Source organism: Phaseolus vulgaris, chromosome 8 (assembly GCF_000499845.2).
Source record: "Phaseolus vulgaris cultivar G19833 chromosome 8, P. vulgaris v2.0, whole genome shotgun sequence".
In the NCBI taxonomy this organism is placed as follows: Eukaryota; Viridiplantae; Streptophyta; class Magnoliopsida; order Fabales; family Fabaceae; genus Phaseolus; species Phaseolus vulgaris.
The window spans coordinates 1,345,242-1,402,298 of NC_023752.2; the positions used below are offsets into that span (position 1 = coordinate 1,345,242).

Below are 57,057 nucleotides of genomic sequence, written 5' to 3' on the forward strand. Positions count from 1 at the left end.
GGTTTTGTTTTATGAAAATGTGAAATATGGGCCAAAATAAATAACTATTTTCTAAGACTATTTCTTCCTACACTCATTTACTACTAAGTGCACTCTCTTGCTAATAAAAAGAATCACTGTACACTTTAGTTCTTCATTCTACTCTTTTAGAAGAAAAAATAAAAGATGCAGAGTTCTAGAAAATTTATTTTGAAAGCTATCATAAATTTTGTTTTGAAAAACTTGCTTTAGAGATTTGTGTTTCAAAAAGTATGATATATGTTATGAAAAAGTTGTTCTATAAATTGTGGTTGAGAAATTTGTTATAGAATGTATTTCATGTGTTTTGGATAACATGAAAATTCTGTTCAGAGATGCTTGTTCTGGACATTTAAGAATATTTGTTTCGAAAGATTTTCAGAAAGAAAGTCACTTTTATAAAAGGTGAAATTATTATTTTAAAAATTAGGGATGTAGGAAGAAAAAAAAAGGCTCTTATCATGGGCTTAAACTACGGCCCAGTTAAAAGAGAATTCAATTAGGGCTTACAATGTTTGGGCCACATAGTAAAGTGGCTAGTAATTTGACTATCCATATATGGCAATTGCTTCCTGCACCATATCACTGCACCCATCTTAGCGGAAAAGACGAAACTGTCCTCAAAAAAAATTTCTGAAATATGTGTTCCGGATAAATTTTTTCGGAACGAAATTTTATATTACGGATTTTTTTATTCGGAATTAATTTTTTATTTTTGTTTCCAAATTTTTATTTCCGAAACACAATTATTTCTTTTCCAGATTTTTTTTTTCGGAATGTATTATTTTTCAATTCCGGATTTTTTTTTCCAAAATAGAATTTTAATTTTGGTATCCAGATTTTTATTTCCGAAACTCAATAATTACTTCCAGATTTATTTTTCCGGAATATATTATTTTTAATTCCGGATTTTTATTTCCGGAATTAAGGACATTTTTGGAAATTAAAAAAATATGTTAGGTGCAGGTTAAAAATGATTGGGTGCAGGGAGCATTTGCCTCCATATATTATCATCATTTTATTATTTATGTGATAAAACATTCAACATTTGTGTGATTTATGTGTTTTTATTTATGTAAAGGAAAATGTATAATTTAAAAAAAAAAATTGCCTTGACTTTAAATGACTTGGTTAGTTTCTATTTTATTTATAAAAAATTGAACAAAGTAAAATAATCATATGATAATATATATATATATATATATATATATATATATATTTGATTAGTAGTTAGAAAAAACAGTAATATTGGGAAAAATGTTTATAATTTTATAACTTGAATCATGCATACATTAAAATTTATACTCTTTGTTGATACATACAATAAATTTGTATTGGAAACTCATCCAAGTCACTTGCACTAATTTTAATAAAAGTAGATAAAATTATAATTATTTTTAAGAATATACTAAATAATACTCGTATATTTTTGTTTAAAAAAAGTAAAATTCATTTATATTATATTTAAAGATGTTTTTAATTTCAAAAAAATTTACTATTTGGTCGTTAATGTATATTTTTTATTCTTAACATGTTTATACATTTTTTGTATTTGGTCTTTGAAAAAGATTGATTTATATTTCGTTCTTATTATTATATTAATTTTCTAAAGTAATTTTTAAAATGTCTGTAGATATTTCTTTTAGTTTCTCAATTTTTTTATCATCACAAATTATATGTTTTTAATCATGAAGTAGTGTCAATGCATTAGAACCAACCAAAAGTTTTAAAAGATGTTAAAATCTAAATGCAAAATTTCTAAATTTTCGGAAAGTAAAAATATTTTTAAACATTAGTGAGTGACATTTTAATATTTTGTTAAAATATTACATAGATTAGAATTTTTAAAAAAATTAAAAATTATAAACAAAATGATTTTTTATAAATAAAATAAAATATTAAAATTAGCGTTATTGTATTAAAAACACAAAAAATATAAATATTTCTATTAAAAGTGTAATAGAAGTAAATATTTAGTTAAGTATATAGGAGAGTATAAGTAATATTTTATTATTTAAAATAAAATAGAAGTAAATAAAGAAAATGCTATTTTGTAAAAAAATAAAAAGATGACGTGGTGGAATACGAAATATTATTCTGGATTGTTCTGCTTCGAGAGTTATGTAGAACAGTGACCGTTTATGGTTATTCTCCTGAAACTTCCAGAACTTTCATCTTTTCCACTGTGTTGTCCTTTCTTATTATAAAATCTCTGTGTCTGTTACCTTATTCTTCACGATCAAACACAAAAACCTTAAAATTCTAGAAATTGATACGACCCAAATGATGAAGATGAAGAATACCCCTTTCAACAGAACCCTTTGGGGCATGGCTGAGCCTGGTTATCACAAAGCACCCTCTAAGGTGGTTTCCATCCCAGTTCACTTCGTGGGTTCAGAGCGCACAAGAACCGATTCTGCCATGAAGATTCAAAGGGTGTTGAGAGGGTTTCTGGTGAGGAAGACTCTGAGGAAGATCGTGGCCATGAGGGTGGAGTTGGCACGGATTGAGAGCGAGATTCGAGTTGAAGTGGTGAAGAGGGAACAGAAAGAGAGGGTGAGGGTGATTGAGACCATCATGAACTTGCTTCTGAAGTTGGATTCGATTCGGGTATTGCACTACTCTGGCCTCAGGGAGTGCAGAAAGTCTGTCATCAGAAAAGCTATTGCCCTTCAGGAAATGCTTGATCAAATGGCTGTGCCTGTGCCTGATTCTGATGAGGGTGTGAAAATGGAAGAGAAGGAGGAGGAATGTGTTGTGGAAGAAGGGAATTGTTTGGTGGAGGAAGAGGGAGGTAGTGGAATGGAAAATTTGAGGAATGAGGAGGTAGAGAAGGAGAGTGAGTGCTTGGAAGAAGAAAGTGTTGGGTTGGAAACAAGTTTGGTTGAGGAAGAGGAGGAAGAAGTTGAATTTGAGGAGGAGCAAGAGGAAGGTGAGGAAGTTGAAGCTTTGAGGACAACAAGTTTGATTGAGGAAGAGGAGGAGGAGGAGCAAAAGCAAGAGGAAGGTGAAAAAATAGAAGCTTTGAGGAATGAGGAGGTGCAAGAGAAGGAGAGTGTGGGAAAGAGTTTGGTTGTGGAGGAAGGAGATGGGAAGAAGAGGGAGTTGTTGATGGAGAAGATGGTGGAAGACAACCACAAGATGATAGAGATGATGGCACAACTGTTTCAGAGGAATGAGATGCAGACTACACTTCTCACCTCTCTCGCACAAAGGGTGGAGCAGCTTGAGAGAGCCTTGGCTTGTGAGAAGTTGAGGAGGAAGAAAAACAGAAAGACTGACAGAAAAAATAAACAAACTCATCTGAGAAATAATTGCTTCATCTGAGTTGTGTCACCACTCAAAAAGATCTTTCCATGCTTGTAATTGGTTTTTTTATCCCTTGTAACTGGTTTTGTTGTTAAAGTTAATGTTCATTGTAATCCATTTTTTCCTTGATTCTAGCAATAAAGTGTCATATGAGTTTTGGAAACACCCTTGCCTTCTTATTAGCTATGAACATTTTCTCTATTTCATAGGAATCCAAATTTATGATTTTCCAATTTCCATTCCTTCCACACTCTAACTGCTTCCCACAAATCTTACGCGGCTCAAGAATGTAACTAAGTCAAATGCTAATTCAGCAGCAATGTAAACTACAACACAAAATTGTATTCTGCAATAATACAAGACCTCTTCCACTGGATGATGTAATTTATGCAGATGAAAAGTTATGTGATTTATAGAGATGAAATGATGTCATTGTATTCTGTACCAAATCACAATCATGATTTAATACATTGAAGAAAGATGATGTAGTTTACTCAGTCATAAACTGTATTCACTTCAACTCTAGAATGATGAGTGTTTCTTGACCCGTGATAGAATGAAAAGTTCTGCTGTTAAAAGGGTAAAGATATATTCTCTATTTATATTTTTTATACTATAATTTTCATATTATTATTTTAATATTTTTTTTATATTATTTAATTATAAATCTATCTTTTATTATATATATATTTATATATTAATTTTTCACATTAAAAATTATAACCTCTATCAGATTGTTAAACATCGTAACATCTTCTATATATTCATAGCATACCTTTTTAGATATCATGTGTTTTGAATTATATGGAAAAGATAATTTAACACGCTCACTTTTTTATATAAATAGATACTTTGAAAGTCTTAATTAATGTTTAATTTTATCTCATTTACAAATAAATATTTTAAACTTTAATTTTATTCTAATTAAGCTTTAAAACGAAGATGGGACATGGGAAGTACATTTTTATTTCAAAACTGTTGATAATTATGAATGATGACGTGGCAGAAGAGGCGAGAACGTAGAAGAAGATTCCACAGTTCTCTAGAGAGAGAACATAAGTGACGCCACGTAAGCCAGCCGTTAATTCCCTCCTGAAACTTCTCGAACTTTCGTTCTCTTGTACCTTCTTCCGTATAAATACCTTCCTCTGTTACCTTGTTTCTCACAAACAAAAGCAAAATCCTTAAAATTATCGAAATTGACACGACCCGAATGATGCAGATGAAGAAGAACCCTCCTTCGTGCAGAACCCATTGGAGCACGGCTAAGCCTGGCTATTACAGAGTACCCTCTAAGGTGGTTTCCATCCCGGTTCATTTCGTGGGTTCAGAGCGCAGCAGAACCGATTCTGCCGTGAAGATTCAGAGGATGTTGAGAGGGTTCCTTGTGAGGAACGCGATGAGGAAGATCGGTGCCATGAGGGTGGAGTTGGAGCGGATTGAGAGGGAGATTCGAGTGGAAGTGTTGAGGAGGGAACAGAGAGAAAGAGTGAGGGTTATCGAGACCATCATGAACTTGCTTCTCAGGCTGGACTCTGTTCGGGTATTGCACTACTCTGGCCTCAGGGAGTGCAGAAAGTCTGTGATAAAAAAAGCTGTTGCCCTTCAAGAAATGCTTGATGAAATGGCCGTAGGGGAAGAGGAGGTGGGAGAAGATGATTGTGTTGGGAAAGAAGAGGAAGGTAATGGAATGGAAAATTTGCAGAATGAGAAGTGTGGGTCCATGGAAGAAGAAAGCATTGGGTTGGAAAGAAGCTTGGTTGAGAGAAAGGAAGAGGAGGAAGAGGAAGATGAAGCTTTGAAGAATGAGGAGAAAGGAGATGGGAAGAAGAGGGAGTTGTTGTTGGAGAAGATTGTGGAAGACAACCAGAAGATGATGGAGATGATGGCGCAGCTTTTTCAGAGGAATGAGTTACAGAGTACACTTCTCAGCTCTCTCTCGCAGAGGGTGGAGCAGCTTGAGAGAGCTTTTGTTGTTGAGAGGTTGAGGAAGAAGAAAAAGAACAAGGTTGATGCCAGAAATAAACAAGCTTGTGCTAAGAATGGCTTCAACTGAGACTTGTGCCACCTCTCAAAAGGATCTTCCATTTTTGTAATTATGACTTCTTTTTTTTCTCTTGTAACCAATTTTGTAAGGTTTCCACATATTTATATATTACAAAATATTTTAGTTGTCTTATTTTTTTAAAAGTGTTTCAAAAATGTATCCAAGTAAATTTTAATTCTTTCTAAGCACTGAACATGAGGATTAATTACTGTATAACTGTCATTACTTCATCAGTTATTTTAACTTTCAATCTTGTAATTTTAGCTTTTAATGTTGACTATACACTTGCTTTAAGTATCTAAAACATAATTTTATCACTTACAATAACCTAAGACATGAAATAATTATCACTACATTTTCTCGTATTCTTCTGTCACATTAGAGAATCTTTAGACATACACAGACAATGTCCAGATCTAGGTGTTCCTATATGAGACATTGATTGGACAGAAGATTTAGTACACTCATGATTTTTAATGAAGAGTTATAAATATACATAAATACACCTGAAGAGTGTTGAATATTATAATATATGTCTATTAAATGGTGTATCTGCAATACGTATGAGATATTGACACTTGTATTTGTAGGACACGTATCGTGAAGACAATTTTAACATGGTTATAACATAATTTTAAAAAGAAAAAATACATTAAATGTTTAAGTGTTTGTTACCTAGATTATAAAAAAATTCAATTTTATAGTTTGTACAACAACATTAATATTCAAATTCAACATACTATCACCCTCTTTGGATTATATATGTCATGGCTTTCTGATAAAATGCAGTTGAACCGTGCAAGAGCAACAATCAAATTATCGCCAACAAATGATTTAGTTCTCACAGAAAAACCAAATCAACCCTATTTCAGGAGTAAAAAGGGCAACATTAACAGTGTTTAGAATAGAGGATTCACTTTTAGTGCAGATGGATTTGAGATAATTAGAATAAAAAGTTTAGATTTGGTTGCATCAATTAGAACTCATTTAGTGCTGAGTTAGTGATTTTCCCTTTAAGAATGGTGAGAAAAAAAAGTGAGAAAACCAGTGTGACATCAAACAAAGTGTTACATTGTGTATTCTGACATCTTATTCACTCTTTGTTTCTTTAAAGAGTAATTCCTTTTCTTAAAAACTGTAATTTCAAAAGAAAGAAAGACATTTAAACTTTATAACAGGTTACATAAGTTACTTTGACTAGTTTATAATGTTCGGTAAGACAATTAAAAATACATATCTGCAATGCTTTCACAGTTATAATTTATATTCAACATCTGAATTACAATATAACAGCTAAAAACTTTTTTGTAGAACTCAGAGCATTCTCACTCTCAATTCTTGAGTGGAGTCCATTGGTTTTGGAAGAGCTGTGAAGCTGTCCTTCCCATGATCCACTCTAAATCTGATAAAGGCAAAGAAATCTCATTGGCAATATGATGCACTGCTTCTTTGGCTCCTTTGTAACCACATTCAGCAACAACAAATGGAAAATCACTGTAACAGCATGATTGGAAAAGGAAAAAAAAAGTTACTTTGGTTGTTCATGGATAAGATTCTCTTACCCCTTTCCCTATTCTACTGTTTCCTTACAAGCTGAACACATGTATGACTGAAAGTTACCTGCCCCACATTACACGGTTAGCACCAAAGTGAGAGACAACTTGGGATAAGAGAGCAGACAAATCCAGATAAGGAAACTGTTCTCTTGACACTCTGAAAAGGGCACTAAATTTCACATGTACCTGTCATAAATTCAAATTTTAGCGTACTCATGCTGGAGGTTTCACTGATTAAGGAAAAAGAAAAAAAAAACAAAGACTATCAACTATTTTGACAAGGGCCTTCAACAAGTTAAATGAATTTTGATAATATCAATATACCAGATTCCATCTTTTACCATTTTACTCATTTAATTGATAAAAGGATACTCTGATGGCAGAAAAAGAAGAAGCATTTACAAGGAGTTAAAAATTTGTGCTTCTCTCTAATGAAAAATCTATGCATGTTTTGCTTCTTGAGGTCACTTACTTGAGGGAATCTAGACAAATTTAAAAGTTGAGAAAAGACAAGGCCTTCCTCATCATTTCTGCAACACAATATTCATCATATAAGGGAACTTGTCTGGGTCTTTCAGACTATTATTGAGAAAAGACAAGACTAATATGGCTCACACTGGTGGTTTGCAAAAGGCCAAATGATCAAGCAATACAACTGTTGATGGAAATTCTGTGCACAGTTGCTCAATTTCAGAAATATGCAGACCAAGGCCCTGAAATTATTCATCTCAATCATTCTTAATTTCGTCAACTTCATATAAGTGTCTAAACAACTGTATACAAGGGAAATGAAAAATCACCTTCATACACATGAAGCCCACGGACACATTGAGTTCTCCAGCCCTTTGGAAAATTGCCTTTCCAACTTTATTTGTCATCTGCAATGTGATCATTCAATTATATAACCCAGAAAAAAAGAGAAAATTTGGATCCAATAAACAACAACATTAACAAAGCCTTTTTCCATTGGAAGAGATAGGCTACATGGATGAAATGACAGCATTGCACTTTAATTCTTAATTTTGATCCAATACAAAGTAGAAAGATACTCTTAGTGTAACATATGATGCCACCACCTTTTTAAAAAGCAGATCTAATATTTTACTAAAAATAAAAGACCCTATTTACTACAGGTTTACACGTTACAATGAGACTACACTTTCTCTTATGAGTCAAATTTGAATACTAAAAGGAATAACATAGAAAGAAACTGCCCCTGTAAAGAAATTTGCTAAAACCCAATATTATTCACATCTTCTGTTTCTTGCTGCACATATTTATAGCAACTTTTTTAGGATATCCTGTTTTTACATTCACAGAGTTGTCCATAATTTCTGTGATTTTCTTCAAAAGGTCAGCTAAAAACAAATATAAGGATCTTTCCTTGCTTGATAGTTGATCTCCTTCTTCCATCTTCCCATATTCACAAGAAAGTTCCTACGAAAGTTGAAATAACAAATTGCAATCTTCCAGCCAAAGCAATTAAGTCAGTCCTATAAACTTTCTCCTAGTATATAATGTTGCTGGTGGATACAATCATCATTGAATATTCAATGCCCGTTTTGGGATGAAAGATCTCCTTGATTTTTATCTCTATAATTACCTCCCTTAGTCGTTTAAAATATATATTAACCCAACATGCTCTTTACATTACACCAATCCTCTTAAGTGTTTGAAAAAAATTACAGCATGTACCTCTATTAGGATGTTACCATAAGTGTTAAAAAAACAAGGATGTCTTGAAGAGTAAGGGCGAAAAAAGAATGACTCAATTATGTCTCCAGCCTAAATCACAAACATGCAGATATGTCAGAGAAATCAGTTGCCTACCTTTTCTCCGATTGGCCACAAATACGCATTGAATCGAACAGCACGATAACCATCCTATCACAGATAAAAAGAAAAATTCAATTGCTTACTTGTAAAATAAGCCATCTTGATGAAAAGAAATAATCCATTAAACCTTCAAAACAAGTTCTTCAAATTGCTTAAGCCCACTTCCATCATCAGCTGGATTAGCAAGGCAACAACCAACAAATTTGGTCGGGTATTTCTTCAAAACGCTGTCCAATGAACAAAATGACAAGAGTAGCACAATATAATAATAACACTATAAAAAATTAATACATAATCCATTATATGGAAGATGTGATGACTACAGTGAACTCAACAATTAAGTGTATGTGAAAGTTTTTCCTCTGGTATACACCATCCAACTCACTATGCAACTAATATTATCACAGCAACTGGTTTATCAAATAATGCATAACAACAACAATAGTCTTGTCTTCTAGGCAAGGTTGGCTACATAAGCCATACAAATGACAATGCCATTGGACTTAATTATAAACCAAATTTCCAGGGTTATGATTCAGTGTAAGACCCCTTTCAATAATTTCCTCCAATCAGATAAAGCATGGCTTAACACATATCACAACATGTCTCACAGGTGGTAGTTATTCACCTGCATCTGAAAAATCTGATATTACAAGTTTCACCACAAAGGTAGAAAATATGTTTTACTAACAAGGAAGGCATCTTAATATGTGGACATGCACGTGCAAACACGCATGCACAAATAAACTAGGAGGGCTCTTTTGCTCAAGCAATTAAGCCAAAATAATAGAAAATGATAGTTAGTACCAAGCCATTATTTGGAGATCTAAGAGAAGAAAACTTTCCAAATATCGAGCATTGTATGTATTTGCTGTTAAAACTGCATTCAAGAAAATTACTACGAATAACACTGTTCCTGCATGCCACACAAAATGCATTTTTTTCCCATTTCATTTCAACCAGGAGTACTGTTTGCATAAAAAAATTAGGGTGATCACAGCCAAGAAAGCTCATGTTGATTGATGGATCATTCAGTTAAGGCATCAACAGAGAAACTCATCATGTCTTGTTAAGTTCTCCACTTTAAGAAATGAAAACTTCGGACACAAGTAGCAAGCATAAACTATTTCTTTGCATTTGGAAAACACCAACCTGCTCTATACCCCATAAATGAATGAATATATATACATTTGACAGATCAAGCTTTTAATTATTAGAATAAGGAATTTCACATGATCCTGGTGGTGATCTTTCCATTTGTTTCACTATTACAAAAGGGTGGTTCCCTGTTTTTATACAAAGGTCCTTCTAGAACAGAATGTCTAATCTTATCAAGCATTGCCACTATTGTGTTATCAGAATTTCTCCCTTTCTTCTCCCTATTCTCCTTTCCTTGGCAATTCCAGCATTGGAAAACACGTCAAATGCTGAGATCACACTTCCACTAGATATTCCATCCACACTCTCATTTCCCTATTGTTTAATACCAAAACTCTAAATAAGTCGGTTCTTACATCAAACAGGTAAAAATAATGTTGAACAAACCTTGTGACGTAACTATGATCAAATTTATGATTAATTGGTTGTACAATGAGTGCACCATCTACTCCTGCCTCCTCCATACACTGAAAAAGTGAGCATCACCATCAATAATATACACAAAAACTCAAATCCAATCACAATCTTTTTCCATAAAATTAACCTCAAGCCATTGGGATTTCTGACAAACAGCAGATAGGGAGACAATATCACATTCTCAATGAATGAGTCAAAATTTGCAGGAAATACAAGAATAAGGTATCTACAAACTACTGTGAAGTTCATTGACCCAGAGGTAAAAAGGGTAGAGAGATAATAAACTAAACTCATACCTGGAGCAAAAAATCGGCATTTCCTGGTAAAGTGGGTTCTTGTCCAGGAAAAAAAGGGAATCTACCAGCCTTCCTTTTCAAAGAAAGAAAAAGGATAATCACAATTTGGTGAGTGATGATGATGATGATAACAGAAGTCAGCAATAACATTAACATTACTTTATAACATAAAAAAAAAAAAAAAAAAGGTGAAGAATTTTGTAGTGTGGTGTGTTAATGTCACCTCTTGAGGTGAAGCCCACACGTGGAGATGGGAATCAATGACTTTGAACTTTGAAGGGGTTTCAGTGAAGGCCATATTCGTAACTGTAGCACAACAACTACTTCTGATTCTGAACCTTAACTTTAACCTAGGATTACCCGAATGCCTCGGACCAACACCTGAAACCACACTGCTCAATCTCAGTGCCATTTCATGCGAATTCCCAAGGATATCATAGATTATCACTAATAAAGGTTTTTTTTTTTTTTTATTGTTTCACAATAATTATGAGTAAGTAAAATATCTTTTTACTTATATTCTCAACCATTTGTATCTTTTCTTTTATTTATTGAAAAAATAACATAATATTAATGTTTAATTTTAAATATAACAAGGAATATGTTGATTCATGATTGATGTAAACTCTCTTTTTCATACAAAATCTGCAACTTCTAAGATTTTGTAATAATAAAAAATGAATCTTTGTAAAGTGGAATGATGTGTATATTTGCTGGTTTTAGAAATCTATAGCACTCTTTTAAATATTCATATTATTAGTTAAAATCATTCAAAATAACAAAATTGAGTACCTTTTAAGTATTGTTTTTGCCCATAATTTTAAAAAAAAAATAGAAAAGATAAAAATTTATTTTAGAAGCATGTCAAAAAGACAACTTTTTATCATAATCCTTCATTGTATTTTAATGCATCATGCAAATGTCAGCATTAAGGTTATTGAATTAAAAAAAAGAAGAATAAAGACAAATAACATTTTTTTTAAATAATGTGATCTCTATTTAGAAAAATGTGAGGTGAAGAGAAATGGGTAGAAGTAAGAAGATGATGGTTCTTTCTTAAAAAGTATATAAACTAGATAAAGTAACAATTTTTGTTTGACTGAAATGTCAAAAGGGTTGTAGAATTTAGATAAAAGAAAGAGAAACATTACAAATGTCACACCCTGAAAAAAAAAACTTTCCTACTGTTAACTGCACCTACAAATTTACATTGACATTTGTACTTTTTTTCCCATTTGCATGATTTCTGTCAAAATCAAACAGGCTTTTTATAACGCGTATAGCAGCTAAATAACAACCATGTCCATGTTCATAAATGAAGAGTGCTTTTGTTTTGTGCAATGAAATTTTGTGCTTAGAAATGCTTCATGCACATACCTGTTATCTGGTTCTGGATTATACGTCAGAACTACAATGTTAAATGAGTGATTGTGGTTGAACCTGCACACTTTTCCACACGCGTTTTGCCAAAAAATAAATTGTAGTCTTCCCTTAAACCAGCTTGTGATGGCTAAAAGAAACGTCTCAATCTTGCAGACACTATTTTGAAACTATGCACAACCTCTTTTAGAAGCTACACGACACGTGCTCTTACCAGCACATTACTGTGCCACATAACACCCTTTTGATCTCTGCATTAATATGTATAAACTGGTGTCATTAACATGTGATGTGCTCACAAATTTATAGCTGGTTTTTTGTCTGTAATTTAGTAAATGCATGTTTCAAAATACGTTTTGGATTGAAGGTGTGAATGCTTCAAAATATGATGAGTTGATGATGCATGAATAAACACGATATGCATATTAAATGAAATTATTACCAGTTAAAGTAAAACTAACGTTTTAATGTGACTGACTCATAAAGTGAAAACAACGTAAAGTTAATGGTCATAGCTAATTCCAAAAAAGATGACAGCATATACACGTTTCAAACCTTTTTGTTTTATATTCTGAAAATTGTTGTCATGGTAAAGCTTCCAATATTAACAGTAGGTTTGTGTTTGTGTGTATTGACAAGGCTTCTGAGATCATAAGAATGTGACAAAGACATATAGCATTATACAATTCAACCAAGAAACATGCCTGGACCAAAACTCCACAATCTGAAATCTTAATTTCATTCTCAGAAATTAATATAACAGACATGTTGATGTACAATTTACTTAGAAACATGTCTAGATTGAACTCTAGAATCTGACATCTAATTACAACTTGCACCAAAATTAGAAAGATCTACCAAAAAAGCATTGCAATGGGACTAAAAGCAGAGTCTATCTAGGCTAAACTAAGCTACTGTTTACAATTTAGAGCATTACATATGACTCCTAATTCTGGAAACACAGCAGGTTCAAGAATAAGACTTCATTAGACCCAAGTTGCAAAGAAACTTCTCAGAGCTTGATCGAAAAAGACCAGACAAAGAGAATTTTCCTCTCTCATGGGGTGGAGGTTTTGAGCATACATCATCTTTGACATGCAGAATGGCCAAGCCAATCTCTTTTCGAACTGCTTCAATTGTTTCACTCTTAACTGGATTTCCGGTCACATCAGTCACATAGAAAACATTCATAGCTTGAGTGCCCCTGGTTGTAACTTCAGCACGATTCACTAAAAGGCCATTTTCTCTGAAGATACGAGTTACATCAGACAGAAGGCCAACCCTGTCCTCCCCACATAGTTCTAGCTTTATGCCCTGCAATATCAAATACAAAATGATTGTATCAATAATAAATATTTGGTAAGAACATGTGAATTAGCATCAGATTCACGTGTGGTGGTACCTCAGAAGTTCTTCTCCTAATAGCGGCCTCCAAACAATGAATCACTCTTTGCCTTTCTGCTTCAGAACTGATAGGACATCCATCCACATGCCTTATAAAATATTCCTGTAAAAGAAGGAAAAACATATCAGTGAAAGTTTAATGGTACAGTTAGTACCTCAAGTGATGAATTCCAACAGCAACCTCAAACAAGATGGTGGAAAGTAGTACACCAAATAGGCTTTTGCACTCAAGTACATGACATGATGACATATGATGTCACTAAAGTATGAAAATTATGATTCAAATCTAAGTTGGTGAGATGTAAAAGTACTAACATGATGTCATTTCCAAGAACATCAAAACAAACCTGATATGCCTCTGGTCCTTCAGCAATGACAGTTCCATGGTACACAACATACTGCATGTCGGTGAGAGTGCATACGGTATCAAACAGTAACTTAGGTCTATCCGGACACCTCAAGTTCACAACAGTGTATCCCTTATCTATGCAATCATCAACAGTTACAAGGAGTTTGTTCCTGTCACTTGTTGACCCAGAATCTCCATCGTCTATGTCATAATCACGGTCGGCGTACATCAACTGATGCAGCCTCCTATCCTTGTGAGTAGAACCAACAGAAACAGCAGTATTGGCACTCTTCTTGTCTATGTCTCCTTTCAGCACATACAGTAGAAGCTGCTTAATCTTAGCAAGGCGATCTGGATTGTCGATGGACAATCCTGTCGCCTCATCTGTGATGTAAACAACAGATGCCATTCTTGAATTGTGTGTCCAGACTTCTGCTGCAACCACATTGCATTTGAGGTCTGCAAGAACAGCAAAAACTTCTGAAAGCAACCCTGGCCTGTCTCTTCCGGTTAATTCAATGGTTGTGTGTTCTGCTTCAGCTTGAACCCCAACAGATCTTCTCAACGATCGAAAACTAGAGGCTCTTGGACCCAGTGACTGCAACAAGAAAAAAGAATTATCACCATGATGAATTGAGTTATTCAGATGGATCCTTAGAGTAGTGACATGCAAGAGGAAAATTGCTGATTCAAGTTTCAAAATGAAAGCAAACTAGTCCTTCGTCTTTTGCTTGATTCTTTTACAACCCAGTTGTTGATTTGATTTGTTGAAAAGAAAGACCATAAACAGAATCATGCATTGTTTTTTTATTAGAGATATATGCAGACCAAGCAATCACTCATTTCAATTCCACCAACTACTCCTGCTCTCTTTGTTTTCCATCTCCTATTCCATTCAAAGATAATGACAAATAGTTGAATAGCAGATATTTAAGGCCATCAATTCACAAGCCTCCAGCTGAAAGTTTAAAATTTGAGCAGCACAAAGGACTTACGAAACTACAAATAACTCATATAATTGAATGTAGCTGTTAGGGGGATAAAAGAAGAATATAGAATAAACTGAATCCTAATTTCAATGTCAATTTACACAGGAAATTAAAAAATTACAAAAAAGTGAGAATAAAAATGGTCTCAGATTAGTTCTACAGATCTACTACCTGTTGAATACGGTCAGCTACATCATCTTGCTCAAACTTTTTCCCATTTTGATCCGTGACATGAAAAACTGGCCAGTGACAAAAAACCACATAAAACAATATCCCAAGAACTGAAAACACAATTCACAGAGACATGGCAGATAGAAAATTGAGAACACCGTACCATCCATGAACCATTCTCCATCAGAGGAAATGTAAGCTCTTCTAACACCGAGATTCATGTCAGTGAGAACCTGAACCACCTCCAGCAAACTCCCGCGCCGGTTCGCGCTATCAACCTGCAACAAAAAACAGTCACGGAGAGACCCTTTTGCAATGCAGAAAAGACAAGGCCAACGAGAGGTGAATTCAGCACCTTTATCACAGTGTCCGTCCTACTCGAAACATTATCCACAGTGACTCTGCAAGGCAGCAAAAACACAACATGAAGCACTACTGTACCACTGCATAAACACCACCCAGCAGTGCAAATAAGCAAGAGGAGGACTCACCTTGGAGGGTTCATTCGAATGACAAGCTTCTCGAATTCATCATGAAGCGGCAGAGGAGAGGACCAACAATCCATTGCGGTGTGGTGCGAAACAGAACAGAACAGAGTCGCAAGTAGTTTTGTTTGGATAATAGAGAGTGTGTTTGGGGTGTGAAGTTTGTGTTGTGTTTTGTGTCTGATTTGATTCGTGTGTTGTTGGACTTTGCTTGTACCTTAGGAATTGGGATGTGTGTTCTGTTTTGTGTTTTGTGTTTTGTTGGGTCTTTGGAATGTGCTCGTGTGATGGCTCCAAAGCTGGACCAAGAGTTCCCTAACGACACACCACACAACACACTCTATCACAAACTTTTCTCCAAATCCACCAAAATCAATATTTATTATATTATTTACCCTCACTATTAATTCCAATAAATCCTTAATTACTAAATATTTTTACTTAATTATTACTCTTTTATATTTTTTTCACAATTTACGTGCAATAAAATTCAATTTTTCTACTTTTTTTTTTTCGAACTTTCTTACACCGTGTTTGGCAAAATTCATGATAAAATAGTAAAACACACTTATGATTTTACGGGAACTGTTTCTACACTTAATTCCTCAAAAAAGTGATTCCCGATAACTGTAGCACCTTTTCGGCCTTCTATAAACTTTTTTTTTTTTTTTTTACGTACTTGGTAAATTTTTATTAAATTTATTAAAAATTATATTTTTCAAAATTACTGGGACTTCCTTTTTTAATCATATTATTGAATTTGACAAAATTTATTAAGGAAAAAATTTGTAAATAAAAAGTCAACTGAATTTTTCTGTGAAAACGGCCACAAACTAAATTAAAAAAACAAAATATAGTTATTGAAAAATTAATAATTACTTAAATCATGATTGTAAATTTATTTATGTAATAGTAAATTGAATATATTTTGGATTAATTGATTATATTATAATTTTAAAATAGTAAAATAAAAAGAAAAATGTTATGGGGTTGGTGGTGAGTGGTGAAACATGTGAATAATAGAATGTCCTTTCTCATAACAAACCGTTACTAATGAGCTGGCATTTGTTGTATGAACAAACCGCTTCACTATGAGTTGTCATCCACATTCAACTTCTTCTCTTTCTTAGTCAACTTTTTTTTTCTTTCTTTTTTTTAGAATTTCAAAAGATTTTTTTTATTATATTTATTTCTGTTTTCTAATTTTTAATTATTTTATACTGGTGTTTTTTTGTGCTGGATGGAAAGAAAAGGGAGTAAAATAGGAGATTCTGCATTTATTTTATTATAATGGAGAGAATTTATTATAATTTTTAATTTTGCAAAATAAACCGATACAGAAAATTGAACGAGTATTTCGAAATTTGCAACATAGAAAAGCATTCATTCATTCTTATCCATAATAATAAAGATGCAGTGTTTCCGATGTTATCATCGGAAATTATAAAAAAATTCAAAAAAAAAATAAATTGTTTTATTATTTTTCTTATATTTTTTTAAGTTGTATGAATATGATTGTACAATCTTGTATAATTTAGTTTACTACTTTCCATTCATACAATGAAATTTGAATTTTTTTTATTACATCAATCATTTCATGATGTATAAATACATTAAGTTTAACTATATCTAAGATTAATCAACATTTTTTTCATCGGTAAATAAATTAATGAACATGTTTAATTAACATTCAACTTATATTTTTTAAGAATTAAAAAAATTAATAATGTCTTATTAGATTGTGATTTTACTTTAATTTGTGTTATGTTTACGGCTAGAACAAATGTTTTTTTGATGTTTCGTAATCGATGGAATACTTATTTTGCTTACTGTGGAAAAATTAGGTTTAGGGTTACTCATATCTTTTGTCTGATAATTTAACTAATTTTATATTTATTCATAAAGAATATTTTCATTGGTATAATAGGTTACCATATAATCTGTTCTTATAATTCTTTATGAATAAGTATTGTCTACTTATGTATCGTTTTTTGTTTTGATTTAGTCTCCCCATATTTTTGTATTTTTTTTATGCGATGGCTAATGATTGTTGTTACTTAAGGTGTCAACATAGTTAAGATGTGAAGTTGCATAGTGATATCTAACATGAAAGCTTTTATTTAAAAAATAATAATAATATTTTTTAATAATTCTAATATTTAAATTTTAACTTATAAGTTAATTTTGTAAAAAATACGCTGAAAATTAATTAAGAAATTAAGAAGTAAAATAGTGACTTCTCTTTTATAAAGATGCATGAAACATAGGATATTTAGTTTTCTTAAAAATAATATATATAAAATATTATTCTTTTAAAGATTGTATTAAGCATGAATATATGTATATATTAAGAATTAAAAAAATCGTAAAATTGGTTTTTGGGTCCTTAAAAGAAACACATTGTTGATTAGGTTTAGATGAATAATTAATTACTTAGTCTTTGTTTGTTTTATAGGACATAATAAAAGGCATAAGAAAAAGAGATTTTATGCAATTGAGGTAAAACGTGTGTATCTTTTCATGTTCTGAGTTAAGGTGGCATGTGGATGCATATGTTTGGTTTTCTAAAAGGAAAATACTAAATAAATCATTGTTTTATTTTATTTTAGTTTACTTAATTTCTAATTTCTATGCCAATGGACCACACTTCATTTTTTTCATTACTCTTTCCTATGTTTCATATTAATTACATTATTAATTAATTAATGATAAAAATCCCTCAATAATTGGTGAGTGATTTTTCATTTGACAAAATTGTTAAGCTAAAACTGTAAAAAACATTGTTGTGAAGCAACTATAGAAGCATCATGCTATAGTGAAATAATAGCATGAAAAGAGGGTAAAAAGCAGGTTCATAGATAGAATAATAATGTGATTAAGTCATAAGCATGTGTATTGAAGAATGAAGGCACAACACAGTTACAAATTAAAATATTTAGAAATGTATGAATGCACGTGTTGTACTAAGGTGGGCCAAAAAGTTCAGTTTCCTTTCCCTTCTTTGTCTCATCACAACACAGGGTTTATTTTCTTGTCCCAAAAATGTCAAATATTGTTAATAAAATAAAAGGGTCAAATAATTTTTTATTAGTTATTTTTGTAGTTCTGAATTTTTTCTTTTACAAAGGTTAAGGTTTCGTCTTAGATTTCTTTAAAAGTGTTATCGGTGGTTTTTTTCTTATTAACTCGTAATATGTATGCATTTGATTAAATTTTTTTGGTGTTTATAGGTTGATTAGGCTGGTCATTGGAGTCTCTGAGAACTACTAGCTTTTGTGGTGATTTAGTGTGTTTTAGCTAGTAATGTATGTGTAGGTAGTTGATGACAGATTTATGGGTTATGATTTTACTTATAAAGAGGTGTGATTGTTTCTTTGATTTGTATAAGGATTAGATCACTCTTAAAGTAAATCATATTTATTTATTTTTCTTGTTAATGATCATATTTATTTATTTTTTATTGTTAATAAAAATTATTTTTATAGATATTTGATATCACTCTACATCTACGTAAAATAAATAGAAAAATGAAAATATTGTGATGAAGAAGATTTTTGGTGTATGTGTGTGTTGTGATAGGGTGAAGAAATGATGAGGAAAAGTTGAAAGTAAAAGTGTGGTGTATATATTTGGAAGTCATTGTCGAGTGGAACATGTTCCTTTGTGTGTTGGCACAATAGTAGATGCACATGTTAATCAAAGCTTGCATTATCAAGAGTTTAAATCTCATATTAAATAAAAACTATAAAAAAGAATATCTATAAATTTATTGTTTTTGAATTGGAGATATCAATAATTTATGCGAGTCTAGCTTAAATCTTAATAATAATATTATTATTATTATGTAATTTTCACTTTATTCACAAGGGCATAATTTTCAAGATATTTAATAATTAATAATCATAAGAAAAATATAAGTAGATGATAAAAAATTGTTTAATAATTTGTAAAATTAGCAAAATAGTAAAATATATAGGATATGTTGAAGATATTATATCAACTCAAAATATATCATTTATTATTAAACAATTTATAAATATAATCTTATACACGAAGTAAAGTGGAGGAGAAAAACAAGAAGTGAACTTTAAGCCTAACTCAACCCCATAAAACCGGCTTATGAGGTTGAAGTTTGCACCTACTTATATACAATGAAAAACTCTAATCTCTAATCGATGTGAAATCTCCAATACAAATTGATCAATCTCAATTCTACATTTGAAAACTTCTCAAATAACCAATCATATAAGTTCTTCTCTCTATCATAACAATATGGTCGTTATACTTATTACTAAACTTGTTGAAAAAATAAAATAGAACCAAAATATATCTTTTTGAGAGATTGAATCCATTATCAAAATAAAAATTAGATAAAAAAATTAAGATACATGAGAAAATAAAACTTCCACCAATAAAAGCAAACAAAACAAAAGACTTTTATAAAAATTATTGTGAAATCCATAATGAAGTTTATATATATATATATATATATATATATATATATATATATATATATATATAAAAGTTGGTGTAAATGAAGCATGAGGGATGACGGTGCAAAATGATGGGTGTGTGGTAAAGTGTTTTTATTTTGATTGATTGAGTCCCCATATAAGATTGTGTATAACATTATAGAATCACTTCAAACAAAGAATCTCTCTTCTTTTTCATCCAAGTCTAACATGATCACATGCATCTTTTCCTTTCCTTACCTTCATTTTCAATCTGTTTAATCACAAAGTTTATATTAAAAACTTAATTTCAATGTTGGGATTATAAGATGAAGTTTATATACTATCAAATATATTTTATCTCTAGTTAATATAAGATTTTTAATATATTTCTCTCGCATTTAGACTTATCAATTTGAGTGTGAGATTATATATTTATAAGTGATTCGATAATAAATTATATTTTTTTTTATCAGCAATAAATAATGAATAACTATGAACCATTTTAGGATGGTCCAACCCTTATACAGAACCCACTACCTTTAACCTTTTTCTCTCGACACGTCTCCGCCAAAGTCTAAAGATACCATTTTTTAAATAGATAGGTTCAACAAACTCTTGTTATGATAACTATGTTGTTATATTAAAATGTGGACTTCAAGTCCAACTAAACCTTATAAAATCGTTTTAAAAATAATTATTTGTAATTACCTGTATAAAACATCTTTATCTCAAATCTCTAACATATGTTTACAATTTTTTCAAAACAAATTGTAAATTAGAAAATATAGCAAAAATCAAGATGGTTTAATTAATCTTCACCCATTTTCATAAAAAAAATTCATAAAAAACATGATAGAATAAGAAGATATGTTATTTATAGTTAAGAAAATGAAAGAATTATGGTGAAATTGAGTTTGGTTTTGAAGTGAAACCCTAAAAAAAAAGGTGTGGGAGACAGAGTAGTGACAGGTACGGTAAGTAAGTGTATTGCCACATCATTATCTCCTTTTTGTCTCTCTTTACTTTTTTTTTTGTCTGTCTCATCCAATCCAAACCTAGCACACTCACACGTGCTTGCATCCCACACGTGCCTCCCTAGATATTTATATCCTCTTCAGATACACCTCAGAGAAACTATCACTTTTTTTTAATTTCTCTTTTTAATATCAGGACGATTTAAGAAAATTAATTTATTATTTTTAGATTTTAAAAATAAAATAAAAACATATTTTCAATAAATTATCTATACTTATATATATATATACTTATATGGAAAGCATTTCACTTTAACTATTTTTATTATAAGTAAATTTGTTTATATTTTATCCTTATATCAATATTTTATTTTATTATTATTTTTGGTTATTTTGTTACTATATAATTATTTAAATTTAAAATTTTTAAAAAATTAATATTAAATTTGAAAGAAATTATTTGAGAAACGTACACTATATTTATTTAAAAAGAAATAGTGACTAAATTAGAGACTTTTTAGATATTAATTTTTTTTTATTTCTAAATTAATTTTTATTATTGTTAAATAATTTTCAAATTGATTCTAATTAGCTACCAAAGTCTTTCTACCAAATTTAGAATCTAAATAATTGTTAGTTAAAACTTTGTTAGCTAATTAGATATCGATTTATAAACTATTTAACAATAATAAAAACTAATTTAAAAATCAATTCTTTTTTAATTTTTAAAATAGTGTCTAATTTAACCTAATTTTTTTTTCTAAAAATTTGTTTATATTTCATGATTTTCTTGTTTCAGAGTCTGAAACATAACTTGATGTACACTTATTACAACTCTCTTAATAACGAAAAAAACACAGTATAAAAGAAATTTTTGAAAGAAGTGTGTGAAAGGAAAAAAAGAAAAAAATATTAAAAAAAATAATGTATACTATAAAAACTTATATATATAATAAAAAAATAACATTTATAAAAACAATAAAAAAAAATAGGATCTGTTTGTTTCCTCTCTGCTCCTAGTCTTATGTAGCCTATAAGGGAATATTTTGTTGCCTCTTTTGTGCTTCTCCCCATTTATCAAACTTTCTCACTTTCTCTTCTCTTTTAAACCAAACACTGTCTTAGGAAAAATAGTGTATGGATATTTTCAAACCAACTTATATATGTATGGATAGAGACCCTTGGAATATTTAAAATCACGTTTAGAATTCAAAAGCATGGTTTAGAACGTGTGTTAGATGTTAACATGTTTAGTCATTTTTTGTGGGAAAGTTCAGTTTACAAAAAACATTTATATTTTTCATTTGCGAAAATAATATTTTATAGTTAGAGTGTTTGAAAAAAATATTAGTAGTTTAACATTTATTATTGTTTTTTCAATGCTTACACAAGCATTAATAATCAATCACCCATATGAAAGTGATTTTGTCAACATTACTAATTTAAAATCACTTTTCACATGAGTCTCATACTATTTTTTATTTTTCTTTTAAAATTTATTCAAGTTAAAAAAAAAGTCTAAGTGTGTTTAACTTCAACAAGTTAGCTCTGAAAAAAATAATTAATGAAAATATTGAATGACACATTTATTATATTAAAGTTGAATTGAAATGAATTTATTCATTTCGGTTCACTTTTTAAATTGATAAATTCATAATTTTTATATTATTAAAATCTTTAAATTGTATTTATTTTAATAATATAAAAATTTATCAATTTACTTATGACTACTTTGATTCACCAATTAAGTTAGCTGAATTAATCATAACCCAATAAAAAAAAAACAACACAACACAAACTTATGTTAAACAAAACTTTGTCACATATTTTTACATCTCTCACTAGTTCACTTTATACTATTTTTTTATACCAATTAATTAAAATGATTCATTGGACAATTATAATTACTTTTAGACTATAAACAAACTTAGATTATGGCTTCACAAATGTGGTGATTATGTATTTAGGACGGTGAAAACAAAAAAAAACATAGGATTTTTAATTATTTTATTTATTTTTATTTTAGTCTCGCTTAAATATTTTTAATTCTTATAATATGAATATGTTATTTTTAATTACTATAAAATTATTTGTTCATTGTAGTGTCTATTAATTAAATAATTAAGCACTACAAGAAATTCATTAAATAATAATTAAATTTAGAAAAAAAATAATTTGTCACTATATTAATTAAATTAGATATTAATTTAGATACTAATTTTTTTTTATCTAAGATAGTTTGTATTATTTATAAAAATTTATAAAATAATTTTTAAATTGATATCTAAATTAGTTACCAAAAATTTTAACTACTAATATATATTTTAGATTCTAAATTGGTTTCAATTAGTCTTTTAGAAACTAATTTAGAATTTAAAATAATAGTAGTTAAACGTAGATACCAATTTAAAAATCACTTTATAAAATTTTATTAATAGTAGAAATTACTTCATATATCAATAATTTTTTAAAATTTTTCATTCGATTGTTGAGTTAAATTCATTGGAAGAGTACAGAAATTAAATTTACAAATTTAAATTATAAAGTGTAAAGAAAGTAATATTTAATTAGTCATTTTACTTGTTATCATTATTATAGACAATTTTATGTTAAATACTGCACTTTAATTTTTCATTTCTTATAACTGTTATGATTGATTTAATAATTTTTTTATTCATTGTCTTCGATATTATTAACCTCTTTTGTTAACATGATTTTATTTATATTTCTTTAAATTAAAATATAAATTCAATATTATTAATTAAGAGCAACAAATATTCTTTTACTTTTAAGTTTCCTCGTTATCTTATAAAAGATACAAATACTATTTTTTTTTTATTAAATAACCACTAAAATTAGAATAAAAAATAATTGGTCACAATATTAACTAAATTAGATATTATTTTAGATATTAAACAATTATTTGTATCTAAAATAGTTTCTATTATTAATAAAAAAAATTAAATTTTAAATTAGTATTTAACCATTAATTATTAATATTTTAGATTCTAAAATATCTCTAATTTAATCTAATAGTAATTAATTATTTTGATCTTTAAAATTATTTACAATTGATAATTTTCTTACTGTGAAATATCTTTAGTTGTGGCACTCTGTGAGTTAGGCTTAATTGGTGTTGAAAAACTATGCAACTGTTTGATACAGATTTTCTCCCTCAAAAGGCTCTGACACATATCCCTCATCCCTCACTTTCAGCCACTGGTTTTCATGGACAATGTAGGTATATATCAATGGCACCTGTTTCAATTCAACATGTTCCTAAGATATGATGCCACCACAAACACTCTCCACTAGCTCTGTTCAATGCATATAAATTGCAAAAGGATTTCATATTAACACAGAAGATATCATGTTAACATTTTCAATTGGTTAGTTTCTGATAAAAGAAACTGTACACAATCTGAGAATAATTGAGCAAAGCAATTCAAACAGTAATGTGCATCATTACAACAATATCAAAAGAACTTTCATGAAGGGTTGTTTGTAACAATGAGCAAGAATTTTCAAGGATGAACCATGTTAGAAGTTTTGAAATGGCATGTTAATTACTCCATGAACAACTTACTGTTCAAGAGCCATCTGGAACCAAAATTTGAAAACAAGATTTTGAAATGTCTGTTAGGTGTATCTTGTAATTCACATCACAAAAAAATAGTAATTTTTAAAATTCTTTTTGTATATTGTAATTTTCTGTGTAAGTTAACCTTGTTGACATACTAGGAGTTCTGGGAATGTGGCATGAAGCAGTTGCAAAGTTTTTCAACCCAATCCTGCTTCAAGTGAACTTTAAATCCAATTCAATCTCATAAAAACAGTTTATAAGGTGAGATTTGCATCACTTATATCCTACAAAATGTCTTAATCTTTGATCTATGTAGGATTTTCAATACTCACTGCAGAAGAAACAACCCAATTGATGCTATCAGTTGATATCAGTTAAATTGAAAATGCAGTGAACAACAAAACCAGATGCAAGTTGTAACCCCCTTTTGTCTCATCAATGCATTACAGAAATATTCTTTTGCTTTGATTCTTGAGCTGTGTATTAATTAACAGATAAAGTATTAGTTGGTGAGACTGAGTAACTGCCATGATTGATGCATAACTGAAATTCTTAAAGCATTCCCATTTTTCACATCACAATGATGTTGCCTTAACAATGGTAAGGCTTTAAGAATATTCAGTTAGGCATCAAGAAGGGAAGGTGGAGCAGCTGTTTTCTGTGTATCTCAAGGTGGCAGTGAGTGGTGCATAGAGAACTGAACAACCAATAACAACAAAGAAGGAAGAAGTAAAGAGAGAAGAGTGGTGGGAATGAATGAATGAATGAATGAAATTATGAAACTGAGGTTCTTGGCCGAGTCTTTTTATAGAGAAGCACCAAAAAGAATGAGCACTAATTAACTTCATTTCAGAGATTCATGCATCAAACAGTTACCAATGCATTGGTAGTGTCAAGTCAACTGAATGTGAATGTGTGTTTTCAATTACCACCAAATGAAATCTCACCCTTCAAACAGAACCTTCCTGATGAAGTAGTATTTTCCAATGTTTTTGTTCTAATACACAGTACTTGTGCATGCTCATTCAGAGCAAAATGATGTGGTGCACTGCATGTAGTCTCAAAAACTGTGCTGATTAATTCATTAATTATTAAAGATGCATCATCATCATCATCATCATCATCATCAATAATGAGGGCCACTCCATATAATATATCTGAACTTGAGGTTAATTGTGAACAAAGGACAATACCAACATAGCTGTTATCACTTTGCATTACTCTTAATTTGTACATTTTTTGTGACTTTGTAACACTGAAGTGCTGCTTTCTTTTCTTATGTTGGGTCAATTTATAGCATTATAAATTGGCCACCAGTTTGTAGTGAATGATATATCACATGGGTGGATCATACTAATGCAAAGTTTTGTGAACATTTAAGAGGTAAAGGGACCACTTTTGCAGAAATTAATGGCTGAAAAAGTTGTAATCTTTCACAAACCATGTTAAGGTTAATTTCTTCTGATAAAATCTTTCTCTTCATCCCTCATATTACCACTAACACCAATATTGTTCCACATGACATTAATTTGATTGGTGAGGGAGACTTTAATTTAGGTAAATTTTAACATGACATTAATCATTACTTTTTATCTTATTCTTATTTTCATTTAGTTCTTACTTATTTTGCATCTTTATCATGGGTAAAAGAGAAATAATAAAGGAGGTCATATTAGGAAATAATATACATATTTTTAATGTAAATGATGATATAATTATATTTATTCATTTATATTTTATTAAGAAAATAAATAGATAAAAATGGATAAAAATGCTTGGTAGTTGAATTAAATATGTCGATACCATTATTTTTAATCTATTAAAAAATCTGGCAAAATTAGTCCTCTGACAGACATAATTATTTTTTTAAAATTTTGAATTTTCAAATTCGAAATATAAGGTAATTTTAATTTTTTTGAAATGCTGCTACTATAAGAAGAATTTGCCCTGCTGTTGTTAAAGCACTTCAAAATAATTATACTTTCTTAAGAGGACTAGCAGATTATATTTAATAAAGTAGAAAAATAATTATATCAACCTGAGAGACTGAAAATATGTTTAATTTTTTAGTTAATTTTAATTATCAGACATTCATCTCAATAATACATTCTTGCACAAATAGAGAAATAAATATCTTGATTAAGATTCTTCATATAAAAAAATGAAATAGAAATTTACAGGATTCAGTACATGTTCTTTAATAACAAAAACAATATAATACTTAAATATGCACTCAATCAGTCTAATTAGTTCTAATTGTTATCTTTTAAATGCATATTTCATCTATCAAAGCAATCTGAGTTTCTTAATTTAACCAAAATAATCAGTACAGTCAAAGCTATATCATTAACAAGGGAAAGTTCTGTCAGATACATGTAACAAATCAATGATAATAATTTATAATGTATAAAAATTCATCTCTTGTTATAATAACACAATCAAGGTTGCAAGAGACTTGAATGAGTTGGGTTTAATACTAACTTGCTAGCTTTCTTCATTTTCCTCTTCAAAAATCAAAATACATCATCACCTAACTACATTGGTTGGCAACTAAATGAAACATTTCTCAATAGAACTCCCAAATAACAACTAAAAAAATCAATGATCTAAGAGCTTTATTACTCTACTTTGAAACTGGATGCTTTATTTGCTTTACATGATTACACGTGTGCCTGGTATCTTCCTTCAACCAGAGAAGTAACCATGCTGCTGAAGAAACCACAAAATAGTATGCATCCATGCAAAATAGCTAACATCTAAGGCTGATCATAAGTGAACAAAATGTGAGGGTTAGTGGTCCACGTCTGAACCAAGGTCACCCCACCGTACGTTGTATCTGGCTGCAAGATAGTGAGCACCAACAGGACCTCTACTACCATAAGGATAGTACTCTGGAATTATCTTCTTCTCTTCTAGTTCCTTCAGTACAGGGGTAAAGAGTGACCAAGCCGCATCCAGTTCATCACTACGTATGAAGAGTCTTCTTTCTCCTTCAATGGCATCCAACAGTAGTCTTTCATAAGCATCTGGAATCTCCTTTGAATATCTGAAATGAAATAAAAATGTTAGCTCATGTGCTCATAGAATGTCATCCACATAGATAGCAGTTTACTATCTTCCAAAATGCCCAAACTCGTTTATGGATCAAGAAATATCCAGCAATTATGGTGGCAGACCTGCCACAGGTCCACCAAGATTATATGGACATGAGATCAATGTCGAATAAGCTTAAGAAGGTAAGAAACTAAGAATGAAGTGAAATTGTAGATAATAATCTAATGAAGAGTGCATTTCAGGGGTCCCATAAAGTTGATTTTAAGAGTAAAAGGAAAATACCTTGCTGCATAGTGAAGATTAAGATTACTGCGGTCCAACTTCATTCCCAGACCTGGAACTTTGTTGTTTATCTTCAAATAAATAGCCTCATCAGGCTGAACTCTAATAACAAGTTCATTGGTAGCCCGATCAAGATCAGTACCAATATTCCGATTGTACAGATTACCCGGCACATGCCTGAACTGTACCCGTATCTCAGCTCTGAACCCAAAACAACATAGAAGTTAAATATATCTAAAGTGGGGTGTGGAGACCTAGAAGTATAAATAGATGGCCAACACTAAAGTAAATTTTATTTCCTCCCCTTACCCTTTGCTTTGTAATGCTTTCCCTGCCTTCATCAGAAAAGGTACCCCATCCCATCTTGCATTATCTATAAAGAGGGCAGCTGCAGCAAATGTTGGAGTTAAGCTGCCTACTGGTACAGTTTTGTCATCAACATAGGCTGGATATGTAACACCTCCTCTTGTGTGGCTCTTATACTGGCCTATAACCACATCCTGAAGTTGCAGGGGTCGCATTGAACGAAGAACCTTGACCTGACATCCATTAGGAAATTGAAAATCTGGTGAAAAAGAAAAACTCACAATTACTTGGAACAACCGAATTCAAGGCATATAACCATTTGAGACCTTTTCATTTCTTATATCCTCTGCATCCAAACTAACAGGGGTTTCCATGGCAAAGAGTGCTAGTATTTGAAGTAAATGATTTTGCATAATGTCTCTTATGATACCGTAATGGTCAAAGTACCTATACATAGTACAATGGAAATGGATAAGAATCCCATTATAAGAACAGAAAGTGTGAAAGCTGTGAAGGAACAAAAGTTACCCGCCACGTCCTTCAGTGCCAAAATCTTCTGAGAATATCAACTGTACATTTCTTATATACTGCCTTGACCATAATGGCTCAAATATGAGATTTGAGAATCGAAGGACAGAAAGATTTTCCACAAGCTCTTTCCCAAGATAGTGGTCAATCCTGAATAATATTTCCCACTTTATAAAATGTACATTACAATCTTAAAATTGAAGATGACTAGTGTTAGTTGGTAAACCTGAAAATTTGATCCTCTGCCAGATACTGCTTGAGTGATTTTGTTAATGCAGCTGAAGATTCAGAGTCACGACCGAAAGGCTTTTCAACAATGACCCTGGTCCAACCATTACCAGAAGAAGCTGACAAGCTTGCACATTTTACAGCCTCTATAAATATATTAGGAGGAATTGAAAGATAAAACAGGCGATTGGAAGTTCTCCCACCCTACAAAAACAATTTTCATATTCAAACAGAATGGTTAAAATATGATTACAAAAATTATGAATTAGCTTCAACTATTTAGACAAAAATAAATACAATAAGTTCCTTCTTTGTTCGTATATCCAACTTGATGCAAATTAAAATTGCATGCCAACAAAAACGCACACAAAAATAAAAAGTGCAGATTGGAGAGCAAAAATGAAAGAATACAAGCATGTCAAGGAAACACAATAACCATACAATTAAACTTATTGATTCTCATTGCAACATGAACAAATGTTTTTCTTAATGATATCATCTGGTAATCTTATATTTGAAGAATTAAAATATCAATGAAATTATGGCCAACTGGTCATGGAGCCAAAAAGAAAACGCCGTAATACAAAGCAGATATCAACTATAGACCGGTATATAATAGCTAATGTGTTCAACTTCTTTATGGTTTTCTTTATTTATTTCCACCCTCTTTTTCTTCATCTTTTTCATTTGCTTCTCAACAAGAGATTTTCCTTTCAAGTTAGAAAATGCATTCATTCCCATTATTAAATTTCTACTACTTCAGAAAACTACATTTAAAACAGTGATTGTTTCTTACAGTAGGAATCTGAACCACATTTAAGCTGTAGACTGCAATTATATCATATTATCCCCTTTCCAATCCAACTACCTCTTGTTCCTTGAGCTTCTTGTCTAGCAGTGCAAAGTTTTCCTCAGAATCATATTGACCAGAATGGTAGAAACATCTTTCTAGAAACTGGTCCATCTTCTCTTGGCAGTTCTCTCTGAAATTCCACAACACGATTTCCAAACATTAAATACGTAGCCTAACCCTAAGCATGATAAATAATAAGATAGTAATCACCTCTTATCAATTCTACAAGTGAGGGTCCTGCTAACCATCTTTCTCAGATCTTCATCACTCATCTTACTCCGTGCATAACCATAGATGGTGAAGTGCTGCCATAATCCAAAGCTTTAGTCCAATCCAAACACAAATAAAAAAATAATACCATCCACCCAAATCCAACCTTAGGGAGACAATCCTCATAGTAAAGTGCAAAGAGAGCTGGAAATATCTTCTTCTTAGCAAGGTCACCAGAGGCTCCAACAACAGTAATACTAACAGTGGACTCATTTTCATCCTTTTCAAAACCTTCTTCAACATGATACTCCTTTGGGGACTTAACAGACAATAATTCAGTCTTCAGCTGCCTGTGAGAAGTGCCATTTTCAACAGGAGTCACAGAAGCTGCTACTGTACCTACATTCAGAAATCACACGCCATATATGACTAAGGATTTTCCGAACCATATATCATAAGAATAAATAATATATGCACTACCCGTGTGATTTTTTTACATGGTCATCCAATCACAACCAATCAGATACAGTAAGCTTGGAATAAACCCTCAAATTCATCCCTAAAGTATTACTCTCTCTCTCCTAAATGCCCCCCCTAAAGAAGGAAAAATATACAAGTAATCCTCCAAGCACTAGAAATCATGATAAGAAGTCCTTCAAGTACTGAAAAATCCATCAAATCGGTCACTGAAAGTTAGAAAAATATACCAACTTACAGACTAAACTGATGGATATTCAATACTTGAGCAGTTACTTATACAAGTTTACTACTTTAAGGACTATGGCTATGTTTGGATTCCCATTTGGGGCGCTCCAAACACAGCTTGGAGAATAAACTCAGTTTGGATTCAGTACATTCACACGCACTAACATTTTGCAAGAAACCAAGTTTCCACAAAAAGCAATACTTCAGTTCCTTTCGCAAACTCACTTTTTTAAGATTTAAAATTGGTTGACAAAGTAAGATTTCCAACTGACGTATGCATGTTAAAGTCAACCAATGACATAATAAACACACATTTCTAATTCTATCTTCTCTCCCTGACACCCCAAGTCCAGCATAAGAAAATGGAAAGGACCCATCAGAAAAATATTCCAAATTTAAACGAAACAAACAAAAGGGTATAAGAAGAAGAAGAAGAAGAAGAAGAACCTTCCTGTTGCTGAGTGTGGACAGGAATCTGAGACGAATGGGGTTGGGATTTGAGAGAGACCTTGGAAGCGAGAAAGCGCTGCGAGAAGGTGACGCGTTGAAGGTAAGCGAGGTTGGAGGAGAAGGGACAGGGTTGGAAGGAGGCGGAAGAGGAGGAGGTGGCGAGTGAATTACAGTGCGTTGAATAGAGCGTGGCGGCCATGAGGAAATGAAATGAAGAATTGGGGAAGAAAAGAGAAAAAGTGGGAAATAAGAAGAGAAAAGGGTGAGTTCGGAGAGAACGAGGGAAGGGCCCTTGAGATCTCCGAAGGGGTACTTGCTTGTCCCTTTCCCTTGCTGAGTGACAGAGGACAATATGCAAAGATGGGTGTTTTTGGTCTCTCCGGTTTATTAGGTTTCCCTTTTCTTTCAATTAGGTTTGCAAATTGTGTTTTGCCTTTGCATTAATATGTCCCATTGCACTGCACCTAACCAGATTTTAATCAATTTAACTATTTCCAGTGTTTGACTCTGAAATATAAAATGAAAAAACTATTTTCAATCTTTTTATTTTCAGACTCCCAAAGCCCTCCTATGCTTCCGTCAAAACTTGCTCTGTTCATGCCTAAACTAAATTCGGAAACGTTTTTTAAATGACGTGTTTGTGTTAGATTAAATGGTGTGTTTGTATTAGATACATGTATTAAATATTGACATTTATAGATCATGTATGGTAAAGTGTCTAATTTAAAAAATATTTATTAGATTTTTGATAATTTTAGTATGATTTTAATACAATTTTAAAAAGAATAAATGTATTAATTTTTTTAAAAATAAAATTTATTGTGTAAATTTTTAATACGATTATAAAATAAGAAACAAATCCTTAAAAATATCTTAATGCAAAAAAAATTAAAACATATTTATACATATAAAATTTTATTTAATTATATAATATATAAATTTATATATTTTAGAGATGATCCGTATATGCATATGAGTGTTGTATTAGTGTTGATGTCCATGTTAGACGTGTGTCACAATAACCGTATATGAGTGTTGTATTAGTGTTGATGTCCATGTTAGACGTGTGTCACAATAACCGTATTAAATTAATCATATTTTTTTTAATAAAAATTTAACAATAACTTTTATTTGTTGATGGTGTAATTTTTTTTTAATATAAGAGACTGATCAACAAACTAGTTCAAATGGTAATTAGTTCTTGATGCAAGTGATACTCGACCCGGTTACCAATATATATACAAGTATTCAATAAATACTCTCAACCAATATTATTAAAAGATAAATACATTACATAAAATGAAAGAGCATCTATATAAATTTAATTTAGTAATATATAAAAAAAAATGAAGAAATGAATGAACAATATATATTTTGTGTAAGTTATTCTAATTTTGATGTTGATTATTCTAAAGTATATTTTTTTTGTCTTTTAAGTTCTATAGTTTTATATATGTAATGTTGTCAATATGGTTACTTTAACTCCTTCTATGTTAAACCGAGTCTCTTTTAAATTTGGGAGAATTCATGGATGCAAAAAGCATAATTTAAAATGATGGAAAAATAGATTGATCTTTTGATAAACCAGTTTAGAGAGGCTATTTTTTAAAGATTGATCTTCAAATCACGACTTTAAGCAGATTTATTTTGAGATATCTGATGAGTTCAAAATCGTTAAGAAGTCACTCAAAAACCTAAAAATAGTATATAGCCCTTAATTTTGAGTCCAAGAAATGCATGATTAAAATACAAGTTATTCATCCAGCATTTCCAAAATGATTAATCTTTAAATATAGATAAGCTTTAAGAGGTTGTCAAAATGATTAATATTTAAAAATCTGGAACCAACAACATATACAAACTGATTTCAAATTGTTTATTCTGGAAGGTATTTCCAGAACTTGGTTTTCTAAAAGCAATACCTTCAACATTTCATCTCAAACTCATTCAATCACTTAGCTCAAGCTTTCAATCACTACCATGACACCTTCAAACTTCCAAGAATAATTTGAATATTTTAAAAAATCGTATAATACAGGTCCCAAATAATGTAGTGCACAAAGCAAAAGCCACACAACAAATAACAAAATGAATGTACCGTGTTTTCTTCCTTGGAAAATGTGTTGCCCGAAAAAGCTAAAGTTTACTGAAAATATGAGATAAATCAAACGAACTTTGATAAGATAGATTTTCAAAAATAGACTTTATGTTTAATTCAAACTCACAAATTAACTTATAATTTGACTACATATAGTCAAATTGGGATAGAAAAACGAGTGCAATTTGTTAGGAAAATATAAATGTTTGCTCGATTATATCTTATTCAAGATGCTGCTTCATTTCATTGTTAGACACTTTCTCAGATCCCAAGTAGAGAAATGCAAGTTGCCTCCACACCACTGAGAAATGTCCAGAAAAGTAAACAAAAGATTTATTTAAGTGGCACGAAAACATGAGCCCTTGTACTTAATCGAGGAGTTCAAGTTTGTCTTTTGGGAATCAAAATAATACGAAACTCACATCGGGGCTTGTCGAAATTCGTAAAATATATATATTCTTTTAATTTCTTTAGTAAATTTTAAAACCACGTAAATTGTACCATTAGGTGCTTTCCTGGTCAAAATCGTGGTGCTTCGGAAATGTTGGTTCAGGTGCATTACTGAGCCCCCTTTTTCCTGAAATTGCATTGAAGATATGATTAATCACAGATTTATTAAAAAACAGAGAACCACATTTAAGACCAAGAGAGAGAACCAGCTTCTCGCATTTGTCACGTTCTGAAACGCAATGGGAAAGCAGAAGGCCAGAAAAGAAGAAGCCACTTCATTAATGTGATGAAATCCACTGAGATACAACTCAACTCTTCCAATTGAACAACACACTACTACCTATAGACGGTGACCCTCTAATTAACTCAACAACAGGAACAACAAAACAGAAGCCGGTGAAACTAATACAAATACTCTAGGGTTGCTCAGGCAAATGGCATACCTGCTTGTCCAATGTCAAGAGTCAAAGATGATTGATTCTAAATATCAGTAACAAAATAAATGCTACCCAATGAGGTTCGGTTCTCCTTAGGGACAAGACATGTGAGAACCACCACAGTGCAGGCCAAACACTTTGACAGTGGCCCATAAATAGGGTGAAGAAATTCTAATTCTACTACTCAATCTCTATTCCACAAAATTGCAGGCCGGGAAAACCTCACAGTACCACAGCAACCTTCTCTTGGGAAACAAAGGTGGAAGGATGAGCAATCAGGGGCTCGTAGTGGTCAGCTCCAGCACCGCACCAACCTGTATGTCGAAATTTACTCAGAAATTTCATTACAAAATGACAAGAAAAGGAAAGATAATAACAAAATTTTCTCAATCTGCTGGTTGAACGACCTTTGCCCAGAATAGAGAAAACATAACATGCTTGAAAATTAACTACGGCTGAAAGCTTTGAACAAAAATGGTCATATCTATTCAAATAATTTTTAACTCCGGTACCTGTTCCTTTCATGAAAAGGAAGAATGGAGGTTCGGTAATTCGACTCCTTGGACGATGTGGAAGGAAGAAAACACAATTGTCTTCATCGACCATGGCATCTGAACCGTGTGCTTGCACCTGAAAATGATGAACAAATTCAGATGGAAGCATGGTGACCGACAATTACTCACACATGTAAACAAACTAAACTCACAAATACATTATTATTTCACACTTAAAATAAAATATATCAGGAGAAATCACAATCAATACACATATAAAAAAGAATTCCCGTTCATAAAGATTCATAAGACTTGGATGCATAATCGAGCCTACAAGGTAATCAAATTCCAGGATATATCTGCAATTGCAGGCAAAAACTCCAACTACATGGAGTGGCTCCGGAGGTCCCATCAATATGCCAATTAGTTTCTAGAATTCAATTCAAGAAAATCCCAGATCTAAACTATTTTATGATAACCTCTCAACAACAAAGTCTATGTAAATCCAATTTACTTTTACACGATGAGACCTGTCAAGTTTTTCTCTACTAAACACTGCAGACTTAAAACAAGTAGGAGTGTGAAAATAGTTGTCAAACAAACATAACAGAACAACTGGTGAAAAATCTTGAAAAAATACATACATGCAAATAAAAACAACTCTAAGCCAGGGTGAAAGCTCCTGGATTTGTTACTTACCACATATATCTCTCGCTTGAACTCTGTAGCAAGGCATTCAATTGCAATATCGTCACCGAAAGCTGCAGCACGACCCTCTCTATTCTCGTCTACAGATAATAAACCCTCCTCAGTATATTGCAAAGTGATGATATCATATTCATCATCTGGAGAACCAGAGATCAACATGTATTTGGCCCAACTTGGACCATCATTCACGGGAACACATCTCTCTTTGTAAATAGACTCCGCCGCCATTTCTCTTCAATCAGAAAAAGAACACATAGTAAAGAAACCAACCAAAACCAAAACGCAACAAACAGCATTCTGATGAAACTTCCAAGCCCCATTTCAACACTTGTCATATCAAAATACATTACAAAACACAAATCTCTTACGAACATCTCATTTCGCGTGAAAAAGAAATGCAGCTCAAACAAATCAAACAAAACAACTTTCATTCTTTAATTTCTTTCGTCCTCAATATAATTGTAGCTGTGAATCTTCTAATGTAACTATTCTACGCCTATTATCTCAACATTTCTCAAACCCTAAAAAAGAGAAAACGAATGGATTAGTCCAAAATATCATGAAGTGAAACAATAAAAACAGAGAACTCAACTCAATCTTGCATTTCTTGTTTTCAGTTTAAACAAATAAAATCATGTTTATGTGAAATCGATGAATGAAACTTCGAACAAACCAAAAGCCAAGAAACAAGCAAATAATAAAATCAACGAATGAAACTTCAAGCGATTCAATACCTTTGCATGCCGAGGTGAACGAGCTCGTCGATGGCCGAATCAAGAGCAAATCGATCCTCCTTCTTTGCCAACAACTTCACCTCCTGAACGACATGAATCCCCCAACCATTCTTCAGATCTGGCGAGTACATGTGCCGAATCGCGTCATCGATGGCCTCTCTCTCCAAAAAACTCACAGATCCAAGATCCTCCGAGAACCGCGTCACCGTCCGCCGCCGCAGCTCGCGCGCGTCCACCTCCTCGCCTCCCATCGCCTTCCGAGACGCCGTGAACAGACAGTTCCCGTCGGCCGACACCTCGCCGCCGTGAGAGAGCCGGAAAACGACGGATCTGAGAGGGGAGGACGACGGCGGCGACGACGACGAGTCATGCACCTCCTCCGGCGGCTTCCAGAGCACGCCTTTGGCATGGAGCTTCTGGAGGTGGCGCCTCTGCTGCTCTTCCAGACCGACGACATCTTCCCAGCCGCCGGCAAAGGTCGCGCCACCAACGCTTGCCGGAACGACGAGATCTACGGCCGCAATAGGTTCCGATTTCGGATCCCGCCATGGAAGCGCTGCCGGCGGCGAACCTTGAAATGGCTCGGCGACGGTTGTTGAATCACACAAAAGCTTCCCCATTATGATAGATGAATGTGTGTGAATACAGATTTTGTCTCTTTTTTTATTTTTTTGTGATTATTCGAAAACAAAGAATTTGGGTTTTCTCGTGTCTGTGTTCAACGGGAAGAATTGCAGAAGAGAGAGAATGGAAGAGAGAGAGTAGGGTTAACGGATAGATGGACGGAGCGGGAGAATTAGACACGTGGATCCATGTGAACGTTAACATTAATATGACCTTTCAAACCATATAAATATATTCTATTAATATTAATATTTAATACTATTAATTTTTTTTAAGTTACTATTGTTCTTAATTAATACAAAAATTATTTCAATCCATATTAAGAAGAGTATTAACATATTATATTATTTCATCTACGTTATACAATAATTATTTTTATACACTCAGGGTTTAATTGATTAGCCATAATAAAATTATTAATTGAAATTAATTATAATGCTCTCTCTCTATATATATGGTACTTCTTAAAAACAGCTAATTACATTAATAAATAAATAATAAAACATACAAAAATGTATGAATTTTTATAAATATCAAGTTATAATAATAATAAATTCAATTAAAATTATAAAAAAAGATTGTTGAAATTTTTATAATAATGAGTGTTAGAAATTGAGGTTAAAAAAGATATTAGTTAAATAAAATTTAATGCTGGTTATTGTAGATAAAATATAAACACCTTGTTAATTTATGAATAAATTATTTAAAATTGTAATTTATTCATGATATATTTGATAGAATTCATGTATTTTATTCATTAGTATTTTTTTTAGGAATAGATATTCAATTTATCCTGAGAAAAAATGTATCACCTTGAGTCTTGTATAAGAAAAAAAAAGTAACTCATGAAGACTAAAATAGTAAATTAGTTTCAATTAATAATGTTATAAATTTAATTTTTTTTAGAGATGTAAAAAAATGAATTATCTGAGGATAGTTATATTTAATAATTTTACTTGTAATTTAATGATCATTTTCAATGAATGAGAATAATTTATATTATTAATAAAAAACAAATAAACGATTTGGCTCACTAATATTATATTTCTAACACAGACCTTTAAATATTTATTTTTATAGTGAGGAGTATTTAATAATATTAATTAGTTAATAAAGTGTAATAAATATATTTCCTTAATTTTAATTACTTGTTAACTTTCAAGATAACTCTTACCATGTATTTTTATTGTTTTAAAGGGAAAAAAAGTTGAAGTTTTTTGAAATATATGCTATTTCTTTAGTTTAAAATCAAATTGTACTTTCAATATGAATTTTTTTAAATAAAAATATTTATCCTGCGATTCTTTTTAAAATGTCTAAAATTAAAATTAATTCTATCAAACAAGCTTGTTTATTTTTAGATTTTAAGATGTTTTTGAAAATAAAATTATTCTACTTTACAAAATACCAAAAATAATGATTGAAAAATAAATAAAAATGTCATGATAGTAAAAAAAATAATGACCTAGGGGAATGTTCAAGGACCAAATAATTAATTATTATTATTATTATTATTATTATTATTATTATATATATATATATATATATATTAAGGTTATATGCACAATGCACTATGGAACATTGGTGGACCAAATACAACCAAAAAGTTAAGTATTTATTATTTAGAATTTATAGAATATTCTTAAAAGATTCCGACAACTCATCTTTGTCAGATTCCACCTCCCCCAGCCAGAATTTTAACATTATATTCAAATTTAAATAGTATCATCACCAACTTCAGATTAAAAAAACTATCACCAACTAATTTCAATTTTCACTACTTTGGAGTTTGTAGTTTGAACACCAAATTGCATTTATTCATAGGTTTTTAATCAATAATTTTTAAAAATAAAGGTTGATTATTTGGAAACATGAATAATGAGTTTTTTTAGTATTGTTTATGTATGATTTAAAATATAGGTATCAACTTTTTTAGTATAACATTTTCTAACGCCTTTATTTATTTGTCTCACTTTTTATGACTAAAAATTATAAGTGGAATATAATAAATAATGAATGAGACTCCCATAAAAAAAATATATATAATGAAAAAAATTAATGTAGCGGTCAAGGTAGAATGAGTCACGTAATTTGATATTATTACCAATCGTTTGGGTGATCAACTACGTTACAAGTTAAATGAGTCAAGTCATGACTGATGGAACGGATGATCAACCACATTACGGGTCAAATGAGTCACGTCACTCGACATCATTGACTGACTAACCGGGTGATCTACCACATTAGAGAACAAATTGATAAATAAATGATAAGTAAAAAAAATCTTATAAATCAGGATAACCTCCCTACAAATTCGAGTGACAGCCTGATATATTAGCCAACACTGATTTATTGAAGATATGTATCAAATACAACCCATGAATCAAATAGTCTACTACCAAACACTATAAATAAGTTTTTACAAAAGAGTAAGATATGTTTTTATCAATTGCATCATACACTCTTAATATATATATATATATAGTCCTTACTTAATTGACAAATAACATTTTAAAGTTAACTCCCGACCAAGCATTCTTGGTGCGACCAAGTACTGTTTTTATATAAGATAAATTTATCTTTATTTAATTTATTTTCTTCCACTTTTGCAAAAGAGAGATTTTGTTTCACTTTTATTATTATATTTTGATTTTGGATAAAGATTTGGTTTAAGATTAACTATGTCTAAAAGTTAATGAATTAAATATAATTTTAATAGTTATTTTTATCGAGTGATTCAATCTAAATTAAAATATAAAACATATTTTTATTCACGTTTTATATTAAACAATGAATCATAATTTTATAGGTATTGAACATAAAATTTGAATGAAAAATAAGTGTAATATATATAAACTAAATTTATCATTGATAGTTACTTTCAATCCCAACTATATTAAACTTAATAAAACATAGTTATAAAAGGTGTAAACACTAGTGAAAGATCAGGAATAATTTGGGAAAATTTATCTTGTTAAGGTTTATAGATTATCTATCACCAAAATATCAAGTGAAAAAACATGTCTTTTAGTATTTGTGATGAAAATAGTTTCCCTAAAGTGTCCAATCTCTTAACACTTAGTGAGACTAGTGTTGTATGAAACATTTGTGTAAATAATTTATCATTTCAATAATAAGAAATACAATATTTTTTTTCTCTATATGATTAAATGTGTTTTATAGAAGTTAATTAGACTAAAAATGTATTTTTTTTATAAAAACTAAAAGTATAAAAGAGATACATTAGGATCTTTGTTTACCCATCATTCATTTGCATCATTATTGAAGGGCAAATAGATGAGGGTGATTGAGATTGAAAAAAAAGGTGCATATGATTAGGTGAATAATTTGGCAAATGGTGATTAAATTTCAAAGATTAGTCCTTCTTTATGAGTGACTTTAGCATAAAAGTCATAAGGTTTAATATGAGAGTCATATAAAAAAACTATGACATAATGAAATCTCTATCTTTGAAACATTTTCTCATTCAAATCAAACCAAAGTTCAATTTGATGTGAAAGATAGATGTAGAGTTCTTGAAAGGTGTGTTCAATGTAATGGCTTTCAACTCCATCATCTATTCTCTAGGCTTCATATTCTCTTCATATAGATATTCATCAACTACAAAAAACTTGCAAAAAATAAACATGAAACTCTCAATGGTTTAGATACTATGATAGGACAATTCTTAGCTAAATCTAATGTTGTGCTTTATTTGAGTTATTTTTTCAAATCTATTTTTATCTATTTTTTTAAGAATATCACTATAAAACAATTATTAAATAAAAATTAATTTTAAAGATTAGAATAATTAGTTACTATTTAACTAAATTAAAGATTGTTTTTTAAAATAAAAAAATTATTGATATCTAAATTAGTTTCTAATATTAATAAAAATCTATAAAATAATTTTTAAATTGATATTTAATCATTAGTTCCCAATATTTTAGTTACTTACTACTTTATATTTTAAATTAGTCTTTTAGAAACTAATTTAGAATCTAAAATATTAGTAGCTAAAACTATTAAAATGCATTATTTGTATATTGGGTTATGAATATGTTAGGAAATTCGTGTAAGTTTAAGTTTCAAGTTGAATATAAATGACAAAGTTGAAAACCATATAAAAAAGAGACTAAAATACTTATTATCTTAAGGTTTTGTGTTGGAAAAAGTGTAAGTCTCTTATATTGATTGACTTATATAATTTATTTGTATTGAATCTCTCAATCTTCTTTCAAAGACTAATACAATACTTAGTAGACTTATCATCAAAGACCGTGTTTGATAATTAAAAAAATGAATTTGCAAAACTACTTATATTAAGACCATTAAACTTACAAACAATTCACAGTTTTATGTATTTTAAATTGAAATTAAATTATAAACTTAAATTTATCAACATTTACTAATAGATACAACTGAAAAAAAACCAAAGAGTTGCCTTAAAAAAATTGTAAGTAACTCCAACAGGTGTAGATGTTGCACAGTTGCTCTAACTCAAGAATGATAGGTAATCAACCAAAATTCTCGCTATCTGTTGGAAAAATTAGAACTAATTCTTTCTCTTTGTTGTAAATACTTCTTAAGTTGAGGACGTTTTCCCACATTAAATATTCTCGGTGTCATTTTCTCTTTTACTCTATTTTCTTCTATTTGCTTATTGTTTCCGCAAGTGTCCATTTTGTATCTATACCAAAAGGAAGAATTTGTTCTGATTTTCCCAACACTGTCTAACACCCTTTTTTTCCTCTCCCTGATCTTTCTCGATCGAAAAAACAATTCGATGGAATTTTAACTTTTGCCAAAACCTTTATCCATCATCATTGGATGTTTGACATTTAGGAGAATAGCTAAATTCAGAAAATCTAAACATATGGTGTTTAGATGAGTTGGTGTAACTTTTCCAATAATATGGTTGCATGATCTACATCTACACCGATTCATCGAATTTCTGCAGCTCAACTTGCATACCCTCATGATTTGATGATGGATTCTGTCATCATGATTTATTCATAATTCATACTGTCAACTCAATCAATAGCTATATTTTTTTCATCTTTCATGATTATTACTAGACAAATCTTACATTTCACACTCACCACTGTGAGGTAGACACTGAAACTACCTCAATTATTCGTTTCTTACATATAAGTTTTCACAGTACAAACACAATATTAGTTATTACTAATAGAGGGAAACAACTTATGAACACACCACATTTTCTTCACTGTCCCTCACAGCTCTAGAACTAAGTCTGCAATGCACACACAAAAATTTGAGTCAGGGTAGAAGAAGCAACACACAACACTGAAACTGAAAATAGACATGCTTGTGTTACAAATTACAATCTCTTGCTACTTTCATCAAGTGAACTATGAAGTTCTATAATTAAATTGGAATGCATATATATAATGTTATAATAGCATGGTTAAACTGTGAAATAAGGCTATGAAAGTTGTTGCATACTTACAATCTGCATCTGTTTTGATCCAGTACTCCCTGGCAGATGAATCTTCCTCTGGATGCACCAGATCATGCTTGTTGTAGCCTCCATCATTGAGTATTTTCTTCTTCTTCATGTTCTTGTGGTGTTTAGCAGATTTTTGTGCAGCTGTTGAACTTTCAGGGTGAACTTTCTTTCGGAACATGTGGAGAATCTAGAAGCCACAAACATAGCTGGAATCATGACCAGAATAATAGCACATACCAAGACTAAGACCATAGATAAATAAAATGTTCCTTAATGTTGTTGGAGATCTACATCGACTAGTGATTAAGATATTTCATAGTATATAAGTGGATGCAAACCCACCTTTATAAACCTCACCTTATAAATCAATTTTATAAGATTGAGTTAGACTTAAAGTATACTTCTTAATAAAAGAAAAAATAAAAAAGAAGAAAAAAGGTGAAAAGAACATTAAAAATGCAATCTATAAAACTCAATCTGAAGAATTCTGATTATGGTAAAGCACAATAGTTGTACATTTATTCTACGTAGATAAACAAGAGCAAATAGCAAGTTATGGTTTGTTAGTTGTTTACCTTATTCAGCTTTGTTTCTGCAGAAGCAGAATCTATAGGCCCTCCATTTATTGAAGAAGAATTTTTAGAATAAGCATGGAGCATTCTTTTTTTCAGCTTTTCCTTCATCAGGTTCATGGCAGATTTGTCAAGTTCCTTCTCAGTTCTTTTGTCCTCCTTTTCACATTTTGCACTGAAATTCTCCTCAGCTGATTTGCTTCTCTGAAACAGCTCCCCAAGTGATGTTCTGTTTTCTTTCTTTGCTGCAGCAGTTGTTTCAGATAGTTCAATAGCTGTTCCGAAAAGATATCCCTGGAGTGGACAAATTGCAGCTCCATTTCCATTTGGTTCCGTGCCTTCTATTGGCTTTCCACTGAGTGTTATTATGCTCACATGGCTGCTTCTTCCAGTGCTAACATGGCTGCTTCTCCCAGTGCTAACATGGCTAGTCCTCCTTGAAGAATCAATGCTGACATCATCCTTGGTTTCAGCTCCCAGCACTTTCTCTAGCTCATCATTGATAAGCTTAAGATCATTCTCAGTCACTTCATCTTCTTTCTCAGTTATGCTCTCAACAGAAATGGGAAATGATGGTGTTGATGGGTCAGACACTTGTTCTGAACCAAGAGTTCCAATTGCCAGAAAGCCAGGGAAGAACTCCCCCTCATAGTCTTCATCCACTCTTGCTGCTTCTAGACCAGCAAAAGAGTTTCTAAGGTTGTGACCCTTTTGAGCATGTTTGGAAAGTCTGATTCCGAGGTTTGGTTTCTGATAGATTTGTTCATCATCAAATGGTGGTTGCCCTGAAAGACAATTGCAAGAATTCCCTGAAACAAGCAAATTTTAAACAAAACATGGTAACTTTTTAATAATATTTTTTATGTGATGACAAATGATTGTTTTTACTGAGTATCAGTCTAGTTGAGATGTAAAAACACGAAGTAGAATCCCACTATAGCATTCAGTGACACTGCCTAATTTTGATGTTATGCTAGTATACCACAAATGAGAAAGAACATATTTTATAGACCAGGCAATAAAAGAGATTTTATGGGCCTTATTAGTTTTTGCATTAAATATTCAAACAGTCTACTTTTTTATGTTCCAACTTCCATTTCTAGCCATTCATTCTAATTTTTTTTACAATACTTCAATTTTATGCATACCCTTTAAAAGGTTGTACCTAGGTATTTTACTGCTGTGTCTTCATGGGCCTACATATCTGTGGTCATCAGAAATCAAGGCATCTATTATCTAGTATGAAATATTTTGCTTTCATATAGTGCCACTGGTTTTTTACTAATTTGATGACTATCACATAGTTAATGCATGTTTTGGAGGAACATGAATATGTGGCTTTCTAGCAGCATATATATCACTTACCAATGACCAAGTCCTTGAACGGTTCACCACTATTCTGGCGAAATTTCCTGTGCATCCAGCCTAGTAACTGCAGAAAAATATATGATGAAACCAACTTAGAAGAGCATGCACAGAGAATATTTTGTTCTGCAAGGCATGATTGATAATGGATCTTATCTTACCTTCATCTTTGATATTCAAGAAAAAATCTTGAGTGTTGGTTGCCTAACTTGGGAAGATAAGGTAATTGAAGGGAAGTGTCTATGGTACTTAAATGATATCTTAAAAAGAACATATAAAATATTGGTGAGAATCAGTGATGTCTTATAGAGAGGATGCAGCAAGAAAAACACAGAGATACTTACAAACATTGTTTGCTGTTATATCTCAGCATTAAATCAAGTGGGTCCTAAACACGCTAATCTTGATCATGTGCAAGGTCGACTAACAGTAAGGCTTGCATGATTTGGTGTAGAAAATTTTACTTATCAGTATTCTTTTGTCCATTGTTAAGAGTTAAGATACCATGCATCAACTCACTCACCCTTTCTGATTTGTACTTCAACAAGCACATTAGCCATATCAAATAGTTTGGCACTCGTGAGTACACGAGTGTGTGCAACATTTTGTGCCTCGTGCATCTCATTAGTTCACACTACAAAAAATTATTGATGTTAGCTTTCCAAAAAACCCACACAAAACTAAAAGGAAAACACTAAATGATAACTAGAGTGAGTTTAGTGTCCCTTTTAGTCTTTGTGTGGGGTTTTTGGGGAGACTAACATCAATATTTCTGGTAGTGTTAGTTTGAGTTTAAGTTTGAGTAGTGTAGTGATGAAGAACCATTGGTTCTTGTGATTGGATAACACAAAATCATTGGTTGATGCCTATAGAACACACACTTGGCAAACAATTGACCAACAAGTGTATCTTTTCTCCTTCAGACAGGAAGTTAGAATAGTCTAGACCATGGTGGAATCCAGGGCCCCATCAAAGTGTCTAGTTTAGACCCTTCTAAATGATATGCTATGTTTCCTATTTCCTTTTCAATTATTCTCTTCCTATGTGTTACAATTTTTATATCAGTTGTTATATTTAGTATTGTCCATTGAGCAGTGCTGCACATTAGAGGAATAATGTGGATTGAATCAGAATGGTGACGTGTTATTCTTGAAAAGAAAAGAAAAATTCACATCAAACAGTTTTGCCATGTACAAGAGAGTGAGTTGGGTTTGGTAGAAGACCAAGTTGGCACACTTGGCAACCATTTACACCGTGTTATTTTGGAGCAGTGATCATAAAATTCATGATTCATAAAATCTGCACCAAATGGTAGGTCAGGGGACCCCCTCCCTCCGTAGAAGGAATATGGTGTGTTTTATGTGTCGTTAGCAATGTTGCAAATTCATTAGGTACTCCTCTTTCCAGAAGAAAGTTAAATGTACTTTCCCTTTGTTGTAAATTTTGATCCACATCTTTGACTCTTTCTGCCAACATGGTTCCATAATGATTTGGTAGCTGCTGCTGCATCACTTGGATGAACAAAAAATAAGAAGAAAAGAGAAAAGGTTCTATTGGTTTAGATGAGAGAAAGAACAGTGGAATAAGTAAATTCAATGTGAAGACATTTTTTTATGTGTGTGTGAATCTAGTTCTAGTGAAATAGCATGATTCATTGAATCTCAACTTGTTCATGTTGCTCCCTCTAACTAATTCTGGAATTCTCAACTTGTTGCTTATTGCACTCTTTAACTATCTTGGAATAAGTGAAAATTATTAGGAATCTTCCAGGGAGGACCCTAAATTTATCTGTTTTCTCAGATCTGATATTTTTTCCTAATCCTAAATATCTCTTCCAGATGGCCAACAAATTGATTTTACTAAGATCATGTTTAAATATAATTTTTTATTTTAAAAAATAAAGTGTATTAAACTTCTTCATAACATTGAAAAGAACTATTCTTCAGACTTACCAGAAAAAACTTCATAAAACCAAGCATATAAGGTGAGGTTTGCATCCACTAATAATTAGAGTATAGAGATATATGTTATCGATTTAAAATGCGAGATATGCACGCACTTATAAAAAGTGAAATATCATAATCTCTAGTTGACATGGGACCTCCAACGTCCCTATAAACAAGTTCTCATACTACTTGATCTCTATGGATAAACCTCTCCAAATTATAACACATACAAATTACTAAAGCTGATTCTAGCTAGTAAAAAACATGAACTCATTATATCTTCTGTAAGTGCTTTTTAAAAACATTGTCTAAACATGGCTTAGGTGTTTATCTTTCTCTTAATTGTATAGTTTTACAATTTTTTTCACTCTATTTTGATCTAACTAAACAAATAGTGTTAGGATTAAGGTGTAACTCAAACTCCTAAAATGTTGATACTAACTTGGTTATCTTTTCTTATCAAAAACAGTGGTAGCTATTGCTGTTCAAAGTGCTGCAATTACATCAAGATTGAGTGATGAGTGCATCTAGAAAAGTGAAGAAAGCAATGCAACTATGAGATGTTGAATGATTGTGTCACAGTAGCATAAGAGCAGCACAAACAGATCAAAACAGTGTTTCTAGTGTTCTTTCTGCATGATTCTGTATGATCAAATAATTAAGCAACCTTTTACATCTTCAGGATTCGAATGAAACGATTGATATGTTCATGTGACATGTGACAACTGTCCATGGGTAATTCAATAGTCAAAATTTGGTTCACTTAGATTTTTTTATTCAAACCAAAGTTGTCAAAACCGTGTTAAGATATATATCAGAATACTGTCATTTGACAGTGAGAGACAATAATTCTTCAACTGTTTGTTTGATTATAAACTTCTCATGAAAATTCTTATCAGAAAAATAGGTTATATTGGAAGAGTAAGACACTTTTACATCACTGTTTAATCATAAATTATCATATGATAAATTGGTTAAACGTTATATTAAATGTAATTTTTAACTGATCTATTATTTGGTTTCTTTTATGCATCAATCATGGACATTGCAGAGCTATTCAACTGAATTATTATTTCAAACATGTCTCTGGCAAAGGTAAAAGTGGACTAAAAATGACATATTTTACTTTGTTTTTTCTATCTCATATTATAGTTATGTAATTCACAATACAGTAGTAACTCGAATACTAACTCTTCTAAATCGAGTTACGATCCTTCAATTACAAGTTTTCAGACTCTCTCCGATTCGCCTTCAAGTTACGAGTTTGATAACATTAATTACCACACAGTCATATCTCAAAATTTTATATACAAAACTTAAATATAATATCAGAAAAAAAACATGGGATAAACACATATAAATCTTTGATTAACCAGATAAAACTAGTTTTTTTTTTATAAATAATAAACACTGCTATTTTTATATTATTATCAAATTAAAATTACATTAAATATAACAAGTTCTCAAATAATCAAACTTGGCGGGTATATTTACCTGCAAGAAAAAATATCCATAAAATTAGTATGGATTAGAGTATAGATATTTATCCACCAAAATTTTATGAAAATTGATTGTTTAATGTATTTTTTTAAAAATAAAATTATTTATATACATATAATATATATTTTTCTTTACAAATCACAAAATGATAATATATTTGTGGTGTTGTTTTCAAGTTTAGTGGTTGAAAATGATAAAAATTATCTGACAAATTCATCTTTATAATTAGTATATAACTGATATTTTTGTTTAATTAAACTATATTTAAAGAAACAAATTAATTTAGGCAAGGTATTATCTAAAATAATAATGTGAAAATAAATGGCATTTTTATAATTATATTTTAGTTTATATGACTGACATAAATGGCTAAAAATTCAGAATAAAATTCTATTTTTTTTGGTGAGTATGATTTGAATATCCCAATGTCACTTTTGTTATCACTTTTGTTTTAAAAGAAAAACATTATTTTGTGTTATATTGGGATATTGACAGTTTCATGTCCATTATGCGACGGTGTCAATGCCACGTCACTCTTCTACTTATGCTAACCTAAAGAATTAAAATAAATGTTTTTACTTTTATACCATTTAAGTAAATACTTTAATAATATCTAATATTGAATTTAAATATAATGTTAGTTTCTCTATTTTGTTTAACCCATAACTTTGACATCTTTATTTTAAAATAGAAACAATTTATTCCATATTCAAGAAAAAACACAAAATTTTACTTTTAGAAAAAGAGAATTCACAATTTTCCTTCAATTCTTAATTTTATCTGTATTTATTTCTTATATTTAATTAATTAAATTACTTTTTGACAAAAATCTTACTCAGTATTTTTTATTTTATTGATCATTTAGGAGAAAAAAAATACTTTAAGGATAAAATTAATGATTCACTCATTTTATATTAAAATAAATTTAGTTTTTGTAGCTAGGTCTAACTAGTGTAAATGTTTTCGAATCAACAAATTAGCACTAATTAAATGCTTGAAAATATTGGTAAAGAGGCTTCACAATGAAGACAAAGACAAGTTTGGTGTGATTTTGGTAACCAAATATAATTGGTGAAAATTCCATTTAATTATGATTGAATTCATTGTCTTTGTATTAATGGTCAAATTAATTATATCATTCTTTGTTCAAGGACTTGTTTGTTTTTCTAGTTTCATTCAATGCCAAATAAAATTGTGACAATTTATATTATGTGTATGAGTTTGGTTTGGCAAAAAATAAGTGATTTGAAGGAATGATAGGTACTTGAAGGACTCAAAGGTGAATTAACATTTTTCAAGTGATAAGAGTATAGTGTTAATATTATAAAAATAAAAATAAATATTTTTTAAAAATGACTCAATGGGCAAATTAATATATTTTCCATAAAAAAATTATACTTAGCTATTTTTGTACCTTTTATCAAATTAATCATAAACTTTCAAAATATTCACTTTTTCTCTTTCCTATTTCCACTCATTTCTACTTTATTCTCACTTATCAAAACAACCTTAATTTATACTCTTTTTAATAAAATAATTCAGTTTCAACCATATTTAAAATTTCTAAAAAAATATTTAAAAATTTATATTTCAATATAGTTATTGAAAGGATAAAAAAATGAACCAGTATTAAAATAATAAAAAATTTCAAAGATTAATTGTATAATTTTCATGGATAAAAAATAACTACAAAATAAAATTCTAAATACTTAGTATTTTTATTCCAATATAAAAAATATTGTCTAATTAGAAAATAAATAAGTATTAATTAATTTTTTTTCTATCTTATAATTAAAATACATGTGTGTAAAGAAAAGAAAGATGCACAAGAGGGGACATAGAATAGGAGGAGGTATGGAAGAGAGAAAGATGTGGAAAAAAAAAGAGGAAGAGAGAAAGTAGAACAATTAAGTCCTCATTTGACAAATATGAAAATTGATAAATGAAAATGGATAAAAAATAAAGTAAAAAATAAAAGTGTTTGGTTAAAGATAAATAAAAATAAAATAAATGAATTAATGAAAATAAATAAATAAAAAGATAATATAGCAGGTCCCACAAAAATATGAAAATGAGTAGATATTCATTACAAAGTTATAACAAATATTTTGAAATATTTTATTCTCATGAAAGTTTATATATACACTTTTGATTGCTATACCTAAAAATGAAAAAAATAAAAAATAAAAAAATAAATATATATATATATATATATATATATTTCCATGAGAATAAGAGAAGTTATTTTCTAACCTCCATCATAGTTTTCATTTTTTTTATTTAAAATTTAAAAGTATCTTCAGAAATATGAAAAATTAATCAATGATACTTATGCTTTGGAATAATTATCTGGTTGCAACATTCCTGTGAATCACAGTTTAAAAAATACTAGCACATAACTTGAAACAAATGTTCCTAAATGTATTTTATTTTCATTTAAATTGAGCATTTTAAATTGAGCATAAATATGAAAGAATACAGAATAAAATAGATATATTATTAAGGTCCACTACAGTAGATTTTGCCTGAAAAATCTGGAACAAATGTTGAATGGCATTAGCAGGTACCATCCATATAATCTACCAGCAATTCCTGGACCATGCCTCTATCTGGCATCTTCCCTGCGGCTCCATATATAGGTGCTAGCCCTCCACTTATTGGACCTGGATTTTCTTTCACCTGAAATTGGAAAGGAAGAAAAGAGTGAAACACAAAATACAAAATCCTATATTGTATTGTATTATCAACCAGTGAACTGTTAAATCAACACCCATCCAAGTCCATCATCTTCTCTGCAACCACCCTCCAACTCCAATTTTTTTTACTGGGATTCCATAGAACTAAGCAACTTACAGTTTTCACAGATTCCTTCAAATCATTGAGAAAGTCTTCAACAATTGGAACATGTTGTAGTGTAACACAGATGTGGATGCTGATTCAAACACACATGAAAATATCTTCAGTTTCTTCAAAGTGAACAACATAACATGTATGTACTAAGCAAATTAATGATGGAAGAATATGGACAGTGCCCCCACTCCACCCCAATCTCAAGCCCTACCTATTTGGTCTCTGTAATGCATTCAAATGCCACCCTTTGGATGACATAACATCATTGACTTCAAATATATCCACAACATCAGATCCCAAAGCCACGATTGTCATGTCGGGTTTTCCAACAATAAACAACTCAGCAATCTCCTCTATGCTGCAGATATAACATAATCATTAGTACTACATTCAAAACTTTTATCAACATGAGAGTAGATTCAGAAAGAAAGAAACACAGTATCTCACCCTTTCCGTATTCTTCTTGACCCTTCCATAATTGCTTTTGTATTTTTCAAGTAACCTGAAGGACACAACACACCAGAAATTGGTCGTACATCAAACATTTTGATCAGAGTTAGCAGAAAGGGAAATCAAATTATTATGTCGAAGCAGAACAGAGAGGTTGTGGACAGTAACCTTCTTTCCCCAGAGAAATCATTGCTGCCCACGCACCCGCAATTAGACTTCCTGGCCTGCTTCCAGCTATGGTTGGAGACACATACAACCCACCAGACCACTCAGTAACTGTGACATTGACAAATTTGACACTAATTAGTGAGAAAACAGTGAGGGAATTATTCCAAGTAAGAGACAAAAAGATTTCCCCAGAAAGATACATGTCTAGCCCCACTATCCATGACCAAAAAATTAAAGACTAGCTTTTTGTCTGGCGTTTATGTCACTACCTATCATCTTTCCCTTTTCTTGCAGGTTGTACACATGCACAAGCACATCACAAAAATAACCCCAATTATAACATTAATCAGAATCAAATAGTAAACTTACCGGCAACAAATTGATTCTGTAGAGTCCAGAAGACAAAGAAAATGCATTAGTAATCAGCTATAAGTAAATCATCAACCAATTTTCCAATAATAGAAAGGCATGTTGTAGAGAAGGTAATCGATATAATAGAAATGAAAGGGAGGGGAGGAGGAATACAGATAAAAGAGCACTGCAATATATTTATAGAACTTTTTCTTTTTTTAATAGAAAAAAAAATGATATTAGATAGAAAAGAGGAAAATACAAGTAAAGGGAGAGGAAGTTATCCATACAACAACTAGGAACACAGGAAAAACAAAACCTATAGAACGTGCCACATTTACCTAGCACAGTCTTTTCAATTATTAGAATAGAAGCTAACATGACAACAGCCATGAGATAAGCCCACATGGTCAAACAGCTACTTTACGTTGCAAAAAAGATGGTTTACACTTTCTTAAATAGTTTTCTCCTTGCACAATCAGTGAGCTGTCCCACACAAACAACACAAATACCTTTTGTTTATACGCTTTCCTACAAATGAAATTTCATATGTTCACAAGGTCTGTAAACTTGAAATTGTTTTAATTCCAATAAAATTTGTATACGAGATGCACTATGGGAGGGGTGATTTTAAAGAATATCCATATGAAAAATGGCGTACTTGAATTTCAGTTATTGATAATTGCTTTAATGTTTATGAGCCAAAGGACTTGCCCTGTTATACAATTCCTCTTCTATCTCCTGTCTCTATAATTGTATTCAGAAAAGGAAAGTTTTTTCTCTAATATCCTTAAGTAAGAAGAAATGCAAGATTATTTCATCTACCAACTCTTCATGATTTCCTAAGGAAGAGAAAGAGATGGAGAACTATTGAAATGAGATCATTTGCATGTATGGCCTAGAATGTCCATCATGCTATGAGCAAAAGCCGAGAGAAATGATAAGTCAGATTCTAGGATGCAGCATATCATCTGTAAAATGACCCTTTGACCAGAAAAAAACTTGAGTTTGAGGTAGAAACACCAATAATCAAATATGATATGCTAATTGCTATTTTCATAGTATTGAATATTGATAGATATCAACTCAAGGAAAGAATTTTTTTTTTGAAACAAAGTATACTTTCTGAACATTAGAAGATGTCATATTCTGTGAGATGTTTCCAGAAAATTTGCACAAATTAATAGTAAAAATATTAAGTAACGAATTTACAATTCAGGTATAAACTAAAAAGACTACAAATAATTTATCAGTTACTGCCATAAGCATTTTGAGTAAAGCATTGCCTTACCTTTCTGATTTCATGGTTTCTATAAAGAACTACACTTGTTCCTTTGGGAGCTAAACCATATTTATGTACATCCACTGATATTGAAGAAACCCCTTTAACAGAAAAATCGAAAGGTGGAATGGGGTACCTGGGAAAGAAAAGGTTGAACATGAATTACATCAGTACTAAAAACAATTTACAACAAGGGCTACATATAATTTCCAATATAACAGAGCCTCTTTCCCCATTTTGTGTGGGTAGGGTGATTGGATGTGTTATCCAATTAATATAATCATCAAAACATTAACCCATGCCCAAGAGAAGTTGAATAGAATACCACACTAACAACATAACCCCAAAGACTTGAAAAAGAAGAAAATGCCTAATAAATTGATGGGTTCAGTGCCAAAGATCAGATACAAAGGTAAAAATCAAGGCAAAGGTAAGACACAACACTGAATGATGGTTCAGTAATATAAAATAAGTCATGCCAACTATACCCAAGCTCACGAGCAAATGGTAATACAAAGCCACCAAGGCAAAGGTCCACATGGAAACAAATACCAAAGCTTGATGCCAGATGACCAAGTTCCTACGGAAGAAATTGGCAAATTTTATACATTCTGTAATTGAAAGAAAGTTGAACTTACATTCTTTTTCAGCATTAGATGAAAAAACTTACTTCGATGGGGTCAATTATTCCATGAGGAAACCCAGGAGCAGATCCAACAATCTGGTTTATCATGACAGTCAGTTTCATTTGGCAATAAGAATTTAATATATTAGCAGTCTGCATACCGTATAAAATCCTGTAGCAAGAATTCTGAATCTTTTAAATAAGAAAAAAAAAACTTCATACCAAGATGGTATTTTTGTTGATATGGCGTCGAATCGCTTTCACATCTGCTTTAAAATTCTTGTCAACTGGTGCACGCCATAGTTTGATATTAAAATACTGTGCGGCCTTGTCATATGCTGAGTGTCCAGACAAGGGAATAATCCTATAATTTGGTAATTCAAAAATACATTAAAAATGATAATTTAACAAATATATAATCATGCATTATTGGTGACATACATTTCAGGTCTTGTAATTCCTTTCTTAGATTTCATATAGTCACGAGATGATTTGACAGCTAATAATATACTTTCAGTCCCGCCTGATGTCATGTTGCCACATATTTGTCCTCCAGAACTAATTTCCTTACTTCCAAGAAGTGCCGCTGTCATTGCAACCACCTCTGCTTCAAAGCGAGCAACACTCTTGAATACATCCAAATGCAGGGGATTGGTATGTGCAAACCTGAATGCCATTTCAATACATGCATACAGCAATATCAGCAACCAAGCTAATGGGCATGACTATGACCTTAAAAAAATATCACAAATTTCAATTGGAAGCAAAATATTCTACACTGCAAGTAAATTGTATGCCTCAACAATAATTGATGCCAAAACTTATTTTGAAACTTGTCGATGAGACTCAAAATAGATAGAACTAGTCCAGATTATGACCTAATCATGTAATGATCTGAGTAGCAAAGAGGAATCATGTTTAGTTCTGAGTGGCAAAACTGGAAGTATTAACCATAAGCATGCTTTAAATATTTTTCAAGTTCGAACAATTAGGAAAACTTCCTATAATGCGTAGATCAGAGTCAGAAGCCATATTGACGTTGAGGAAAAAAAATACATAAACTGATAATGGAACTCAACAGTGGGATGCTCTCCCAACTCCTAAAGCAAATAAACTGAGGTATCTGGAGTAGTTATACAGAAATTTTAATCAATTACACAACCACTGGTCTATGCAGAAATCCATCTACAAGAATATAAAAGTAAATGACAATTGTCAATCGGTGTATTAAACATTCATATTAACACAAACATAAAATACAACTGAAAACTCTGTAGTGTCTTACTAACATTGAACATGCCTCATTTATCACAGAAAAATGTCCATCAGATTCACTTCCTCCAATGTAGCTGCAAGAAATAAACAATAAATACATTAAAAGAATACAGAATTCGTCAGACTAAGTATTACTAACATACACTGTACCGAAGCATCCCAAGAACAAACGCTCAGAATTTAATATTTTACCAAAATTACTAACATACACTGTACCGGAGCATTTGCCTTGCCAGACCGGATCATTATTTTTTTCCTCTCTCATTTTCTCAAGGACAGACGTCCCTAATCCTGTGCTTGGCAACTCAGTATTCCAACCTACTCTTTTAGATTGGCTATCAGATTGCAACTTATCCACAACCTAAGTTCAATGACCAGATTAATAAGTAAATCAGTTACCAATGATGATGATTCATGATTTAAAAAGAGCAGAAATTTGTTAAAACAGAGTATACATGTACCACTTGAGGTGGCATAAATTGAAATCTGTGTTTGGATTTGACATATAATGACACTGGACAAACTCAAGCGGTTTCTTTGCCTCATGCACACTAAACTCACAGATTAGTTCTCAATACAATTTTGCTAATGAAACATATTCATGAACTTCTTTCACCTCCATTTTACCCCCATACCAAACTGACCCCAAGAATGAAGTTAAAGCCACAAAGTTCTCATGAAAAAACATTTCCATCCCAAATTTTAAGAGGACAACAAACTAAAAGTACAGAAACTATGACATAACATATCCAATTTTGCGGTGATATCTCATCGCAGGGAGATATGGAGTGGAAAGCATTGAACCGTTTTTAAAACTTAATTCCTTAAGTATCCCTTACCCTCACTAAAGTTACCACTTTTCTCTTCCATTTCGCCATTGTAGTATAATAATACAATTCTAGATAACACATACACCTAAATGGGCCTCGTAATCAAAACAGCAAGGACTGATACAAAATTCTCCAATCTCATAAAGTTTCGCAATCTCAAAACCACAAAAGCTGGACTAACCACTAATCTAAAAAAGGAACATGCAAAGCGAAAAAACATCTAATGAAACTAAACTCACTGCCACTAAAATCACAACAAACAAAACCAGAGCTCGATGAAAGAAACAACGCGCATGCATGCGAAGTTAACTCCATACACAAGACAAAAGCCAAACCAAACCAAAGCCCAATCGAATCGAATTCAACAGAATCACACGAGACCGAACCTTCTGTTTTTCGGCGTCTATGTACCGCTTCACGCCAGGAACCAATCTGCGAATTGAACCACGGATCACACATTAGATTAATTAAAACCATACAGAAAAAGAGTAATCGAGCAATATATGATATGCATGAATATTAATACTAATGCGAGATATAGCATTGCATGGAGTGGTGTTTTGTACTTGACGGCGTTCATGATAAACCCTAGGAGCGTGGCTTTGAGTCCTTTCTCGGAGAGACGGCGTAAGAAGGAGCGAAGCGAGTGAGCGATGAGGAGAGAGAGGAGAGGAACGAGAAGCAGAGCAAGCGGCTCGTATCGAGAGAGGAACGAATTCGCAGAGAGTCGGAAGTGAGAGATCGAAGCAGAAGAAGAATCCATTGGAATCGGAGAGAGCGAAGGAAGGTTCCAATGGAGAAGAGAGAAAAACGATAGCAGAAGAAACAGAGAGAGAGAGAGAGAGAGAGAGAGAGAAGAAGAAGAATAGTATATTATATAGTGTTGGAGTGTAGTTTGGTGGGTGAAAGAAAGAGATAACAATGGGGTCATGTTGCGTGAACAAATCGGCTTTGTGTTGCGTGGCGTGGCATAAAACAACTTTTTAAGGTAAAAAAAAATGTCTGATTCTTACTAATTTCAATTAAACCTGTGTCTTTCACAATCATCATGTTTCCTTTCGTTTGACCCACCGTTGAATTTTTTCACCTTCATTAATTTCTGTTTCGTATAGGTTTTTGTCTAAGGTTGTTGATTTGACGTTGAATGTTTTATAGTTTAATTCAAAAATTATTTATTGATGTTTACAATTTTAACATGATTTTAATATAATTTTAAAAAAATAAATACATTAAATTTTTTAAATTTAAATTTATTATATAACTTTTTTATTATGATTATAAAAATTTTGTTTAAAAAAATAGAAAATATATTTATATATATAAATCTTTATTTTTAATATACATAATTTATAGTTATATTATATAGTATATAAATTCGTATTCTAATTTTAGATATTACATTTATTTTATGTTCGGTCTATAAATATTGTGTTAGTGTCTTGCATACGTCTTAATTTAAAATATGTATGTTAGTTAAATATAATTAATTTAATTAATTATGTTATCTTAGTGTATCACCGACGGTTGTACATTAAATAAATTTAATTAAATAAAGAACGTGATTACATGTGGAATGAGTAGTTATAATTCCTGCTGAATAAGTCAAACACGTTCTCATTGAGTTCTTCCTGGATTTCAGAAAACCACCAAGCACAATCAGAGACCACTAAGTTTGTCTCTAGCCACCAACTGGTCGGTGGGTTAGTCCACATGACCAAGGTCCAAGTCAACCTACTAAAGGGACTTTTGAAAAGAGAAAAATGTACGTTTTTCAGATTATTTG

At 31.2% G+C, this 57,057-nt stretch overlaps 8 protein-coding genes across 12 annotated transcripts; 2 read left to right on the forward strand and 6 right to left on the reverse strand.

Annotated features, from left to right (window-relative positions):
• The first annotated feature begins 2,152 nt into the window (after nt 1-2,152).
• LOC137827243 (uncharacterized) lies at nt 2,153-3,490 on the forward strand. The gene has a single exon (XM_068633509.1). The coding sequence runs from the start codon at nt 2,302-2,304 to the stop codon at nt 3,343-3,345; it is 1,044 nt and encodes a 347-aa protein (XP_068489610.1). The 5' UTR covers nt 2,153-2,301; the 3' UTR covers nt 3,346-3,490.
• Nucleotides 3,491-4,543: 1,053 nt separating this feature from the next.
• LOC137823459 (uncharacterized) lies at nt 4,544-5,383 on the forward strand. Its single transcript, XM_068628603.1, has one exon. It carries the CDS (start codon nt 4,544-4,546, stop codon nt 5,381-5,383), a length of 840 nt encoding a protein of 279 aa, XP_068484704.1.
• Nucleotides 5,384-6,515: 1,132 nt separating this feature from the next.
• LOC137827244 (uncharacterized) lies at nt 6,516-11,118 on the reverse strand. 2 transcript variants are annotated; one of them, XM_068633510.1, is made up of 10 exons: nt 10,861-11,118; nt 10,638-10,706; nt 10,312-10,391; nt 8,894-8,993; nt 8,761-8,814; nt 7,731-7,808; nt 7,546-7,643; nt 7,403-7,460; nt 6,995-7,116; nt 6,516-6,868 (listed from the first exon to the last, which is right to left on the reverse strand). In XM_068633510.1, the coding sequence occupies exons 1-10, from the start codon at nt 11,047-11,049 to the stop codon at nt 6,706-6,708; spliced, it is 1,011 nt and encodes a 336-aa protein (XP_068489611.1). In that variant the 5' UTR covers nt 11,050-11,118; the 3' UTR covers nt 6,516-6,705. The 2 variants fall into 2 exon arrangements, with proteins under 2 accessions (XP_068489611.1, XP_068489612.1); XM_068633511.1 differs by lacking the exons at nt 7,403-7,460; nt 7,546-7,643.
• Nucleotides 11,119-12,722: 1,604 nt separating this feature from the next.
• Nucleotides 12,723-15,774, reverse strand: LOC137827245 (ACT domain-containing protein ACR4-like). Its single transcript, XM_068633512.1, has 7 exons — nt 15,422-15,774; nt 15,286-15,331; nt 15,094-15,208; nt 14,931-14,998; nt 13,769-14,368; nt 13,420-13,524; nt 12,723-13,331 (listed from the first exon to the last, which is right to left on the reverse strand). The coding sequence occupies exons 1-7, from the start codon at nt 15,493-15,495 to the stop codon at nt 12,987-12,989; spliced, it is 1,353 nt and encodes a 450-aa protein (XP_068489613.1). The 5' UTR covers nt 15,496-15,774; the 3' UTR covers nt 12,723-12,986.
• Nucleotides 15,775-26,753: 10,979 nt separating this feature from the next.
• Nucleotides 26,754-31,528, reverse strand: LOC137826952 (glucose-6-phosphate 1-dehydrogenase, chloroplastic-like). Its single transcript, XM_068633113.1, has 10 exons — nt 31,040-31,528; nt 30,054-30,286; nt 29,888-29,982; nt 29,693-29,807; nt 28,823-29,028; nt 28,597-28,746; nt 28,395-28,515; nt 28,072-28,301; nt 27,763-27,963; nt 26,754-27,472 (listed from the first exon to the last, which is right to left on the reverse strand). The coding sequence occupies exons 1-10, from the start codon at nt 31,239-31,241 to the stop codon at nt 27,217-27,219; spliced, it is 1,809 nt and encodes a 602-aa protein (XP_068489214.1). The 5' UTR covers nt 31,242-31,528; the 3' UTR covers nt 26,754-27,216.
• A 2,305-nt stretch (nt 31,529-33,833) lies between these two features.
• LOC137826953 (uncharacterized) lies at nt 33,834-36,797 on the reverse strand. Its single transcript, XM_068633115.1, has 4 exons — nt 35,964-36,797; nt 35,221-35,461; nt 34,540-34,657; nt 33,834-34,341 (listed from the first exon to the last, which is right to left on the reverse strand). The coding sequence occupies exons 1-4, from the start codon at nt 36,581-36,583 to the stop codon at nt 34,250-34,252; spliced, it is 1,071 nt and encodes a 356-aa protein (XP_068489216.1). The 5' UTR covers nt 36,584-36,797; the 3' UTR covers nt 33,834-34,249.
• A 4,756-nt stretch (nt 36,798-41,553) lies between these two features.
• On the reverse strand, nt 41,554-44,271 carry LOC137827133 (protein LAZY 1-like). 2 transcript variants are annotated; one of them, XM_068633352.1, is made up of 5 exons: nt 44,159-44,271; nt 43,998-44,064; nt 42,636-43,417; nt 42,061-42,247; nt 41,554-41,844 (listed from the first exon to the last, which is right to left on the reverse strand). In XM_068633352.1, the coding sequence occupies exons 1-5, from the start codon at nt 44,162-44,164 to the stop codon at nt 41,825-41,827; spliced, it is 1,062 nt and encodes a 353-aa protein (XP_068489453.1). In that variant the 5' UTR covers nt 44,165-44,271; the 3' UTR covers nt 41,554-41,824. The 2 variants fall into 2 exon arrangements, with proteins under 2 accessions (XP_068489453.1, XP_068489452.1); XM_068633351.1 differs by having other exon boundaries at nt 42,636-43,441; nt 44,159-44,256.
• Nucleotides 44,272-49,843: 5,572 nt separating this feature from the next.
• LOC137824332 (sphingosine-1-phosphate lyase) lies at nt 49,844-56,197 on the reverse strand. Of its 3 annotated transcripts, none has more exons than XM_068629930.1 (15): nt 55,841-56,197; nt 55,661-55,706; nt 54,661-54,805; nt 54,459-54,518; nt 53,611-53,835; nt 53,392-53,533; nt 53,215-53,265; nt 53,033-53,124; nt 52,554-52,680; nt 51,281-51,296; nt 50,912-51,019; nt 50,741-50,795; nt 50,505-50,651; nt 50,297-50,375; nt 49,844-50,122 (listed from the first exon to the last, which is right to left on the reverse strand). In XM_068629930.1, the coding sequence occupies exons 3-15, from the start codon at nt 54,666-54,668 to the stop codon at nt 50,000-50,002; spliced, it is 1,233 nt and encodes a 410-aa protein (XP_068486031.1). In that variant the 5' UTR covers nt 54,669-54,805; nt 55,661-55,706; nt 55,841-56,197; the 3' UTR covers nt 49,844-49,999. The 3 variants fall into 3 exon arrangements, with proteins under 3 accessions (XP_068486031.1, XP_068486030.1, XP_068486029.1); XM_068629929.1 differs by having other exon boundaries at nt 54,654-54,805; nt 55,841-56,161; XM_068629928.1 differs by having other exon boundaries at nt 54,588-54,805; nt 55,841-56,126.
• Nucleotides 56,198-57,057: the final 860 nt, after the last annotated feature.

Excerpts from the sequence above, each read along its gene's own strand:
- LOC137826952 (XM_068633113.1), bottom strand. The coding sequence starts at position 31,241 with ATGGCCGCCACGCTCTATTCAACGCACTGTAATTCACTCGCCACCTCC. Across the intron at positions 28,516-28,596 it reads GGCACTGAAGGACGTGGCGG|GTACTTTGACCATTACGGTA; the intron begins GTAACTTTTGTT and ends TACTATGTATAG. Across the intron at positions 28,302-28,394 it reads AGGATATAAGAAATGAAAAG|GTCAAGGTTCTTCGTTCAAT; the intron begins GTCTCAAATGGT and ends AATGGATGTCAG.
- LOC137823459 (XM_068628603.1), top strand. The coding sequence starts at position 4,544 with ATGCAGATGAAGAAGAACCCTCCTTCGTGCAGAACCCATTGGAGCACG.
- LOC137824332 (XM_068629928.1), bottom strand. The coding sequence starts at position 56,037 with ATGGATTCTTCTTCTGCTTCGATCTCTCACTTCCGACTCTCTGCGAAT. Across the intron at positions 55,707-55,840 it reads TTTATCATGAACGCCGTCAA|ATTGGTTCCTGGCGTGAAGC; the intron begins GTACAAAACACC and ends TTCAATTCGCAG. Across the intron at positions 54,806-55,660 it reads TAGACGCCGAAAAACAGAAG|GTTGTGGATAAGTTGCAATC; the intron begins GTTCGGTCTCGT and ends CATTGAACTTAG.
- LOC137827133 (XM_068633351.1), bottom strand. Across the intron at positions 42,248-42,635 it reads CAGAAACAAAGCTGAATAAG|ATTCTCCACATGTTCCGAAA; the intron begins GTAAACAACTAA and ends TGTGGCTTCTAG. Across the intron at positions 41,845-42,060 it reads GATCAAAACAGATGCAGATT|ACTTAGTTCTAGAGCTGTGA; the intron begins GTAAGTATGCAA and ends TGTGCATTGCAG.
- LOC137827245 (XM_068633512.1), bottom strand. The coding sequence starts at position 15,495 with ATGGATTGTTGGTCCTCTCCTCTGCCGCTTCATGATGAATTCGAGAAG. Across the intron at positions 14,369-14,930 it reads TAGCTGACCGTATTCAACAG|TCACTGGGTCCAAGAGCCTC; the intron begins GTAGTAGATCTG and ends TTCTTGTTGCAG. Across the intron at positions 13,525-13,768 it reads AAGGACCAGAGGCATATCAG|GAATATTTTATAAGGCATGT; the intron begins GTTTGTTTTGAT and ends CTTCTTTTACAG.
- LOC137827244 (XM_068633510.1), bottom strand. The coding sequence starts at position 11,049 with ATGGCACTGAGATTGAGCAGTGTGGTTTCAGGTGTTGGTCCGAGGCAT. Across the intron at positions 7,809-8,760 it reads TGTGGCCAATCGGAGAAAAG|ATGACAAATAAAGTTGGAAA; the intron begins GTAGGCAACTGA and ends ATCACATTGCAG. Across the intron at positions 7,117-7,402 it reads ATTTGTCTAGATTCCCTCAA|GTACATGTGAAATTTAGTGC; the intron begins GTAAGTGACCTC and ends AATTTATGACAG.
- LOC137827243 (XM_068633509.1), top strand. The coding sequence starts at position 2,302 with ATGATGAAGATGAAGAATACCCCTTTCAACAGAACCCTTTGGGGCATG.
- LOC137826953 (XM_068633115.1), bottom strand. The coding sequence starts at position 36,583 with ATGGGGAAGCTTTTGTGTGATTCAACAACCGTCGCCGAGCCATTTCAA. Across the intron at positions 35,462-35,963 it reads GTTCACCTCGGCATGCAAAG|AGAAATGGCGGCGGAGTCTA; the intron begins GTATTGAATCGC and ends TTCTGATTGAAG. Across the intron at positions 34,342-34,539 it reads CCTTTTCATGAAAGGAACAG|GTTGGTGCGGTGCTGGAGCT; the intron begins GTACCGGAGTTA and ends TTCGACATACAG.